The sequence below is a fragment of the Schistocerca piceifrons genome, chromosome 10 (genome assembly GCF_021461385.2).
Source record: "Schistocerca piceifrons isolate TAMUIC-IGC-003096 chromosome 10, iqSchPice1.1, whole genome shotgun sequence".
Classification (NCBI taxonomy): Eukaryota; Metazoa; Arthropoda; class Insecta; order Orthoptera; family Acrididae; genus Schistocerca; species Schistocerca piceifrons.
This window is the reverse complement of record NC_060147.1, coordinates 113,171,192-113,235,078: the sequence shown is the minus strand read 5'-3', so window position 1 is coordinate 113,235,078 and position 63,887 is coordinate 113,171,192. Positions and strand designations below refer to the sequence as shown.

Below are 63,887 nucleotides of genomic sequence, written 5' to 3'. Positions count from 1 at the left end.
GCCGGAGCCAAACGCCGAACACGGAGGTCTTTCCTCCCGGTAGTGCCACGTGTCCGTCCAGAGTCCAGTCTTCTTGCGACCGTACATTCTTGTGATCAGTGCTGCCAGCAGTCATTTACACTGGCTACATTTCTCCCAAGTCTTTCTGCAATATCGCAAAAGGAACATCCAGCTTCTCGTAGCCCTATTGCACGACCTCGTCAAACTCACTGAGGTGTTGATAATGGCGTCTTTGTCATCTTAAAGACATTGTTGACTAACATCAACTCACCACTTCCAGTCTCAGAGTTAACCACAGTGGTATATGGGCGAGCGTTATCCTGTTGGAAAATACCCCCTGGGTTGCTGATCGTGAACGGCAGCACAACATGTCGGATCACCAGATTGCGTGGAATAACCACAAGAGTGCTAGTGCTGTGATATGAAATCGCATCTCATGACCATTACAGTGTGTACTTAAAGCAAATGTGATTTGCATCCTCACAGTGGCGCTACGGGCACCACTCTTTTGCGACTGGCGCGAAATTTGAATAAACATGATCTTTCAGAAGCACAAACATGCCTACCAACTTTCGTGTATGTCGCACAACTCCTTGGCGTTGCAGTTTTCTTCCGTCGGTGTATATTTCTTTTGTATGTCTTGTTACTACTGCTTCTAATTTTTGAAGGTTGTAAGTTAACATTATGCAATTACCGGCTCTTAGGCATTATGCTTTGTCTACTGTGCTGCAGTACTTTATTTTTAGGTTTTTCGATAAGCATTTTTATGGTACGTTTGACTACTTATTTTGTAAGCTCTCTCCATCTCTTATACACTTCTCTCTTAAGATTTTTCTAAACCATTTCCTTCGATTGTTTCCTCAAAGCATTTGATTTTCCTTACCTTTTGCAATGGACCAACTATCAACACCACGTTCAAACTCACTTAAATCTTGAAAAATCTATCATTGTAGCAGCAGTAATCGATTTAACAACTGCGCCAGACCGTAGCGCCGTATTCTGCCTGTTTACACATCTCTGTACTTGAATATGCATGCCTATACCAGTTTCATTGGTGGTTCAATGTAGAATGGAGTGCCAATTTCCGTGCTTGAACGCAGGTCCCCATATGGCAACTTTCGTAACGCAGTAGTTTGACGACTGAAGTGGGAGACACTTGAGCGTCCGCCAGATATGAAGTATTCCGCGGTGTGAACACTCCTGTAACGCAGGAATATCCAAAACAAAACACATTTGTTCGAAACTTTCAGTTCTGAATGTCTGAGGCAGAAATCCGTAAGATATTATTATATGAGTACTACAACTACGTCGCTGTCTTTACGGACCGGTCCAAACAGGGGGACTCCGTTGAGTGCTTTGTCGTTTTCCCGGATCGTGTCTTCCAGGTCCGACTGCCTCAAGAATTTACTGTCTTTGACGCAGAATTATATCCTACCTTCCGGACACTGGAACAGATGAGACGTTCTTCCAATGTTAAATTACTTATCAGTCCAGATTCTCTGAGTGCCCGTCACTCCCTCCAACGTTTGTACCCTGCAGATAAAGTCATCCAGAACATCCACGATGCCCTCCTCCAACTACAACGATTGGGGTCGGAAGTGTTTTTCTGCTGGGTACCAGAGCACATTCATATTGCTGGCACCGAAAGGGCGAATCTAGCAGCCAAGGAGATGTATCGTGATCCTCTGGTATTCAGTGTCCCATCCCCCTGCATGCTATCTCCTTGCTGTTGCAGTACAAAGTCATGCGTCGAAAGGAAGCGGAATGGCTGGATGTAACAGACAATAAGCTGCGTCTAGTAAAGCCCACAGCTCGGCCATGGTGTACCTCGTTCCACCACCTCCATGGGAGGAGGTCTTCCTAACGCGCATTTGCCGAGGTCGTAGTCCTATGACACATGGCTTCTTGCTCCGGCAAGAGGACTCTCCGATGTGTGGCGCTTGTGGTGCACAGATCACTGTGCGCTACATTTTATTAGACGGTTTTTACACTACTGGTCATTAAAATTGGTACACCAAGAAGAAAGGCAGATGCTAAACGGGTATTCATTGGACAGATATATTATACTAGAACTGACATGTGATTACATTATCACGCAATTTGGGTGCATAGATCCTGAGACATCAGTACCCAGAACAACCACCTCTGACCGTGATAACGGCCTTGATACGCCTGGGCATTGGGTCAAACAGAGCTTGGATGGCGTGTACAGGTACAGCTGCCAATGGAGCTTCAACACGATACCACAGTTCATCAACAGTAGTGGCTGGCGTATTGTGACGAGCCAGTTGCTCGGCCACCATTGACCAGGCGTTTTCAATTAGAGAGAGATCTGGAGAATGTGCTGGCCAGGGCAGCAGTCGAAGATTTTCTGTATCCAAAAAGGCCCGTACAGGACATGCAACACGTGGTCGTGCATTATCCTGCTGAAATGTAGGGTTTCGCAGGGATCGAATGAAGGATAGAACTAAGGGTCGCAACACATCTGAAATGTAACGTCCACTGTTCAAAGTGCCGTCAATGCGAACAAGAGGTGACCGAGACGTGTAACCAATGGCACCCCATACCATCACGCCGGGTGATATGCCAGTATGGCGATGACGAATACACGCTTGCAATGTGCGTTCAACGCGATGTCGCCAAACACTGATGCGACCATCATGATGCTGTAAACAGAACCTGGATTCATCCGAAAAAATGACGTTTTGTCATTCGTACACCATCGCAGGCGCTCCTGTCTGCGATGCAGCTTCAAGGTAACGGCAGCCATGGTCTCCAAGCTGATAGTCCATGCTCCTAAAACGTCGTCGAACTGTTCGTGCAGATGGCTGTTGTCTTGCAAACGTCCCCATCTGTTGACTCAGGGATCGAGACGTGGCTGCACGATCCGTTACAGCTATGCGGATAAGATGCCTGTCATCTCGACTGCTAGTGATACGAGGCCGTTGGGATCCAGCACGGCGTTCCGTATTACCCTCCTGAACCCACCGATTCCATATTCTGCTAACAGTCATTGGATCTCGACCAACGCGAGCAGCAATGTCGCGATACGATAAACCGCAGTCGCGATAGGCTACAATCCGACCTTTATCAAAGTCGGAAACGTGATGGTACGCATTTCTCCTCCTTACACGAGGCATCACAACAACGTTTCACCAGGCAACGCCGGTGAACTGCTGTTTGTGTATGAGAAATCGGTTGGAAACTTTCCTCATGTCAGCACGTTTTAGGTGTCGCCACAGGCGCCAACCTTGTGTGAATGCTCTGAATAGCTAATCATTTGCATATCGCAGCATCTTCTTCCTGTTGGTTAAATTCCACGTCTGTAGCACGTCAACTTCGTGGTGTAGCGATTTTAATGGCCAGTAGTCTAAGTATCTCGCTCCTTTACAATTGGATGTCGTGTTACACTTAGCTGATCACGTTTTTCCGCTTTCCCTGTGTGCGGGTTACACGTGGTTCCTCTTGGAACACCAAACACTTCTGCAACTTTCGTTACGCAAGCACCCGTCGTGCGAGCTCCAACAACGTGATCACGGTGGAATTCACGTAGCTCCGACGTAATGCACTCACAACTACACGGAATACCCTTCTGAGAACGACTGATTATTGTGACGTATTGGGACATTGCCTAGATGCTGTTCGTGGTCCAATATAACAGCGCAAGACGCAGTATTGACTAGCATCTGCAGATGCTTGTGTTCATGCTAGTATTCGCCGCGGGTTTTCCACGTTTCTGTCCAACCACTGTACACTGAGTCCGTTAATTGTTTGTCTGTTACTTGCTCGCAGCTAATCTCCTCTGTCCCCGTTTAATATTGTTTATACTGGCAACAAAAGCACCTGTTCAATAGGGAGGAGTCCGTTACCTCCATGGTCACTAGACAGACTACCTGCAGGGAGGACTTCTTTTATCTGCATGAAGGATTGCGAATGGTAGAGTTTGCTGATGAGGAAAATCGACACGTTAGACACTTGTCCACATAAGACAAAGAACAGCTTTCCGAGTGCTGGCGCAGATCACAGCTCATATCTGTCAGTATTTTGATGGTGATGATGGATTGGATTGGGACGATGGCAGACGAGTTGTACGTGTCCAGTAGGGCTACAGCCCGAGTGTGCGGTCCCCAGCACGACGCTCTCGCTACGAGCTGGGCCTCAGTGGACGGTCCAAGTGGCTCGGCCATTGTCGGCGTTTCCGCAGTTACCATGGCTAGCGGCGCGGAAGCGGCAGAAGAGCGACCTCCCGGTATTCGCGCCAGGAGGGGAAGGAGCCCAGTGGAGGGGTCGTGCCGGTGGCTGCTGCGGCTCATCGCGGACTGCCTCCGAGACGAGGGGGCGGTGGAGGCGGCGGGGGCGGACGCTGCTGAGGGGTGGGGCTGTACGCCGCTGCGCATCCTGACCCGCCTCTGGAACCGTCACCATATGGTATGCTGCTGCATCATACAACCTGTCACCGTCATTACGGTAATTTCCAAGAATGATTGCCTATCGTAGTTGGAGGGCTCCAAGCGATACATATCGAACGTGCGGGTCTAGTGAAGCAGGGGATACAACCCGTCGGAAACCAATAACGTCAGAATTGCCCAGAGAGCGTTTATTACACAGATGAAAGAGCTGACAAGAATGTTCAGAAACAAAGGAATACGAGAGACGAAAACTATAGTTGACATATATAAAGGCTAGTAGTATTTTCACGTTAAGGATATCGCATTTTTGTATCGTATCATTTCTCTGGAAAAATGGATGGAAATGGGATGGATATGAGTTGTATCTCGAACCTCATTCGAACTGTATTGCTTAAGTTCAGTACGGGATACAAGTTTGCGTACACCGTTTTCACTATCATTAGTATCCTGTTGTTCAGCTAGACCCTAAATGAAGCACGGGATACAAATGTGTTGTTTCTTTCGCCTCTGCTACCACTAATAGTCTGTTCTTACGTAGATAGTAGTATTGCCGATGGCAGAAGGAGCTACGTACGTAATATTTGTACCCAAACTTCCGTTGACCTATATATATGTACACTGCTACCGAAAACGTGGAAATGGACGTACGTTACATTTGCAACCTGTACCTCAGTTTAAGTACACGAAGAGGCAATAAGACGACACATACACAATTTGTACCCCGTACTTCACTATGAGGTACAGTTTTTTTTCGCCTTTGATGCTAATAGTATCGACTGAAAGTTGTAGTTTTGATCACAGCAGTGACAACAGTATCCCATTCTTTAGTTGAGCTGTATAGCTACACACAAGATATGTATCCTGCTCTTCCAGTTGACATATGTAGGTAAATCTCATCAATGTTAAATATGTCGTTCTTTTCGAATAGGTAGTGTCAGTGTAAAGATCAACTGAAGGACGGGATACAAATTTTAGTTGTGTCGGGCGTTTCACCTTTAATATTGCTAGTACAGACCCGAAAAAATCGTACTGATACTAGCGCTGGGAAACGAAAAAAGAACGACAGCTGCGAAATTTCTGTTACCTACTGGAGTACACGAAAACGTACATAATGGCGTAATACAAAAATGAAATAAGTCAAAATAGTCAAATGCAGTAAAAGAAAAAAATTGAAAACTGAACTTACCACACGGGAACTTCTGAAAAGAACCGAAGCTCGGCTCGCCTAGAAAGACGTCAACAAAAATCACATACCCACATACACAACAAGCAAAACATTACGAAAACACTCACAGACACACACACACACACACACACACACACACACATTCATCCCCGTCCCCCTCCCCATCCTAATGTGTTATTAGCTAACATATTTCGGACGGTACATACACCCATCACGTTTAACAAAATATTTAAACGGGCAATATGTTTGGGTAATACTACACCTCCATGAATATTCGTCTAAGTGACTTTGAAGTGTGGAAATCCGGCGTTTCCCTTCCCTACAAGAGATTTCACAGCTGACCAATAACCCTCTATGCTATTTGTGCGAGCCCCTATTGGATAATGATCTGAACACAATATTGTGATTGAGGTGCTGATAACCCCTTTCCCCTAAATCCCTATAGGAAAAAAACCCGTCTGAAATTACAATGGAACCCTCTGCAACGTGATCTTCAATTAAGCAAAACTACCTTCCTTCGATTGGGTACTACTTTAAACACTACATCGTCACACTCTTGACCTGAAACTCCAGCCCCCCGAACCCATAACCCCACCTGAGTTTTCCCCCCTGTTGTACTTCCTTTTGCCAAAATGCGGCTCGTCATTTTCGACCATAACACCCCCCCCCCCCCCCCCAATGCCCCTTATATCTCCCGTATTCCCTGCAAAAAGAGTACCAGTCCACAACTGTACGCTTACTCACACGACATTCATGGACACACAGCCACACAGGATATCTCAGACACCATCAGTACGTGATTTTCATAATGTCTCTCAAGGCGAGCTTAGATTTTCCTAGCCACATCCTTCGTCTAATGGACCGCCACAACCTATCTTTGCTATAGCGCCATACGAATAAGTAGTGAGTAGGGCGACGAGATACACTTGTGAGGCGTATATGTTCGCCGCACTCGCGACGTCGAACATACTCGGCAACGAGACCACACATTTGTCAAAAACAAATCGTGGCCAACATGTCTACGCCCATAGCCCCTCTCAGATCATCTATGTTCATCGGAACAGATAAATCAATACCTGCAAACGAAAATGAGATACTAAAAATTGTCCTAAAATAAGAAACTAATATTCCAAATTACCTCAATATCACTAAGAATGAAATTAAGTACCGAATGAATTGCAAACAACCAACTATTTAAATAAATGCACAAGAAGAATATTTTGAGCAATATGTAGCGATCTTTTTTATCACACATTCAGTTATTTTAATGTACAGTGATAGCGCTTATCCGGAACACAGAACTGTTTTAATATCTATGGCGTAAAGTGAAGACATTATTATCTATGAGTAATGTATGACGTCATTGGTCAAAGCCGACGGGTTGTATCCCCTGCTTCACTAGACCCGAACGTGCGATAGTAAATCGTTTATGGAAGTCTCGTGGCGCGCGTAACGAGTATGTTTCAAGTTGTCACTACAGCGACGACAAAAGGAAAGCGTTAGAGAGGCACATGTAAATTCAAAGGAGACGGCTTACCTTACTCGTCGTCGGTGTTATCGTCTTGTGACAGTCCGCGTGATGTGTAAGCTGCAGGGGCAATTCCGTTTTTCCCGTACCCAGGGTAAACTCTGCCAATATCGCGCAGGGATGTCGGGAGTGTGTCGCATGTGTCGACTTTCCCCTGTAAAAGCAAGTTGTGAAACTATAGGTACTGGAACAAATACAGTTGAAACGTCCCCTTAGAAAAATTTTAAATGACTGTGCTTAAACTGACACACAATATTTCTAGCGCAACGTAATCTGACTTTCAACAATCCCTACAAAAGAATGGCCCTGACTAACAATAACCTATACCTTTCATGAATCACTTACCTCACAAAAATCTTCGTTATTAGAACTACTGCAATACAGCGAGCGCCAATACTGCCAGCTAAATAAGATTCAAACTACTGAAGGCACTAACTACTGATAGGCATACTTAGCAAATGAAAGATTTTGATAGAGAACAAACAATGTATTTACCTTAATAGTGTTCAAAAGTCATAATATAGATATCAGCTCGTGACATCCAGTCCTACAAATTTACTGTCTCTGATGGACGCACGTCCAGATCATCCGCTCTCAAAACTCCGCCATCTCTCCCCCCACATCCACCACTGCTGGCGGCTCACCTCCAACTGCGCAACGCTACGCACTGTTAACAGCCAACTGCCCAACACTACAATAACAAATTCCAACAATGCAAACCAGCCATAGACTGCACACAGCACAGTCAGTGATTTTCGTATAGAGCGCTACATGGCATTACCAACATAAAAACCTAAACAGCCTACTTACACAGTTCGTTCCTCTGTCCTGGACGCCCTTCTATTTTTATGGTAGACTTGACAGACTTCCACAGTCGTTCTATATTCTGGGTATGGACACTGGCGTCATCTGAAGATACAAACTCCACAGAGTGGTTCACGAATTCGTGCTCAAACCCTTCAGCTATGAGAGTCTGTGATGACTTTTGCTCCAGGCAGTATGAAATGTTTTATGAGACCCACTAAAGGCACCTTGTCTCGGGACAATACCCTCACAACAACACACTTGCGTGACTCCCTTTCTATCCCACCAAAAACCCAAAGGGTCAATTCTAGTGTCCGATACCACCCGTCGGCTTTGACCAATGACGTAATGTGTGATGTTATATTGTTTCTGCCGCAGACTGCTGTCGATGCATGGAGGTATAAGGAGGGGAGATGCCACTATGGCCGTTTGCTGTACGTCTGTTTGAAGCCGGTGGGCCGCCATGTTTGATTGGTCAAAACAGTGACAGAGCTCTTGTTAGAATTGCGTGTTCTTCATATTTAACGTTATGTCTGCGAAATAATTTCAGATGATGAGTGTTACAATGTTTACATGCATAACACAACGTCAGAATAGCTTTTTCAGGTGTTTTCGTTTTGCTTTTAATGCGTTTTTGCCCCAGCAATACAATTGATTTGGTCTCGTTAACTTAAGTGTTTCTTTTGGATACGAACTTCGAATGATGAAAAATAACAGTGTACAAAGCTCTTTTCAAACTCAAATCACCTTTTACTGTATTTGTGTCGATGTAAACTGAAAGCAGAACCCGAAAACTATGCTAGTTTACATACCGGATGATATTTCTTACTCGTTTACACACTTATACAAAATTTCATTTGTAAATACAAACATCGTTTGTGCTTTGTCAAGAAAAATAAGCATATGAACCCACAGAGCCCTACGAGCTTCATTGATCGGAAATCTAAAATAAAATAAGAAGAAAACAGTTTCACAAAACGTAAACAAGGCCGCACATCTCACGAATATAAAAGACAATATTTTACGAACGGGGCCACTTACGCGTGGAACGTGATTCCTTTTAACTTGGTAGCACTATTCCAACGGTTAGTACACCCGTAAACAACGCAAACCGGCATTTTAAAATGAAAAAACCTTCAGCAGCTCTACACAGTAGCACAATCGGAAACGAGTCTTCTGACCAACCTGCAATGGCGGAGCTCGGTTTCTGTCGGCTTCAAGTTTGTGACGTCATGGCATCTCCCCTCCTTATACCTCCATGTGTCGATGAACGTTAAATGATTTCTCTGGATTTCCTCGTTACGCGCGTATATTAAAAATTCGATGTAGATTGTTTTGTTTTCATCTCTTAATTTGTTTTCGGCATCTTTTGTTAAAGAAAGTATTCGTGATTTAAAAGTAGTCGCGATTTATGAGGTCTTGACTTCTCACGCTGTTCGTTATGGATGAGCCAGTTGATTTTACTGCGAAAATTCTGCTTCAGAAAATGAGTGGCCGTATATCAACTATAAAATTTTTGCAATCATTGGGCGTAATTGCTGAATTTTGCAAGTGCAGTGCCTGTGGAAATTATATGGTTTTTACCAAGGTTGCGTAATCACGAACTTCCGACGAATACATGCGGAGGTGCAGAAAAAATAACATATGGAGATCCATACGGAAGGGGACGTGGTTCGAAAGATCGAGGCTGAATTTAGAAGTAACTGTCATGCTAATCTACTTTTTTTGCTATGAATATTCTTGCCAGTCTGTCATGCATGAATCAGGGTTTTCGTGTGGCACTGTAGTCGACTGGTTCTCGTTTTGTAGAGAAGTCTGCGGGGAATTTATTAAGTATAGGGGGTCATTGGGGGGGGGGGGGGGGAGGGGTTATAGTTGAAGTAGATGAGTCACATTTTGGAAAGAGAAAATACGAAAGGGGGCACGAGGTTGTTGGGCTTTGGGTTTTTGGAGTAGTAGTTTCTGGAGGAGATTATGCTAATGTTGTATTTAGGGTTGTACCAAATCGGACAAAGGAAGTCTTGACATCTTTAATAGAAGAATATGTGGAAGAAGGTTCTTTAGTCATGTCGGATGGGTTTGCTTCGTACAAGGGCTTGGGTGAAAGGGGTTATCATTTGGTCCTGAATGACAATATTCAGTTTAAAGATTATAAGACGGGGGCATGTACTAATACTATCGAGGGGCATTGGGAGGCTGTAAAATCTGTTGTCGGGCGGGGAAAGAGGATTCCAGTGTATCAAGGCCATTTAGACGAATTACTGTTGGAGGAAGAGTATTCCTAAAGGTTGATGTTGATTTCTTGCATTTATGAAAGTAGTCAGAAAAAGTACAAGCCTCGTTTTGTTAGTTAGGTGTTGGTGGATGTGATACTTTTTTCTTGTTTTACGTTTCTTTTTTTATGTTACTGTATTGTGCGAGTGCTACTTTTTTGGTTTCTATGGAGGGAGGTGTTTCTGTCGTTTTAATATTTTCTGGTTACAATCGTGGGCCGAGGGGTATTGCTGTGTTTATGGGTGATTGACTCGTGGTTTCATTATTTCATTATTTTAAAATTTTGCGTCTGATTGAGGGTGGGTGGTACGGAAGAACTGATTTGGGTGGTACCTCATTCGTGCTGGCAGTTTGTGTTTCTTAATACTTTTTTCATTAGTTAGTCTGGATTTTGCTTCTTACGTTACAGTTTGATCTTCTAACATTATTATTTCTTGTTATGTCCTTATTTCGTTCTTGTCTGCATCGATCTTTTACTTCTTTGGAAGTTCATATGCGGTAAGTTTCTTTTTATGTAGCCACTTTTATGTTTTCCTTTTCGATGTTTCTGTTATACTTCTCTTATTTTTACTGTGACTCCTGGTGTATCGATTTTACTGACTGTTATTTGGAGCTACTGTAGCTGGTGTGACTTAAGTGTAGTATAGTTATCGGTTGCAAGGTTTGGTCATTTTTTCGTTTTATTTCTTTACGTGTGCAGTAATGTGTGTAAAGATTTTCATTTTTTGAGAGTCTAGTCGTATTCTGTAGTTCATTAACAACATCGTTTTTTAAGCACGTTTCTGATATGTGATAAGATTTGCGCAACAAACAGTAATATTGGAATCGGTAACTTGAAATGACCTCCTACATAGGTTGCTTCCAGTTACCGATTCCAACTATTCGACGGTTCATTATTTAGATCGTTTTTGCAGTACGTGTGAAAAATATAATATAATATATGCACTCGTAATTGCTCTCGTGTTCTTATTTATTTCAGTCATCTTCATCTCGTTTAAATGAAATTCGCGCGTAAAATAATAGTCGTAGTAAATGTATTATTTCATGGCATGCTACATTCGTTCGTTTACGAGTATGATCCGTTCCATTCATAGATTGTCCATTGCAGCATCTTTGCCTTACGTATGACGTCATTGGTCAAAGCCGACGGGTGGTCTCGGACACTAGAATTTATCCTCTACTTCTACTATTTTATTCGGTCCACCAATTGGCACACTATCATTTGTCACTATCAGGTAGTGCACTTCATGGCAAAACCTGAAGTAGTCACACAGGGTATTTGCCGATAACTCAGTTTCTGATGCTGTGGCTTGCAACGTGTTATCTCGAATCCAGCAGAACAAAAGAATTACGCTCGTCTGAATTGATAATTTGGAGGACTCGAACCACGTATTCTTCCTGACGCTGGCTCGCTTTCCGCGAAGTCCACAATGAAATTGCAGCGGAATCTCAGTGTCCACACTCCTCTTGCGGAGTTTCACAGACATCGTAGTACCACAGTTAACACAATCCCTCCTTTCCTCGTCCGGCAGAAGTCCATATTTCCGGCAAAAAGTCAAACATTTGTCTATGCTGGAAATGCATGGAATTAGAGTTTTCCATGTGAGGCAATCCGCAGGAGAAACTTGAGAAGCAGCACACATTACACTCGCTATCAAGAGAGACCGTGTCGATTTCACAATGGAATCACAAACAATTATGGAGGGAATGTAGTGTACACCAACTGAAGAAACAACGCAAAACTGATAAAAATGACGATCACACATAATTTATCATAACGCGCGCCACGAGACTTCCATAATCGATTTACTATCGCACGTTCGATATGTATCGTCCGGAGCCCTCCAACTTCGACAGGCAATCATTCTTGAAAATAACCTGGTATGCGGCTGTCTGCTACCGCGCTGCAGCATCATACAGCCTATCACCGTCATTATCATTATCATTATCATCATCATCATCACCATCACCATCATCGTTATTACATCATCATCATCATGGTTATCGTTTCTCCCCATCTAGGGCGGCACCAACCAAATATTTTCGCATTCGGAGGAGAAAGGTGGTAATTGTAATTCCGTGAGAAGATTCCTCCGCAACGAAAAACGCCTTTCTTTTACTGTTGTCCGTCCCAAATCCCCTGTTTCGCGATAATGCAAAACGTGCTGCCGTTCTTTGAACTTTTTCGTTGTACTCAGTCGATCCTGTCTGGTAAGGATCCCACACCGCAGCAATATTCTAGAAAAAGGACGGACAACCGTAGTGTAGGCAGTCTCCTTAGTAGACCTGTTACACTTTCTAACTGCCCTGCCAATAAAACGCAGTTTTTGATTAGCCTTCCCCACAGCTTTTCTATGTTTCCTTCCAATTTAAGTTCTTCGCAATTACAATTCCTAGGTTCAAAAGGTTCAAATGTGTGTGAAATCTTATGGGACTTAACTGCTAAGGTCATCAGTCCCTAAGCTTACACACTACTTTATATAAATTATTCTGAGGACAAACACACACACACACCCATGCCCGAGGGAGGACTCGAACCTCCGCCGGGACCAGCCGCACAGTCCATGACTGCAGCGCCCAAGACCGCTCGGCTAATCCCGCGCGGCAATTTCTAGGTATCTAGTTGAATTTACGGTCATTAGATTTGACTGATTTTTCGTGTAAGTGCACTTCTTACCCATATTTCATTAAAGTGTCCTACATATGATACTAATACATGCTAATATCTTTTAATTGGTTCTGTATGTATTCGTGTTACCCATGATGAACCCTCTGCCAGGTTGCTAGGATCAACATCGATTCATGATACCAGCCATTGGATTGGACAATTGACGTAATGGCAATTCTATTCATGTGCTAAATAATACAAGTTTGGCTTGAAAAAGGGGAATGTATCAAGTCTTCAATGACTACTGTAGCAGGTTCTTATTGAACGAACTCTCCCAAAGAAATTCTGGCCATATATAAGGACCGTCGGTTACACCATAGTTACTGCCCTGACATTCATGTTTGACACAGGGACATAAACTAAAGGCAGCAAATAAAAAAAATAAAAGAAAACTAACTGCTGATCTTCATGATCAAACGTTCTTTCACAAAGGAAGACGACACAGAAGTACTGCGCCAGTGTAATTATTGCAGCGCTTCAGAGATGAGTAATGTATATACTGGTACCAGTGCCGTTAGCTCCACGGTCCTATGGATTGTATCAGAATCTACGAAGCATAGGCGGTTGACTTACTAACTCTTTTATGCACAAAGAACTATAGATACGCTGAGAAAAATCTGTGAGCACACACTCATCAGTGAGTGATTCACAGTGCTATCCTCCAATGGCATTCATCTGTTATACACACATCAAAAAAAGTTTTGCATCACCCCAGTTCCCAGAACTCCTGAAGATAGACGTTGACTGTGGATATTGTATCACAGACACAGTCCCTTTGACTGTCCAGAGATGACGCTAAAGCCGCCCAAAGATGTAAACGACCATGCGTGAGAAGCGCCTATTAGACGGAGAGGGGCCGACAGTCGATCAGTTCCAGTCATTCCACCAGGAAGGAGGTACACGGCTCGTGTTGGCTGTAGTTCAACCATGCCTCGACGGTCAATACCGCGGTTCGGTCGCATCCGCATTGTTACCTTGTGCCAGGAAGGGCTCTCAACAAGGGAAGTGTCAAGGCGCCCAGAGTGAACCAAAGCGATGTTGTTTGGACAGGAAGAGATCGTCGGAGACGTGTGTGGAGGCAACCCTGTCAGGCTGAACGCCTTAGACACACTGTCCAGCGAGTGCAGCAAGGTGGAGGTCCCCTGCTGTTTTGCGGTGGTATTATGTGGGGCCGACGTACCCCGCTGGTGGCCATGGAAGGCGCCATAACGGCTGCACGATACGTGAATGCCATCCTCCGACTGAGAGTGCAACCATATCGGCAGTATATTGGCGAGGCATTCGTCTTCGTGGGCGACAATTCGCACCCCCATCGTGCACATCTTGTGAATGACTTCCTTCAGGATAACGACATCGCTCGACTAGAGTGGCCAGCATGTTCTCCAGACATGGACCCTATCGAACAATCCTGGGATAGACTGAAAAGGGCTGTTTATAGACGACGTGACCCATCAACCACTGTGAGGTTCAAATGGCTCTGAGCACTATGGGACTTAACATCTGAGGTCATAAGTCCACTAGAACTTAGAACTACTTAAACCTAACTAACCTAAGGATACCACACACATCCATGCCCAAGGCAGGATTCGAACCTACGACCGTAGCAGTCGCGCGGTTCCGGACTGAAGCGCCTAGAACCGCTTGGCCACCGCGGCCGGTCCACTGTGAGGGATCTACGCTGAATCGCCATTGAGGAGTGGAACAATCTGGACCAACAGTGCCTTGATGAGCTTGTGGATAGTATGCGTCAGTGCAAGAGGATATGCTACTGGGAATTAGAGGTACTGGTGTGTACAGCAATCTGGACCACCACATCTGAAGGTTTGCTGTATGATGGTACAACAAGCAATGTGTGGTTTTCATGAACAATGAAAAGGGCGGAAATGATGTTTATGTTGATGTCTATTCCAATTTTCTGTACAGGTTGGTTCAAATGGCTCTGAGCACCATGGGACTTAACTTCTGAGGTCATCAGTTCCCTAGAACTTAGAACTACTTAAACCTAACTAACCTAAGGACATCACACACACCCACGCCCGAGGCAGGATTCGAACCTGCGACCGTAGCGGTCGCGCGGTTCCAGACTGTAGCGCCTAGAACCGCTCGGCCACCCCGGCCGGATTCTGTACAGGTTCCGGAACTCTCAGAACAGAGGTGACGCAAAACTTTTTTTGATGTGTGTAGAATCTGGGGCCACAAGTAAACCCCCAAGTCCTTAAATAATTGAGCTCGTAAGAATAAAACGACTTTAGATGTATTATTACTTCACAAATGCTTTAAACAAAGTTAAATATTTGAAGTTAAGCATGAAGACGAGATAAAGTTTAGACAAGGTTTCAAATTATGCTTTACGCTTCTTGGAGGTTTCTAAGTGTTCTCATTATCAAACACTGGGTGAGTACAGTCTGGGCAATTTGCTGACGGTTTTAAGCAAAAGCAAGTTTTCACACACCTCATTGTTTATGACGTCATATCTCCTGTGGTATGTATCGTCCAATGATATTATTTTGCCTGTATATTCGGTGGTGTGTGGGGATAGTGTCTGCAAAATGTGTTGCGAATAGAGCCAGTAGGCTAGTAGGTAATGGAAGGTAAAGTTGCGCGTTCTGGCCACGGACAGGCCAATCGGACACGTCCTATCGCCATGTCATCCTCTGCAAATTACGTCCTCAGATGCAGTATGGAGGGATGTGTACTCAACATACCGCTCTCCCCGTCGTTGTTGGGTGTCTTGTCCTTGCAACCGCTACTTATCGATCGAGTAGCTCCTCACGAGGCCGAGTGCTCCCCATACCAGTTCTCTCAGCGAGGAAGAAAATGCGTGCCAATACCGGGAATGGAACCCAGGCCCTTCACATGGCAGTCAGCTGTGCTGACCACTGAGTTGCAGAGGGAGGGTGGACAGGGTTATTTGTAATGAAGTAATAAATTAGAATGTCGTGCCTGATGCGGCAATTTAATGCAAGAACAGCAAAAATGTAGCAACCAATAACGCTCTTCCATTTCACCATTTTGTTCAGGATGTCAGCGAGGAAAGTTTCGCTAACGTTTGAAATTATGTGTAACTTTGTTGCAAGTCATTAAGTGGCCTCATTGTCAAATACTGGAGGAATACAGGCTGAGTATGTGCACACAGTGAGTTATGCAGCCTCCAAATATAAACACAGTTATTAACTTTAATACTTGTTTTGCTATGTTAAACTTTTAATGAAGGAGTATATCTCGTAATAACTACATTATGACAGCGTTTTGAAATTTTTAAATTCTGTCAATAAGTATGCGAAATACTATCAAATTTTTGTTGCCCCTGAGTGCCATTCGATAGGCAACCTGTAACTCGGACCGTGTACTATCCACCACGAAACGTGTTGGTCTGTTACTGACGCAGATATTCGGAGTTCAAACGTAATGAGTTGTCTCTAACCGTATGACCTCCTCCACGCCTACCAACATGCATTTGGGAAACATCGCTCACGTGGGTTCCAACTATCACTTTTACCCACACGACATCCTTAAAGTCATGGATAAAGACAATCAGGTGGCTACAGTATTTATTGAATTCCAGAAAGCATTTGTTTTGGTAGCACACCAACAGTAATTAACAAAAGTAAATGACACGAACTTTGTGTTTGGATTGAGCATTCCTCGGTAGGGAGAACGCAGTAAGCTATCTTCGGTCGAACTATCGGCAGATGTAGAAATAAGTTCAAGCACATCCAAGGGACGTGTTTTGGTATTTTTGATATTCATGCTGTACATTAATGACCTGCCAGAAAAAAAAACATTAACACGGATTATGTCAAGCTCTCGTGTTTCCAGCCGGGTGGCAGAGTTAAAAAGTCTAGTGAGGTTTCAACAGACTTCCGGAGAAATATATGTAGGACTTCCGGAGAAATATATGTTTTTTTCAGAGCTCTTGATAGACATGCTATAGTTCTAGAGATCTCTGTATAAAATCTGAGTAGTTTTAGACAATTTGGCGAAGAAAACAAAGTAGTCGAAAAAATTGAGCTCTCCTAATAAGATTGATTTGCCAACTTGCGGAAGCAATTATGATCACAGTTCTGAATAGCTCCCCAAGAGTTTTGCAAAAAATCCTGGTTAGATTATTTTTGGTGCAGCGTTTACGACATGGCTGCAGTAATGAGGCACCCGCTTTCACAACATAAAAAAGCAATACAGTACAACAGTTCTGATCACAGTTCTGGATAGCACTCCAGGAGTCTACAGAAAACCCTAATTACATTTCTTTCTTTTTCACCTAGCAGTGGATAATGAGGTCATTGCAGTAATGAGGGACCCGTTTCACTACATTAAAAAAGAAATTTGTACAACAATTCTGATCACAATTCTGCATACCACCCCAAGAGTTTTGTCGGAAACGGTCAGTTAATTCCTTACTCGTACTCGCAAAAATTTACCCTGAGGTAGCAAGACGATTCGACCCCCAGTTAGCCATCTGCGCAAGATTATGTAGTGTTTCTTTATTTGATTTAAGTTAGGCATTTAAAGCAGATTGTGACAAAGATAGATTTTGCAGCGGTTTTAATGATCATGCTAATGTACCTTAAATTTACGACGTGACGCTTCTAGAAGCTGAAGTACTATGGAGGTGTTGTGGTAAGAATTCGCGGTGCTCTTTTAATTTACACTCCTGGAAATTGAAATAAGAACACCGTGAATTCATTGTCCCACGAAGGGGAAACTTTATTGACACATTCCTGGGGTCAGATACATCACATGATCACACTGACAGAACCACAGGCACATAGACACAGGCAACAGAGCATGCACAATGTCGGCACTAGTACAGTGTATATCCACCTTTCGCAGCAATGCAGGCTGCTATTCTCCCATGGAGACGATCGTAGAGATGCTGGATGTAGTCCTGTGGAACGGCTTGCCATGCCATTTCCACCTGGCACCTCAGTTGGACCAGCGTTCGTGCCGGACGTGCAGACCGCGTGAGACGACGCTTCATCCAGTCCCAAACATGCTCAATGGGGGACAGATCCAGAGATCTTGCTGGCCAGGGTAGTTGACTTACACCTTCTAGAGCACGTTGGGTGGCACGGGATACATGCGGACGTGCATTGTCCTTTTGGAACAGCAAGTTCCCTTGCCGGTCTAGGAATGGTAGAACGATGGGTTCGATGACGGTTTGGATGTACCGTGCACTATTCAGTGTCCCCTCGACGATCACCAGTGGTGTACGGCCAGTGTAGGAGATCGCTCCCCACACCATGATGCCGGGTGTTGGCCCTGTGTGCCTCGGTCGTATGCAGTCCTGATTGTGGCGCTTACCTGCACGGCGCCAAACACGCATACGACCATCATTGGCACCAAGGCAGAAGCGACTCTCATCGCTGAAGACGACACGTCTCCATTCGTCCCTCCATTCACGCCTGTCGCGACACCACTGGATGCGGGCTGCACGATGTTGGGGCGTGAGCGGAAGACGGCCTAACGGTGTGCGGGACCGTAGCCCAGCTTCATGGAGACGGTTGCGAATGGTCCTCGCCGATACCCCAGGAGCAACAGTGTCCCTAATTTGCTGGGAAGTGGCGGTGCTTTCCCCTACGGCACTGCGTAGGATCCTACGGTCTTGGCGTGCATCCGTGCGTCGCTGAGGTCCGGTCCCAGGTCGACGGGCACGTGCACCTTCCGCCGACCACTGGCGACAACATCGATGTACTGTGGAGACCTCACGCCCCACGTGTTGAGCAATTCGGCGGTACGTCCACCCGGCCTCCCGCATGCCCACTATACGCCCTCGCTCAAAGTCCGTCAACTGCACATACGGTTCACGTCCACGCTGTCGCGGCATGCTACCAGTGTTAAAGACTGCGATGGAGCTCCGTATGCCACGGCAAACTGGCTGACACTGACGGCGGCGGTGCACAAATGCTGCGCAGCTAGCGCCATTCGACGGCCGACACCGAGGTTCCTGGTGTGTCCGCTGTGCCGTGCGTGTGATCATTGCTTGTACAGCCCTCTCGCAGTGTCCGGAGCAAGTATGGTGGGTCTGACACACCGGTGTCAATGTGTTCTTTTTTCCATTTCCAGGAGTGTATTTACTGGAGGCGGAGGAAACATATTTTCACGTTTGGAAGACGATCGCACACCAGTTCCAGAATATTTGTTAAACAGAAGTATATCATGCAATTCTGTTAAAATAAAAAGCGAAGATTTAGATGACATGATATTAAAGCTTATTCGTAAGGAAGTTAGTATGAGTCAACAAAAAACACGTTAATTTTAAGGGTGTACGGGCTATACGTAAGAATACTGCTCACGCTCGTTTGAACTGTACGGTTATGGTCGTTCAGTCGATGCTCATGTGCAGTCGTCACGCCAGCGTGAGTGATGATTATGAATCGTAATACTCGTAAAAATGAAGAACCTACCAGAATAAACCATTATCTGCACAAAAAATATCATTGGGATTTTCTGTAGTAATCTTGAGGAGCAAGTCAGAGTTGGGAGCATAATTTTTTTCGCAAAATTCTGCACAACTAATCAGATTTTGTACGGTGAACTCTAGAACTATAGCACATCTATTAAGAACTCTGAAAAAATTGCATGTTTTTCGAAAGTCAGGCGCCGACATCACACGACTGCGTTAAAATACCGTGGCGTTTTGATGACTCTCATACTCACCATCTTCTGATGACATGTCGACATATTCCCAATAACATTCCAAAGTGATGCAGTTATTGTAAATCCGCTTTGTATGTTCTGACATGCAAAACTGTGTCACATTTGGAATCATTCAACGTATAGAAAATTCAGGTCCAAAAGTTTCCAGGGACTGCAGCACAGGACTTGAATGTAGACGGGTTTGGTGTGGGTGCTATGCAAGAACGGGCTCAATTTACGAACTAATTTATTAAACACAAAATCTTCTTGGCAACGCGACGATAACAACTAAAGAGAACTTAATGTGCAGCCCTGTACAGATCAACAAAGCAGGGCTCAAGCAATAGAATAACAATAAAAATGTCTTCAACTTATTGAAATACACACATCAAAAAACTTTTGTATCTCCTCGATTCCCAGTATTCCGGGAACCCGTACAGAAAATACGAATAGAGATCAACATAAACATCATTTCAGCCATTTTTTTTGCTCATAAATCACACATCTCATATTGTACCGCCATACATGGAAACCTTCAGAGGTGGTGGTCCAGACCGCTGTATACACCGGTTCCTCTAATACCCAGTAACACGTCCTCTTGCAATGACGCATGTCTGTATTCGTCGTGGCATACTGTCCGCAAGTTCATCAAGGTAATGTTGGTCCAGATTGTCCCATTCCTCAACGGCGATTCGGCGTAGATCCCTCAAAGTGGTTGGTGGGTCACGTCGTTCATAAACTGCCCTTTTCAATCTATCCCAGGCATATTCGATAGGGTTCATGTCTGGAGAACATGCTGCCCACTCTAGTCGAGCGATGCCGTTATCCTGAAGGAAGTCATTCACAAGATGTGCACGATGGGGGTGCGAATTTTCGTCCATGAAAACGAATGCCTCGCCAATATACTGCCGATATGGTTGCGCTGTCGGTCTGAGGATGGCATTCACGTATCGTACAGCCGTTACGGCGCCTCCCATGACCACCAGCGGCGTACGTCCGCCCCACATAATGCCACCCCAAAACATCAGGGTACCACCACCTTGCTTCATTCGCTGGACAGTGTGTGTAAGGCGTTCAACCTGACCGTGTTGCTTTCAAACACGTCTCCGACGATTGTCTGGTTGAAAGCATATGCGACACTCATCGGTGAAGAGAACGTGATGCCAATCCTGAGCGGTCGATTCGGCATGTTGTTGGGCCAGCTGTACCGCGCTGCATGGTGTCGATGTTGCGAAGATAGACCTCGCCATGGACGTCGGGAGTGAAGTTGCGCATCTTGCAGAATATTGCGCACAGTTTGAGTCGTAACACGACGTCCTGTGGCTGCACGAAAAGCATTATTTAACATGGTTGGCGTTGCTGTCAGGATCCCTCCGAGCCATAATCCGTGGGTAGCGGTCATCCACTGCAGTAGCAGCCCTTGGGCGGCCTGAGCGAGGCATGTCATCGACAGTTCCTGTCTCTCTCTGTATCTGCTCCATGTCCAAACAACATCGCTTTGGTTCACTCCGAGACGCCTGGACACTTCCCTTGTTGAGAGCCCTTCCTGGAACAAAGTAACAAAAAAAAAATGGTTCAAATGGCTCTGAGCACTATGGGACTCAACTGCTGAGGTCATTAGTCCCTTAGAACTAGTTAAACCTAACTAACCTAAGGACATCACAAACATCCATGCCCGAGGCAGGATTCGAACCTGCGACCGTAGCGGTCTTGCGGTTCCAGACTGCAGCGTCTTTAACCGCACGGCCACTTCGGCCGGCTGAACAAAGTAACAATGCAGACGCTATCGAACCGCGGTATTGACCGTCTAGGCATGGTTGAACTACAGACAACACAAACCGTGTACCTCCTTCCTGGTGGATTGACTGGAACTGATCGGCCGTCTCATCCCTCCGTCTAATAGGCGCTGCTCATGCGTGGTTGTTTACATCTTTGGGCGGGTTTAGTGATATCTCTGAATAGTCAAAGGGACTGCGTCTGTGATACAATGTCCACAGTCAACGTTCTTCAGGAGTTCTGGGTACCGAGGTGATGCAAAACTTTTTTTGATTTGTGTAGAATTAAAATAAACTTCGGGGCAGCAAACAAACTGCTGCAGTCACAATTGTAATAGACCAGGAAAGATAGAAATATATCTACGTTAATTAACCACGGGATACTAAGACAACTCCCAAACTTAATTAACGTCACCCAGATACCACATAGCTAACCACTGATCTACAGCAACTAGTCAGTATGACAAACTACTATGAACTATCTCCAGGACTTGTTGCACGCATACACTAAAAAAAAAAAAAAATCGCACCACGAAGGAATTATCTGAATGCAACGGAAATCAGTGGATGTGAGGCACGAGTACAGAGAAACAAATAATTACAGCTTGAGTAAAAGTGGATTATTTATTGACGAGAAAGATCTCTACAAACCGAGCAGGCCTACCTGTAGCCCTTATGCAAGCAGTTATTCGACTTAGCACTGGCTGACAGTTGTTGGATGTCCTCGTCAGGGATACCGTGCCAAATTCTATCCAGACATATGTTCGGCTTGGAATCTCATTGACTGTGATAAAATTGTCTTCAGTGATGAGTCCCACTTCGAACTGAGCTCCGATGACCAGAAAAGATGTGTGAAGACACCCCAGACAGTGGTGGAATCCCAGTCTGACTCTCGCCCGCCGTCCTGTCTGGGGTGACGTCATGTCATAGCAGGTACCCTTTGGTTGTCACCCGCGGCACCCTTAGAGCACAGGAGTACGTCGACGATATTCTAAGCCTCATTTTGTTGTTCTTCACCGTAAGCCATCCTGGGCTTACATTTCAACAAGATAATGCTCGGCCACACATGGCAATGGTTGTCTTCGAGCTTGCCCAATCCTGCCATCGCCAGTAAGACGACTGAATCTCTCCCGAGTTGAAGACGCTTGGAGTATTGTGGGCACGGCCCCAAACCAGTTCGGGATTTTGAGTTTCCAGGCACCAACTGAACAGAATTTGGCATGATATTCCTCGGAAGGACGTCCAACTACTGTACCAACCAATTCCAAGCCAAACAACTGTTTGCATAAGAGGTACAGCTGGATCAATGCGTTATTGACTTGCTCAATTTGTGAAGTTCCTTCTCTTGAACAAATCATCCGATTTCTATGAAATCGTAATCCTTTGCTTGTCTGTACACGTACATCACATCTACCGATTTCCGTTCCATTCGAGTAATTCTTTCTTGGTACGTCGTCGTCTTTTTTTTATAGAGGCACGTCAATTTGGAAATAAGGCTTGAAATTGTGTATAGAGATTACAGCTGCCTCAGCTCCCCTATAGACTGTATGTAGTGGGTCTGAGATAGACAAAGGTCAGCTGTTTGTAGGGAAGTGTGTGTCCCGTTACCAGGGTTCAAATGGCTCTAAGCACTATGGGACTTAACATCTGAGGACATCAGTCCCCTAGACTTAGAACTACTTAAACCTAAAGTTTTATAAGTCACTGCTGCAAAATACTAACGTGAATTCTTTCAGACGAATGGAAAAACTAGTAGAAGCCGACCTAGGGGAAGATCAGTTTGGATTCCGTAGAAATGTTGGAACACGTGAGGCAATACTGACCTTAAACCTTATCTTAGAAGAAAGATTAGGGAAAGGCAAAGCTACGTTTCTAGCATTGGTAGACTTAGAGAAAGCTTTTGACAATGTTGGCTGGAATACTCTCTTTCTAATTCTGAAGATGGCAGGGGTAAAATACAGGGAGAGAAAGGCTACTTACAATTTGTACAGAAACCAGATGGCAGTTATAAGAGGCGAGGGACATGAAAGGGTAGCAGTGGGTTGGAAGAGAGTGAGACAGGGTTGTAGTCTCTCTCCGATGTTATTCAATCTGTATATTGAGCAAGCAGTGAAGGAAACAAAAGAAAAATTCGGAGTAGGTATTAAAATCCATGGAGAAGAAATAAAAACTTTGAGGTTCGCCGATGACATTGTAATTCTGTCAGAAACAGCAAAGGACTTGGAAGAGCAGTTGAACGGAATGGAGAGTGTCCTGAAAGGAGGATATAAGACGAACATCAGCAACAGCAAAACGAGGATAATGAAATGTAGTCGAATTAAGTCGGGTGACGCTGAAGGAATTAGATTAGGAAATGAGACACTTAAAGTAGTAAAGGAGTTTTGCTATTTGGGGAGCAAAATAACTGATGATGGTCGAAGTAGAGAGGATATAAAATGTAGACTGGCAATGACAAGGAAAGCGTTTCTGAAGAAGAGAAATTTGTTAACATCGAGTATAGATTTAAGTGTCAGGAAGTCATTTCTGAAAGTGTTTGTATGGAGTGTAGCCATGTATGGAAGTGAAACATGGACGATAAATAGTTTGGACAAGAAGAGAATAGAAGCTTTCGAAATGTGGTGCTACAGAAGAATGCTGAAGATTAGGTGGGTAGACCACATAACTAATGAAGTAGTATTGAACAGGATTGGAGGGAAGACGAGTTTGTGGCACAACTTGACAAGATGAAGGGATCGGTTGGTAGGACATGTTCTGAGGCATCATGGGATCACCAATTTAGTATTGGAGGGCAGCGTGGAAGGTAAAAATCGTATAGGGAGACCAAGAGATGAATACATTAAGCAGATTCAGAAGGATGTAGATTACGGTAGGTACTGTGAGATGAAGAACCTTGCACAGGATAGAGTAGCATGGAGAGCTGCATCAAACCAGTCTCAGGACTGAAGACCACAACAACAACAAACCTAAGGACATCACACACATCCATGCCCGAGGCAGGATTCGAACCTGCGACCGTAGCAGCAGCACGGTTCCGGACTGACGCACCTAGAACCGCTCTTCCACAGCGGCCGTCTGCTGGCAGCGGTAATCACGAGAATGTACAGTCGCTGGAAGGCCGGGCTCCGTTCGGCCACCTGGCACTGCCGAGAGGGAAGACCATCGTGTTCGATACAGGTTCTGGAGCATCATACTGCATCTGCAGCAGGAGATTTCAGGAGCAGTTGACGCCACGGTCGCATATCGAACTGTTACAAATCGATTACTTCAAGGACAGCTTCTGGGCAGACATCCTGCAGTGTGCATTTCATTTACCCCAAACCAATGCTATTTGCGACTTCAGTGATGTGAAGCGAGAGCTCATTGGAGGGCAGGTTGAAGATGTGTTATGTTCTCCGATAAAAGCTGGTCCTGACTCGGTGATTGCCGTGTGTTGGGTAGAAGGTGGTCAGTTGAGGTCCTGCAACCAAGCTGTCTGTGTGCTACCCACACTGGACCTACACCTGGAGTTATGATCTGGGGTGCGATTTCGTAGGACAGCAGGGGGCACTCTAGCGGCTATCCCACGCACCCTGATTCCAAATGTGACGTCAATCTGGTGATTCGACCTGTTGTGCTACCATTCACGAACAGCATCCAGGAACTATTTTCCAACAGGATAACGTTCGTCCATTTACCGGTGTTGTAACCCAACATGCCCTACAAAGACATGTAGCCTTGGCCTGCTGGATCTGTCTCCAACCGACATATGGGACATCATCGGTCGACAATTCCAGCGCAGAACAGGGAGGGGAAGGATACACTGTGTTGCGAAATCTCCGAAGTGGAGCCTGGCTAGTGCAACCCAGTTCACTCTGCAGACGAATTCGCAAAGCAGATTCGTCTGTAAGGACAGTGGTAGTCGGGTGGAATCATGGGAACGCTGTGGGAATTGCCTGTACAGTGCGGGAGGCATCTCAGGGGACCGTAGATTTTTTACTGATGGCATACAGACTGAATACTGTGGCAACAGCCAGAGCTGCAACTGGGCCAAAGTGTCCTCACCTATGCTGACGCCCTTCTTAACAGAGCTGCCCCTTTGGATTAGACTTCTGTAGCCAAAGACGTTCCATAGCATATTTGAACAATTCTTTTGCCGTAATGATGTGAGACGACTCAATTTTCAGAATATCTATACATCATTAGTGTTAACACATCATATTATTCTTGCTGCTCGCCTTCGTGCAATCAATACTTTTTTCCAGGTAGTGATTTCCACAGAAAATTATTGTTTAAAGTACACTACTGGCCATTAAAATTGCTACACCAAGAAGAAATGCAGATGATAAACGGGTATTCATTGGACAAATATACTGTACTAGAACTGACATGTGACTACATTTTCACGCAATTTGGGTGCATAGATCCTAAGAAATCAGTACCCATCAACTACCTCTGGCCGTAATAACGGCCTTGATACGCCTGGGCATTGAGTCAAACAGAGCTCGGATGGCGTGTACAGGTACAGCTGTCTATGCAGCTTCAACACGATACCACAGTTCATCAAGTATTGTGACGAGCCAGTTGCTCGGTCACCATTGACCAGAAGTTTTCAGTTGGTGAGAGATCTGGAAAATGTGCTGGCTAGGGCAGCAGTCGAACATTTTCTGTATCCAGAAAGGCCCGTACAGGACCTGCAACATGCGGTCGTGCATTATCCTGCTGAAATTTAGGGTTTCGCAGGGATCGAATGAAGGGCAATGACGTGTAACCATTGGCACCCCATACCATCACGCCGGGTGACACGCCAGTATGGCGATTATGAATACACGCTTCCAATGAGCGTTCACCGCGATGTCGCCAAACACGGATGCGACCATCATGATGCTGTAAACAGAACCTGGATTCATCCGAAAAAATGACGTTTTGCCATTCGTGCACCGAGGTTCGTCGTTGAGTACACCATCGCAGGCGCTCCTGTATGTGATGCAGCGTCAAGGGTAACCGCAGCCATGGTCTCCGAGCTGATAGTCCATGCTGCTGCAAACGTCGTCGAACTGTTCGTGCAGATGGTTGCTGTCTAGCAAACGTCCTCATCGGTTGACTCAGGGATCGGGACGTGGCTGCACGATCCGTTACAGCCATGCGGGTAAGATGCCTGTCATCTCGACTGCTGGTGATACGAGGCCGTTGGGATCCAGCACGGCGTTCCGTACTACCCTCCTGAACCGACCGATTCCATATTCTGCTAACAGTCATTGGATCTCGACCAACGCGAGCAGCAATGTCGCGATACTATAAACCGCAATCGCGATAGGCTACAATCCGACCTTTATCAAAGTCGGACGCGATGGTACGCATTTCTCCTCCTTACACGAGGCATCACAACAACGTTTCACCATGCAACGCCGGTCAACTGCTGTTTGTGTACGAGAAATCGGTTGGAAACTATCCTCATGTCAACACGTTGTAGGTGTCACCACCGGCGCCAACCTTGTGTGAATGCTCTGCAAAGCTAATCATTTGCATATCACAATAACTTCTTCCTGTCGGTTAAATTTCGCGTCTGTAGCACGTGATCTTCGTGGTGTAGCAATTTTAGTGGCCAGTAGAGTATATCTGAGTGAAAGGCCAAAATATATCAGATGATTGACTCGTTTGATTGCAAGACTAGCAATTATACAAAGAAAAGAAGCTGAATGTAACTGTTTTCATCAATACGTACACCGTGAATTTTGGAGCATTCTGCTACATTTACCGACTCCTGTCTATGTTCTACATCAGCTGTTGGAAAGACTGTATTTGTTGTACCGAACTGACAATAGCGCAATTTCTGAAAATATAGGGATAGTCCATTTTCAGAGAACCACTTGATAATTCTTTGAGAAATATCTTTAACAATCCTTTCTGTTCTTTTCTCTTTAATGCGATTTATTATAACAGTCGTCTAGACTTCAAACACTACCAATTCTGCTTGTTGAATGTTAACAGATAGGTCATTCACATACATAAGTAATGGGAGTGGACCCAAAAGTGAACCCTGCGGGACTTCCCTTGTGATTTCTCCCCAGTCACTCAAATTTCCCAGCTTTCCAGCATTCCAGTTATGCATTACGACCTTTTACATTCTGCCGGCCGCTGTGGCCGAGAGGTTTTAGGCGCTTCAGTCCGGAACCGCACCGCTGCTATGGTCGCAGGTTCGAATCCTGGCTCAGGCCTGGTTGTGTGTGATGTGCTTAGGTTAGTTAGGTTTAAGTAATTCTAAGTCAAGAGGACTGATGACCTCAATGTTAAGTCCCATAGCGCTAGAGCCATTTGAACCATTTTTTCATTCTTCTTGTCAACTGTGATGAGTAACAAGCGAAGCAATGCAGAGGGGCCACTGACTGCAGCAACACGTCAGCACTCTAGTTTCAAGACTGTGGTCACAACTCTTCGACGACTGCTAGGTAGCTGCCGGTCGCCACTCCCTGTGCCAACTGTTTTGTTGAACTAAACGAGATTTTCTGGTATTTTCCTTTTTAATTTACGTGTAGAACTTTGGTGCAGCAGACTGGCAGTGTGCGGGCATGAGGCGGCAGTGCCGGTTGTTGTCCACAGGAGGTGGAGCCGCCGCGGCTGATGGCCGTGCTCGACACGGGCGTGCTGTCTGGGGTGCTGGAGCGGCGCGACGGCCGCTACAGGGTGGCAGCCATCGAGAGGCAGGAGTGGGAGCCGCAGCGGACGCAGGAGGAGGAGTGGCGCCGGGGGCAGCGGGGGCGGCGGGGGCAGCGGAGGCGGCGGGGGTGGCAGCGCGCGCCCTGCTGGTAATCCCCACCCCCACGCACCTGTCTCTTTCCACAAACAGCCTCTGGATGTGACGCTGCAGAGATGTGACATTACCATCACTCTCAACTATGGTCTGATTAAAATTACTTGATAGTTGCCATTTCACGCGTTGCAGCCGAGTTCCTCCAATTAGAGCACTCAACATCACACTCGAACCATTCGCTATTGCTAAACTGCCACAGCAATTGTGCAGTTCACCTTGCCCGACTTCCTTTCTCGATACGTTTGTATCCTGAATACTGCGTCTGGTACTTTTATTTCTTACTAGCCTAGCGCCCACCGCTTCGCTCGCAAAGACTGTATAACCTGCAGAGATTTTTTGTTTTTATTCAATGGAATTTTTATGTTGTTCACAAATTGGAGCACCTTCTAAGTCTTTCATGCTAATTAAGGCCATATAAGCATGGTCCTTCAAAAGGTACTTCCGTCACGGAAGCGGTTCTGGTAGCTGGAGTCCGAAGCTTTTGTTAATCATGCCTTTTGAGTTCTCGTGGAGATATTTCTGCAGCAACTTTCATCCCGCAACAAATATTTCTTTATACCTAACCGAGAAATGAAATACTAATTTTCATCGATTTGTCTTTAAAATTTTTTAATGTAACGAAATATTTTCTTAAAAAGTTTAATCCGCTATTGCACTCCCTTAGGTGCTGAATTTCCATATACATTGAAACACATAATTTTTTTAAAATTTCAGACCGAGAAGTCAAATACCAATTGTCATATATGTAGCCTCCAAAATCTTCTTTAGTAATTATTTATTTTCAAAAAAAGTTTCATCCACTATTTTACTCTCTTAGTAGCTGAATTTCCAAAAATTCTGAAACATGTATATTTTATTTTCAGACTGCGAAACCAAATACCAATTTTCGTAGTTGTACCTTCAATATTCCCTTAATAGCGACATACATTCAAAAACCTTTCATCCCTTATTTCACCGCCTTAGGAGTAGAATGTCCAACAATCCCTTCTTACGCGATGCCTACAATATAGGGTCAACTCTTCTCCAAATTTCAAGTTTCTTTCCCAAGGGGTTGGGGCCAGGCGCCTATGGGTCAGTGAATCAGTCTGATCCAAAAACAGTGAAACACGTAATTTTTCACCTCTAAACGAGGAGTCAAACAAAAGTTTTCAGTGCTTTTCTACTGAAATATTTTCATAAAACGTTTCACCACCTATTTCGACGCCAGAGGGGTTGAAACAGTGACATGTGTATGTTTTATTTCTAACAGAGAAGAGTAATACAAATTTTCACAGATTTAGCCCCAAAATTCCTGCACAATGAAATATTTCCATAACAACTTTCATCCCCAAAGGGGTTGAATTTCCATTTACAGTGAAACACACATTTTTTAATTTGTAACTGAGAAGCTAAATTTAATTTTTCATAGATTTAGTTTTAAAAATACTTTCATAATAAAATATTTTCACAAGAAATCTCATCCGCTATTTCACGCCCTTAGGATTCAGCTTCCAAAATCATCAAGCATGTATATTTTTATTTGCAACCGGGAAGTTGAATACCAGTGTTCATAGAAGTAGCTTTAAAAATATTTTAGTAGTTCTTTAATGACGATATAGTTTCAAAAACAACTTCTAGCTCCGATTTCATCCCCATAGGTTTAATTTCTTTATTGCTAACCAATTAACCAAATACCAATTTTCGGAGGTCTAGCTTCAAAACTCCCTTAATAGGGGCATTTTTCAAAAGAACCTCTCACCTCCTTTTTCACTCCCTAAGGGTTGAAATTTCGAAAAACCCCTTCTTAAATGGCGCCAGCACTGTAAGGTGCAAGCGTCAAAATCTCAAGTTTCTGTCCTTAGTAGATTGGCCTGGGCTATGATGAACTAGTCCGTCAGGACATAGCCTTTTTTGTATAGAGATTTCATCACTTTCTCTCTCTCTCTCTCTCTCTCTCTCTCTCTCTCTCTCTCTCTCTCTCACACACACACACACACACACACACACACACATGCGGATACACACAACGATTCCAACGAAATACACGAGTTTCATACACAGCACTACTCAAACACTGCTGGATACTTCTTCACAAGATGCGATTGAGCGTCACATGTACTATACGGTTATTATAATCTGAGAGATCGGCTTACGTTAGACATGCTTCACACAACATTACGTGAAGTTGTTGCTACTGGTGCATCAGAGACGTAAATATAACAAGTTTTCGCAGTTTTTAGTGGTGTAGTGCAGTGGTTAGTGCATAAACCTATCGCGTAGAAAGTCCTAGTTTCGAATTTCGCCAAATGCAGCGAATTTGTTTAAATTTCTAAATCTAAATAAGTCTTTTATTATTATATTTATTCAAGCAATTGGTTTACATTGACAATGGCTTAACATATAAACGAGACTGGTAGCGGGATAAATAAAGTTCTACACAATAACTGCAGGTGTCCGGATACTTTTGAAGAGGAAGTGTGAAGATGGAAAGAGGCAGTCGGTGGGCACACCACCACATAAAGAGAAATCATAATTCCATGAAACAAATTAGAGAGTGAAGAAGAGCGGCCATCAAACTATTATAGACATATATATCATTAGCCATTATTTTTGGAAACTTTATTTAGAATAATAGTTTCAACGCATCTCAGTTGCATCTTGAGGCCCCAACACATAGAACTTCTGGAGTATTCCACTCATATGCGTACATTGGTACACGTGTACACGTGGTTGCTGTTACACGTGCGAAGGGGAGATGACACGCGCCCAGCCGATCGCGTCCTTGAGTTCTTCAGTGTCAGTGAGATGACATCGGTCATTTGAAGCTCTTTTTTGGGGAATACAACCCCAATTAAATAGTACTTCTCTACGATTTCCTTCCGATTTTAGTTGCCCTCCTTCTTGAGTTTCGCTCCCACTGCTGCTGATTTAACATTCAGTTTCTTACCCTTCCCTAAACCACAGAATGGGCGCTTATGACAGTAACAGTTTTGCTCCCTAAAACGATAACAACAAACTGTTTAAAAGAGTTCTAGCGAGTCCATTGTCTCCTGTGTTTCCTGTATTATGTAGACATACGGCAGGAATACTCCGAGCGTTCGAAGTATTGGGGCCTGAAGAAGACGCAACTGAGGCGTTGAAATAACTACACCAAATAAAATTCCCAAAAATAATGGCTGATGGTATATATTTCTACAGTACCTAAAGAGAAGGCTGTGGCACGCCTGGTGTGACGTGACACTGAGTGGGTCTGGCTTGGCAAAATGCTGCACTGACAGAATCAAGGCGCACGCCCTGTAATCCTTCTAAACGGTTTTACGGTATCTATTTGGTAAAAAATTGGATTTCTACGTTACTTGTAACTTTATATGACACCTTCATGGTGAAGTGCCCACCATTTCGTTAATGGACATGGTTACAGTCATATTTCACATATAAGTAACAAATTCGTAAACATTGTTAATGAAAAATAGGGGTCACTATGAATCTACGTTTAGTGCATGTTAGACCACTTTTCTTAAAATTTGGTATGGGATCAATATCTGCCTCCAGTCTCGAGAAAATGGATTTTATGTACCAGGTTCACTGCCAACTGCATGCACGTGGGAATGAAATATACGTGACATACCTCATGTCTAGTAAATCAATCGAGATATAGAAATGGGATTTTGGCTAGTGATAGCAAGCAAAGAGAAGAGTATTTTACCAAGTGATTAACATACAGAACTTTATCTACGGCTACATAGCGGAAGTCCGTAGAAGTGTTGGAATACGTGAGGCAATACTGACCCTATGACTTATCTTAGAAGATAGATTAAGGAAAGGCAAACCTCCGTTTCTAGCATTTGTAGATTTAGAAAAGGCTTTTGACAATGTTGATTGGAATACTCTCTTTAAAATTCTGAAGGGAGCGAAAGGCTATTTACAATTTGTACCGAAACCAGATGGCAGTTATAAAAGTCGAGGGGCATGAAAATGATGCAGTGGTTGGGAAGGGAGTGAGACAGGGTTGTAGCATCTCCCAGATGTTATTCAATCTGTATATTGAGCAAGCAGCAAAGGAAACAAAAGAAAAATTCGGAGTAGGAATTAAAATCCATGGAGAAGAAATAAAAACTTTGAGGTTCGCCGATGACATTCTAATTCTGTCAAAGAGAGCAAATGACCTGGAAGAGCAGTTGAACGGAATCGACAGTGTCTTGAAAGGAGGATATAAGATAAAGATCAACAAAAGCAAAATGAAGATAATGGAATGTAGTCGAATTAAATCGGATGATGCTGAGGGAATTAGGTTAGCAAATGAGACGCCTAAAGTAGTAAATGAGTTTTGCTATTTGGGAAGCAAAATAACTGATGATGGTCACAGTAGAGAGGATATAATATGTAGACTGGCAATGGCAAGGAAAGCGTTTCTGAAGAAGAGAAATTTGTTAACATCGAGTATAGATTTAAGTGTCAGGAAGTCGTTTCTGAAAGTATTTATATGGAGTGTGGCCATGTATGGAAGTGAAACATGGACGATAAATAGTTTAGACAAGAAAAGAATAGAAGCTTTCGAAGTGTGGTGCTACAGAAGAATACTGAAGATTAGATGGGTAGATCACGTAAGTAATGAGGAGGTACTGAATAGAACTGCGGAGAAGAGGAATTTGTGGCACAACTTGACTAGAAGAGGGGATTTGTTGGTAGACATGTTCTGAGGAGGCATCAAGGGATCACCAATTTAGTATTGGAGGGTAGCGTGGAGGGTAAAAATCGTATACGGGCACCAAGAGATGAATACACTAAGCAGATTCAGAAGGTTGGAGGTTGCAATAGTTACTTGGAGGTGAGGAAGCTTGCACAGGATAGAGTAGCATGGAGAGCTGCATCAAACCAGTCTCTGAACTGAAGACCACAACAACAACAACAACAACAACATAGCAGAAGCTACAGATTTTATTTTATTTTATTATTTCAAACGAGTACTCCTTTGTTTCAAGAGTCATCGACAGCTAGTGAAAACAGAATTTGCTCGTATGAAAAACACGAAATTTCTTCTCTGTGTTACTGTAAACCCATACAATGAAACTTAGCAGAGGAGTTTCTTTCTACACATTAGTTATCTATAACCATTAACGAAATGATGAGTACTTCACGATGCACCTGCAGCGGAGTATGCGCTGATATGAAACTTCCTGGCAGATTAAAACTCATTCTGGAAATATCCCCAAGGCTGTGGCTAAGCCATGTCTCCGCAATATCCTTTCTTTCAGGAGTGTTAGTTCTGCAAGGTTCGCAGGAGAGCTTCTGTAAAGTTTAGAAGGTAGGAGACGAGGTACTGGCAGAAGTAAAGCTTTGAGGACGGGGCGTGAGTCGTGCTCGGGTAGCTCAGTTGGTAGAGCACTTGCCGGCGAAAGGCAAAGGTCCCGAGTTCGAGTCTCGGTCCGGCACACAGTTTTAATCTGCCAGGAAGTTTCGTATCAGCGCATACTCCGCTGCAGAGTGAAAATCTCACTCTGACCTACACCAGGAGTTATGGTCTGGGGTGCAATTTCGTATGATAGTGGGGCCACAGTCGTCGTTATCCCGTGTACCTGGACTGCAAGTTTGTGCATCAGTCTCGTGATTCGATCTGTTCATCAACAGCATTCGAGGGCGTGTTTTCCAACAGGATAACGCTCGTCCACATACAGCTGTTGTAACCTAATAATCTCTACAGTGTGTCGATATGTTGCTTTGGCCTGCTAGTTCACCAGATCTGTGTTCAGCCGAGCTCATATGGGACATTATTGGGTAACAAGTCTAGCGTCACCCACAAACAGTGTTAACTGCTCCAGTGTTGACCCAGCAAGTGCAACACGTGTGGAGGTCCATTCCGCAGAGTGACATCTGAGACATGTAGAACACAATGTATGCATCTAACAGCATTTCACATTTGCAGTGGCTTATCTCGCGCTTATGTTAACCTGTGACACTGCAATGTTAATCACTTAAATATGCTACGTAGAGAAATGTATTCCCAAAATTCCATTGTTGTTGTTGTTGTTGTGCGCTTCAGTCCAGAGACTGGTTTGATGCAGCTCTCCATGCTACTCTATCCTGTGCAAGCTTCTTCATCTCCAAGTAACTATTGCAACCTACATCCTTCTGAATCTGTTTAGTGTATTCATCTATTGGTCTCCCTATACGATTTTTACCCTCCACGCTGCCTTGATGCCTCAGAATATGTCCTACCAACCGATCCCTTCTTCTAGTCAATTTGTGCCACAAACTCCTCTTTTTCCCAATCCTATTCAATACCTCCTCATTAGTTACGTGATCTACCCATCTAATCTTCAGCATTCTTCTGTAGCACCAAATTTCGAAAGCTTCTATTCTCTTCTTGTCTAAACTATTTTTCGTCCATGTTTCACTTCCATACATGGCTACATTCCATACAAATACTTTCAGAAACGACTTCCTGACACTTAAATCTATACTCGATGTTAACAAATTCCTCTTATTCAGAAACGCATTCCTTGCCATTGCCAGTCTACATTTTATATCCTCTCTACTTCAACCATCATCAGTTATTTTTCTCCCCAAATAGCAAAACTCATTTACTACTTTAAGCGTCTCATTTCCTAATCTAATTCCGTCAGCATCACCCGACTTAATTCGACTACATTCCATTATCCTCGTTTTGCTTTTCTTGATGTTCATCTTATATCCTCCTTTCAAGACACTGTCCATACCGTTCAGCTGCTCTTCCAAGTCCTTTGCTGTCTCTGACAGAATTACAATGTCATCGGCGAACCTCAAAGTTTTTATTTCTTCTCCATGGATTTTAATTCCTACTCCGAATTTTTCTGTACAAATTGTAAATAGCCTTTCGCTACCTGTATTTTACCCCTACCACCTTCAGAATTTGAAAGAGAGTATTCCAGTCAATATTGTCAAATGCTTTCTCTAAGTCTACAAATGCTAGATACGTAAGTTTGCCTTTCCTTAATCTATTTTCTAAGATAAGTCATAGGGTCAGTATTGCCTCACGTGTTCCAACATTTCTACGGAATCCAAACTCATCTAATACGATCTTCATTTATACAGATGGCTCTAAGACCAATGACAGTGTCGGGTGTTCTTTTATTGTCGGGGCACACAGTTTCAAATACCGGCTCGATGGCCATTGTTCTGTCTTCACAGCTGAGCTATTTGCCCTCTACCAGGCTGTTGATTACATCCGCCGCCACCGACATTCTGCTTATGTCATCTGCTCCGATTCCCTGAGCGCCATCCCGAGCCTCAGTGATCCGTATCCGGTTCACCCTTTCGTGTACCGGATTCAACGTTCTCTTCAGCAGCTGGCGGACGACGGTTCTCCGGTTAGCTTTATGTGGGTTCCTGGCCATGTCGGTATCCATGGGAACGAAGCTGCAGATGCCGCGGCCAAGGCTGCGGTCCTCCAGCCTCGGACAGCTTCTTGTTGTGTGCCTTCATCTGATTTTAGCAGGGTCATTTGTCAGCGCATTTTGTCGCTGTGGCATGCCGATTGGGCTACACTTACTGAAAACAAGCTTCGGGCCTCGAAACCTCTTCCCACGGCTCGGACAACCTCTTCACGCCCTTCTCGGTGGGAGGAGGTCGTTTTGGCCCGGTTACGGATTGGACACCGCCGGTTCAGCCATCGACATCTGCTGACGACTGCGCCGGCGCCGTTCTGCCCATGTGGGCAATTGCTGACGATACGCTACATTTTAACGTCCGGTCCGAATTTTAATACACTGCGCATTGATCTTGGCCTGCCATGTACTCTGGACGCCATTTTAGCGGATGACCCAGGAGCAGCTGCTCGCGTTCTTCGTTTTATCCACTTGACAAACCTGTCTAAGGACATTTGATTATGCTGTTTTCTTTTAATCCCTTGCCTGTTAATGTGCCTTTTATAGTGTTGTCCTTTTTAGTTGCTGTTTAACTTTGTGCCTCGCAGTGCATTCATAACTTAGTCTGGGCGCTAATGACCACTGTGGTTGTGCGCCCTAAAACCAAAGAAAAAAAAAAAACCTTCCCCGAGGAAGGGCTTCTACCAGTTTTTCCATTCGTCTGTAAAGAATTCGTGTTAGTATTTTGCAGCCGTGGCTTATTAAACTGATAGTTCAGTAATGTTCACATCTGTCAACACCTGCTTTCTTTGGGATTGGGATCATTATATTCTTCTTGAAAAATTCCATTAGGCCTCATTAATTATTTCTTGTTGCGATTTTTTCCGTCGGTGTAGTCAGTGGCTCCGCCCCAGCCTGCACTCAGAAGTCCTACAGTGTCACGTGCCATGACGTACGCGCCGTGTCCTATCTTTCTCGTGGGCTTTGGACGCTCTCTGCGTGACGTCACACTGAGAAGGCTGTGGCCTCCTCTGCGTGACGTCACACCGAGAACGCCGCGACCTTCTCTTTAGGTGGTGGTGGTGAGGACTGTCCACTTGTCAGCGGGGACCGCCTGCTGCTGACAACACGGTTTGTCGTAGGCGGTGCGGCCGGAGACACAGGGCCGGAGAATGCGCGGGGGTGGAGCCGGGGGCGGCGTCGGCGGCTGGACAGCGTCCCGAGAGCCCCTGCGCCATCTGCCTGGAGGCGGCGGGGGCGGCTGGGGGCGGCCGCCGTGCAGTGCTGAGGTGCGGCCACGCCTTCCACCACAAGTGCGTGGCCCGCTGGTTCCGCGTGCAGCCCACCTGTCCTCTGTGCAGGCGCTACGCCGCTCTCTGGTAGAGAGTGCGGCCGGAACACAGCCTTAATCCGGCGACTGGTCGGACTAAATTCAAAAATACATACTGCAGTATAGAAAACTAGCCGGTCGAGTTAGCTGTCTGTTGCCTAGCCATAAGATACGACCGAACACTTCCAGTATGCAACAACAAGTTAGCATAATGAGGGCTATGCGTGAAGCGTTCAGTGAATTCGAAACTAAAATTCAATGTGCCGACTTAACAGAAAATCCTAGGAAGTTCTGGTCTTACGTTAAATCGGTAAGTGGATCGAAACAGCATATCCAGACACTCTGAGATGATAATGCCATTGAAACAGAGGATTACACGCGTAAAGCTGAAATACTAAACACCTTTTTCCAAAGCTGATTCACATCTACATCTACATCCATACTCCGCAAGCCACCTGACGGTGTGTGGCCGAGGGTACCTTGAGTACTTCTATCGGTTCTCCCTTCTATTCCAGTCTCGTATTGTTCGTGGAAGGGAGGATTGTCGGTATGCGTCTGTGTGGGCTCTAATCTCTCTGATTTTATCCTCATGGTCTCTTCGCGAGTTATACGCAGGAGGAAGCAATATAGTGCTTGACTCCTCGGTGAAGGTATATTCTCGAAACTTCAACAAAAGCCCGTACCAAGCTACTGAGCGTCTCTCTTGCAGAGTCTTCCACTGGAGTTTATCTATCATCTCCGTAACGCTTTCGCGATTACTAAATGATCCTGTAACGAAGCGCGCTGCTCTCCGTTGGATCTTCTCTATCTCTTCTATCAACCATATCTGGTACGGATCCCACACAGGTGAGCAGTATTCAAGCAGTGGACGAACAAGCGTACTGTATCCTACTTCCTTTGTTTTTGTATTGCATTTCCTTACGATTCTTCTAATGAATCTCAGTCTGGCATCTGCTTTACCGAAGATCAACTTTATATTATCATTCCATTTTAAACCACTCCTAATGCGTACTCCCAGATAATTTATGGAATTAACTGCTTCCAGTTGCTGACCCGCTAAATTGTAGCTAAATGATAAGGGATCAGAGCAAGACCGCACTGCAGTTCCTTCTCTAAATCCTCGCACGAACGAAGAAAATGGCTGACATCAAAATAAGTGTCCAAGGACTAGAAAAGCAACTGAAATCACTCAACAGAGGAAAGTCCACTAGACCTGACGGAATACCAATTCGTTTCTATCCAGAGTACGCGAAAGAACTTGGCCCCCTTCTAACAGCCGTGTACCGCAAGTCTCTAGAGGAACGGAAGGTTCCAAATGATTGGAAAAGAGCACAGGTAGTCCCAGTCTTCAAGGAGGGTCGTCGAGCAGATACGCAAAACTATAGGCCTATATCTCTGACATCGATCTGTTGTAGAATTTTAGCACATGTTCTTTGCTCGCGTATCGTGTCATTTCTGGAAACCCAGAATCTACTCTGTAGGAATCAACATGTATTCCGGAAACAGCGATCGTGTGAGACCCAACTCACTTTATTTGTTCATGAGACCCAGAAAATATTAGATACAGGCTCCCAGGTAGATGCTATTTTTCTTGACTTCCGGAAGGCGTTCGATACAGTTCCGCACTGTCGCCTGATAAACAAAGTAAGAGCCCACGGAATATCAGACCAGCTGTGTGGCTGGATTGAAGAGTTTTTAGCAAAGAGAACACGGCATGTTGTTCTCGATGGAGAGACGTCTACAGACGTTAAAGTAACCTCTGGCGTGCCACAGGGGAGTGTTATGGGACCATTGTTTTTCACAATATATATAAATGACCTAGTAGATACTGTCGGAAGTTCCATACGGCTTTTCGCGGATGATGCTGCAGCATACAGAGAAGTTGCAGCATTAGAAAATTGTAGCGAAATGCAGGAAGATCTGCAGCGGATAGGCACTTGGTGCAGGGAGTGGCAACTGACCATTAACATAGACAAATGTAATGTATTGCGAATACGTAGAAAGAAGGATCCTTTATTGTATGATTATATGATAGCGGAACAAACACTGGTAGCAGTTACTTCTGTAAAATATCTGGGAGTGTGAGTACGGAACGATTTGAAGTGGAATGATCATATAAAATTAATTGTTGGTAAGATGGGTGCCAGGTTGAGATTCATTGGGAGAGTCCTTCAACAAAGGAGGTGGCTTACAAAACACTCGTTCGACCTATACTTGAGTATTGCTCATCAGTGTGGGATCCGTACCAGGTCGGGTTGACAGAGGAGATAGAGATGATCCAAAGAAGAGCGGCGCACGGAGGCTTTCCGGCTGTCGGTCTTCCCGCGAACCGTACGCGACTGGAACAGGAAAGGGAGGTAATGACAGTGGCACGTAAAGTGCCCTCCGCCACACACCGTTGGGTGGCTTGCGGAGTATAAATGTAGATGTAGAACCTAATTACCAACTTACCTCCCTAACAACACAGCAGTTTAAGTACAGAGCTTGGACAAAAACATGGAAATCTCTCGGAGATACATACTTGAACATAAATACAGTTGCTAAGGCTTCGATCTCCGCTAACGGTACTTGCGCAGTGTCCTCAGTTAGTTGCAAATGGCAGTCGTGGTTAGTTGTGAGGGCATTATATCGGACCTAAGTTACTTAGAATGGGAGCAAATTGGTGGTTCTCGTATGTTGAATGCTACGGGAACTAACGTGGGTGAAGTGTTTGGTGTTTCAAGAGGCACCTTATCGAAGTCTCGTACCATATACAGGGAAAGCAGAAAAACATCACCCGCTAAAACACAACGGCGACAAAACTGTAAGGCTGAATTCACAGAGGCACCGAGAATTGTCGCAAAGCGCTGTCTCCAGAGGTCGACCGGCAATATTCGACGACAGCTTGGTCACGGTGTGTCCGGTCTCATTCGTCAGTTTTCGGCGGGGCCGAACAAGTTAGGTTAGGTTAGAATCTACTCTATTTATGAATTAGGTTAAATTTTAACCTCTCAAGTGTCGGGTGTGAACAACGATGTGTCTGTGCTTGGAGACGAGGGCTGCAGTGTTGCGTTTGCTATTAAACAGACGCCGAATGGGCTACATCTGTATCGAAGAGAACGTTTCGAGTACTGTCTTCTGTTATTGGAATTATCAGGCATGTGTTACGAATAACCCATGTACGAGTGTCGGAACTTAAATAGTGGCAACTATTTATTCACAACCGATACAAAAGAGTTACATGTTTGCACCTGTTACTGTCCTTCAAAATAATTACCAGCGTTGTGTAGAACACGTTGCCAGCGATGTGTAAGGCGTAGTATACCGTTAGCAGAGCCTGTTCTGTTGATGGTGCGAATGGAGCGGTCTACTGCCTGTCGAATCTCTGGAACAGTTGTGAAGCGAATGCCACGAAGTCGTTCTTTCACCTTTGGAATCAAATTGAAGTCACGAGGACTTGAGTCCGGGGAGTATGGTGGATGGTACAGTGCTTCCTAGTCCCATAGACCGAACAGAGCAGCCACAGCTTGAGCTGTATGCGCCCGCGCATTGTCGTGCAAAATGATGGGTGGTTTGCGCAGAAAGTGTCGCCGCTTCTTTCGCAAAGATGGTCGCAGGTGATGCTCCAAAAACGAACAGTAATACTGAGCACTGACGGTCTGCCGTGGAGGAACGTAATGCGTTAGGATAACAGCATCACAGTCGTACACGAGAATCATCGTAACTTTCACCACACTGGGGCTCTGACGCACTTTCGAATTTCGCGGCGATCCATAATGACGCCATTCGCGGAACTGGCGTTTCAGTTTTGGCTCGTACGATGTGGCCCACATCTCATCCAGTGTCTGAGCAGCGTCGTAACGCATCCATTTCTGCATTGCCGTCAAGTCATGCGGAACACATAGTGATGCTTGATTTGGTTCCGAAGATGAAGGAACCACTTCCACCGTGGCATTCGCTTCAGAACTGTTCCAGACATTCGACAGGTAGTAGACCACACTATTCGCACCATCAACTGTATAGGCTCTGCTAACGGTATACTATGACTTCCACATTGCTGGCAACAGGTTCTACACAACGCTGGTGGCTGCTTTTTGAAGGGGAACCGCGCGACTGCTGCGGTCGCAGGTTCGAATCTTGCCTCGGGCATGGATGTGTGTGATGTCCTTAGGTTAGTTAGGTTTAAGTAGTTCTAAGTTCTAGGGGACTGATGACCACAGCTGTTGAGTCCCATAGTGCTCAGAGTCATTTGAACCATTTTTTTGAAGGAAAGTAACAGGTGCAAACATGTAACTCTTTAATATCGGTTGTGAATAAATAGTTGCCACTATTGAAGTTCCAGCTCTCGTATTACGAAAGTGTGTAGTTTCAGTGATACACTGCACTAAGGGCCCCTCCAAAACAAATTGTCCAGATTATGTTTTATTATGCTACAGTGGCAACTTCGGTGTACAAAGGTTTTGCCAATGAGCTTATGAACACAAATGGTTAATTGAGGTAGTGAAAGTACAAGTGACATTTATTGAACTGTATGAAATAAATCGTCATAACTTCTGAATGGTTTGCGTTAGGACGTTCAAACTGCACGGTTGGCCGCGGTGCATGGCGGGAATTAGTGTGCGCATGCATGGTTTAGTTTACCGACAAAGCCCACTTTCATTTGGATGGGTTCGTCAGCAAGCAAAATTGGAGCGTTTGGGGAACTGAGAAATCGCATTTCGCGATCGAGAAGTCTCCTAACCCTGAACGCGTGACTGTGTGGTCCGTAGTGTCCAGTCACAGAATAATCGGTGCTATATCCCGCCGGCCGCTGTGGCCGAGCGGTTCTAGGCACTTCAGTCCGGAACCGCGCTGCTGCTACGGTCGCAGGTTCGAATCCTGCCTCGGGCATGGATGTGTGTGATGTCCTTAGGTTAGTTAGGTTTAAGTAGTTCCAAGTCTACGGGACTGATGACCTAAGATGTTAAGTCCCATAGTGCTCAGAGCCATTTTGTTGCTATATCCCTCCATGGCACGGTGACTACCGAAAGGTAGATGAACGTTTCGGAAGATGATTTAATTCCCATTATCCAAACTGACCGAGATTTCAACAAGATACGTTTCATGCAAGACAGAGCTCGACCACATCGAAGCAGGAGAGTGTCTGATGTCCTGGAGGTGCACTTTGGGGACCGTATTCTGGCTCTGGAGTACCCAGAGGCCACTGGCGTGGGCCTCGATTGGCCGCCATATTCTCCGGATCTGATAACATGCGACTCTTTTTTCGTGGGGCTATATTAAATACAAGGTGTACAGCAATAACCCCAAAACCATTGCTGAGCTGAAAACGGACATTCAGGAGGTCATCGACAGCATCAGTGATCCGACACTTCAGCCGGTCGTGCAGAATTTCGCTATTCGTCCGCGTCGCATAATCGCCAATGAGGGCAGGCTTATCTAACGTGTCATGACCTAGATTCGAATATCTGTAGTGACTTTAGATATTGAATAACGTGTGTGCACGCCGTAGTTTGTAATTAACTTACGTTTTTTTCATATGGTTCAATAATTGTCACCGTGTACATGTTTCTGTTACATGATGAATCGATAAAATTTGTATGTGAGTAAGAAAGTATTATTTGATTAATGAAAGGTAGATTTGCTGTTTCACAGCAGCTCACTGTGTAGCGAAAACGATGTATGGTAATTGAGTACTAGCGTGGGATATATTCAGATAATCAGATTCTGGTACTGGAAACTTTACACCTCTTTCAGCACTTGTCCAGTGGATTTGAGAAATGACGTAACAATATTTCTGGTGGCAGTACGATTTCAAATTGAGAGTAGCTTTTGATACAGAAAATCAGCTGTATTATAGTGTCTTTGAGGGAATTTGCATGAATCTCAGCTCCAAATTCGATATAGAATAAATTAAAAATTTCGTAGTATTTGTGGTGCAACAATGAAAATATCAGCTTTTAAATTAGTATTTACGGCATGGTAAATAACATCCAACGTATCACACAAAAACTTTGAAGCTGTACATTTCCTAATCACAAGAAAGGCGTAATCGACAGATGCCAGATATCAGAGTGTCACTTTTACTTGAGCCAGCATTGCATATTAAACGTGAATACCGGTTTTTTTAATAGAGCTCAAATCACACCTCTAGGCAAGCAGTGGAAATGTGTTTCGCTGAATTTGTTTGAAGTTGTGCAGACGTACGTCGGTTAACCTTCAATGACTGTCATACAGCATACTTGTATAAGACAAACACGAAATCTGGAGTAAGATACTCTGAACACCTAAAGCTCTGTAAAGTGAAAATACGTACGTACACCACATTTGCAAACCACTTCATTTAATAGAATAACCAACCTACTGGGATAAAAACGGCAGTAAGCATGAACAGTACACAGCTACTGCCCACATACCACAACCCAAAAAAGATCAACTACAGTAACTTTAACCATAAGATACACCATCCTTGTCACTTGAACAAATTATTTTTCGAGGTTATAGTGTACACCCCAAATTTCCAATAAATATTTTACCTACTTGTGGTTTACAGTAAAGCGGAGATTTCAGTCAGTAGATCCATATCTGTATCCCGATTATAATATTTTTCACCCTCAGGATGTCACGAACTACTCGACTACACTTATCACTTTCCCACCGTCCACATTTCGTGTCGTATCTACATTTATACTCCGCAAGCCACCCAACGGTGTGTGGCGGAGGGCACTTTACGTGCCACTGCCATTACCTCCGTTTCCTGTTCCAGTCGCGTATGGTTCGCGGGAAGAACGACTGCCGGAAAGCCTCCGTGCGCGGTCGAATCTCCCTAATTTTACATTCGTGATCTCCTCGGAAGGTATAAGTAGGGGTAAGCAATATATTCGATACCTCATCCAGAAACGCACCCTCTCGAAACCTGGACAGCAAGCTACACCGCGATGCAGAGCGCCTCTCTTGCAGACTCTGCCACTTGAGTTTGCTAAACATCTCCGTAACGCTATCACGCTTACCAAATAACCCTGTGACTAAACGCGCCGCTCTTCTTTGGATCGTCTCTATCTCCTCTGTCAACCCGACCTGTTACGTATCCCACACTGATGAGCAATACTCAAGTATCGGCCACTATGACCGAAAAAAAACTGGTCTGAATTTCACCGATTGCAGTCCGAAATCTGTACGTTCGGGCGATGACATCGGCTGCATTGAGACCGTGCACGTAGTGGCGTACTGATTTGAAAAGATCGGCCGTCTTCGGACGATGTCGGTCCTCGGTGGAATCCACCGATATCAGTGCCATTGTGACCACAGCCTCAGTTGAGTGATTATGACGCACGGTCATTGAAGATGATTGTGACGAAAAATGAGAAGATGACATCTGTAAAAGTCAGTGCAGACTTAAACGTCGCCCTCGCGAACTCCAAAACAACACGAGGGCAGCTCCATCAACAGGGCCGGCCGCTGTGGCCGAGCGGTTCTAGGGGGCTTCAGTCCGGAACCGCGCTGCCGCTACGGTCGCAGGCTCGAATCTTGCCTCGGGCATGGATGTGTGTGATCTCCTTAGGTCAGTTAGTTTTAAGTAGTTCTAACTCTAGGGGACTGATGACGTCAAATGTTAAGTCCCATACTGGTTAGAACCATTTGAACCATCCATCAACAGGGAATTTCAGGGCGAAATGGAATTCCAAAACCAATCATCTGTGATGCAAATGACCGTAACAGGAAAATGTGGCGCCGAAGTCGCATCTGCCATTGTAACTTTTCATTTATTTTCTTTATTTTGGAGCTATATTAATAAGCTACGCTAACAGGCACTTGGAGACGCGTTAACTTCGTCTGCTCTGGTCCTTCTTGCGATTACTGGTAAGATTTGACAGAAGCCTCTAGAGGAGAACACGGCTACTGCAGTTACACAAATGTCCAAATATTTTGAGGAACGCTTTAACGGATATTTTGTGGGATATCGGAACTTGAAAATGTTGAAAAAATCAGCCAATCTGTTGCAAGCTAAACGTTTATTTAGCCTTTGACCTACTGTATTCGAACATTATGAAGTACCTCGAGAAAAACGATTTATTGACATATAGTCAGCACGGATTCAGAAAATATCGTTCGTGTGAAACACAACTAGCTCTTTATACTCATGGAGTAATAAGTGCTATCGACAGGGGATGTCAAATTGATTCCATATTTTCGGATTTCCAGAAGGCTTTCGACACCATTCCTCACAAGCGTCTTCTAATGAAACTGCGTGCCTACGGAGTATCGCCTCAGTTGTGCGACTGGATTCGTGATTTCCTGTCAGAAAGGTCACAGTTCGTAGCAACAGACGGAAAGTCATCGAGTAAAACAGCAGTAATATCCGGCGTCCCCCAAAGAAGTGTTATATGCCCTCTATTGTTCCTGATCTACACTTCTGGAAATGGAAAAAAGAACACATTGACACCGGTGTGTCAGACCCACCATACTAGCTCCGGACACTGCGAGAGGGCTGTACAAGCAATGATCACACGCACGGCACAGCGGACACACCAGGAATCGCGGTGTTGGCCGTCGAATGGCGCTAGCTGCGCAGCATTTGTACACCGCCGCCGTCAGTGTCAGCCAGTTTGCCGTGGCATACGGAGCTCCATCGCAGTCTTTAACACTGGTAGCATGCCGCGACAGCGTGGACGTGAACCGTATGTGCAGTTGACGGACTTTGAGCGAGGGCGTATAGTGGGCATGCGGGAGGCCGGGTGGACGTACCGCCGAATTGCTCAACACGTGGGGCGTGAGGTCTCCACAGTACATCGATGTTGTCGCCAGTGGTCGGCGGAAGGTGCACGTGCCCGTCGACCTGGGACCGGACCGCAGCGACGCACGGATGCACGCCAAGACCGTAGGATCCTACGCAGTGCCGTAGGGGACCGCACCGCCACTTCCCAGCAAATTAGGGACACTGTTGCTCCTGGGGTATCGGCGAGGACCATTCGCAACCGTCTCCATGAAGCTGGGCTACGGTCCCGCACACCGTTAGGCCGTCTTCCGCTCACGCCCCAACATCGTGCAGCCCGCCTCCAGTGGTGTCGCGACAGGCGTGAATGGAGGGACGAATGGAGACGTGTCGTCTTCAGCGATGAGAGTCGCTTCTGCCTTGGTGCCAATGATGGTCGTATGCGTGTTTGGCACCGTGCATGTGAGCGCCACAATCAGGACTGCATACGACCGAGGCACACAGGGCCAACACCCGGCATCATGGTGTGGGGAGCGATCTCCTACACTGGCCGTACACCACTGGTGATCGTCGAGGGGACACTGAATAGTGCACGGTACATCCAAACCGTCATCGAACCCATCGTTCTACCATTCCTAGACCGGCAAGGGAACTTGCTGTTCCAACAGGACAATGCACGTCCGCATGTATCCCGTGCCACTCAACGTGCTCTAGAAGGTGTAAGTCAACTACCCTGGCCAGCAAGATCTCCGGATCTGTCCCCCATTGAGCATGTTTGGGACTGGATGAAGCGTCGTCTCACGCGGTCTGCACGTCCAGCACGAACGCTGGTCCAACTGAGGTGCCAGGTGGAAATGGCATGGCAAGCCGTTCCACAGGACTACATCCAGCATCTCTACGATCGTCTCCATGGGAGAATAGCAGCCTGCATTGCTGCGAAAGGTGGATATACACTGTACTAGTGCCGACATTGTGCATGCTCTGTTGCCTGTGTCTGTGTGCCTGTGGTTCTGTCAGTGTGATCATGTGATGTATCTGACCCCAGGAATGTGTCAATAAAGTTTCCCCTTCCTGGGACAATGAATTCACGGTGTTCTTATTTCAATTTCCAGGAGTGTATATGAACGACATAGGAGACAATCTGAGTAGCCGTCTTGGATTGGTTGCAGATGATGCTGTCATTTACCGTCTTGTAAAGTCATTAGATGATCAAAACGACTTGCAAAATGATTTAGATAAGATATCTATATGGTGCGAAAAGTGGCAATTGACCCTGAATAAAGAAAGGTACGAAGTTATTCACATGAGTACAAAAATAAATCAGCTAAATTTCGATTACACGATAACTCACACAAATCTGAGGGCTGTAAATTCAACTAAATACTTAGGGATTACAATTACAAATAACCTAAATTGGAACGATCACATAGATAATGTTGTGGGTAGTGCAAATCAAAGACTGAGATTCATTGGCAGAACACTTAGAAGGTGCAACAGGTCTACCAAAGAGACTGCTTACGCTACGCTTGTCCGCCCTATTCTGGAGTACTGCTGTACGGTGTGGGATCCGCATCAGGTGGGACTGACGGATGACATCGAAGAAGTACAAAGAAGGGCAACTCGTTTTGTATTATCGCGAAATAGGGGAGATAGTGTCACAGACATGATACGTGAATTGGAGTGGCAATCATTAAAACAAAGGCGGTTTTCTTTGCGACGGGATCTTCTCATGAAATTTCAATCACCAGTTTTCCCCTCCGATTGCGGAAACATTCTGCTGGCACCGACCTACATAGGGAGAAATGATCATCACAATAAAATAAGAGAAATCAGGGCTCGCACGGAAAAATTTAATTACTCGTTTTTCCCGTGTGCCATTCTAGAGTGGAACGGTAGAGAGACAGCATGAAGGTGGTTCATTGAACCCTCTGCCAGGCTCTTTATTGTGAATAGCAGAGTAATCACATAGATGTAGTTGTAGGTTTCGATATTTGCAAAACCATCTTATTCAGAAGGAGTGGCCCTCACAATTTATTTTTTATTATTAACACACAGAAGCGCCAAAGAAACTGGTATAGACATGCATATTCAAATACAGAGATATCTAAACAGGCAGAATATGGCGCTGTGGTCGGCAATGCATATACAAGACAACAAGTGTCTGGCGCAGTTGTTAGATCGATTACTGCTACTACAATGGCAGGTTTTCAACATTTAACTGACTTTGAACGTGGCGTTACAGTCGGCGCACGAGTGATGGGACACAGCATCACCGAGGTAGCGATGAAGTGGGCATTTTACCGTACGATAATCTCAGCCGAGTGTATCGCGAATGTCAGGAATGAGGTAAAACATGAAATGTCCAACATCGCTGCGACCGGAGAAAGAGCCTTCAAGAACGGGACCAACTACGATTGAAGAGAATCGTTCAACGTGACAGAAGTGCAACCCTTCCGCAAATTGCTGCTGATCTCAAGGCTGGGCCATCAACAAGTGTCAATGTGCGAACCATTCAACAGAATGTCATCGATATGCGCTTTCGGAGCCAAAGGTCTTCTCGTGTTCAGTTGATGACTGCACGACACAAAGCTTTACGCCTCGCCTGGGTATGTCAACACCGACATTTGATTATTGATGACTGAAAACATGTTCCCTGGTCGGACGAGTCTCGTTTCGGATTGTATCGAGCGAAAGGAGGTGTACGGGGTAAGTTGACAACCTCATGAATCCATGGACCCTGCATGTCAGCTAGGGACTGTTCAAGCTGGTGGAGGCTCTGTAATGGTGTGGTTCGTGTACAGTTGAGGTGATATGGGACCCCTAATTCGTCTGCATACGACTCTGACAGGTGACACGAATGTAAGCGTATCCTATCTGATCACCTGCCTCCATCCATGACCATTGTGCATTTCGAAGGACCTGGGTAATTCCAGCACAATGCGACACCCCACACGTGCAGAATTGCTACAGAGTGGCTCCAGAAACACTCTTGTGAGAATAAACGCTTCCACTGACCACCAAACTCTCAAGACATGATCATTCTAGAGCATATCTGGGATGCCCTACAACGCGCTGTTCAGAGGAGATCTCCACCCTGTTCGTAGTGTTACGGATTCATGGGCGGCCCTGCAGGATTCATGGTGTCAGTTCCCTCCAGCACTACTTCCAACTTTAGTCGAGTCCATGCCACGTCAAGGGCTAAATAAAGCTTTGGTTTGCAACTGGTTGGCTGATTTTTTTTTAACCTCTTCAAATTTGTGAAGTTGCTGAATCGCAGCCTTGTTTAAGATTTAGGGATATCGGAACCTCATCCAAAATAATGGAAGTGCAATGCTGCACCAATCACCAGCATTACTTTTACTTTGAAACATTACAGATGCTGAACCTGTCACAGGCACAGACCCACAGCTCGGTAGCTGGGCAGCGTTATTCCTATCACGGCTGGATGGCAGAGGCATCGGTTTCACAGCGGTAGGAGACTTCACCTCACTGCAACTCAGCCAGTTAGCACTAAATATATGCAAATTTTATACAAAAACTTCCCCTGCAAATCATTTTATCTATTACAGAAATCCAAATCAAACTCTCTACCGTAGTTCCTGAAATTTTTTACAGATTACGACTACAAAGTATCTACGTAATAGCCAAAAGATATTTTTCTGTGATGTATTTAGATTTTAAGAATTTTCGGATTTTTCCCTTTATCTTTATTGTGAATACGTCTTCTTGCTAAATTCATGATTCTAGGTCAACGAGAAGTACTCTATGTGTTAACATGGGGGGAGTTTCCGGGTATCAAAATAGTTGACATAAACGACCGTATATTTTGGCTGCATTGACTTAGGGCAGCGGTTTCTCATCTTTGTTAGACCATTACCCCTGAGCGCAAGCAGACGTTAGTTAGCTAGTACCGCCTCCCTCCCCGCTCCCCGCGCTCTTCCCCCCACCCCTTTCCCTTCGCCATCCGTTGCCTCCCCCACATTATCACCAACCTTAGCACCTAACTAAATTGCATAATGAAAGACTTATCTTGGAACAATTTTATTTTTAAAACAATAAAAGATGAATGGTATTTTGTGTGTGTACGTGTTAGAATGAATGTTGAAGAAACTCATCGTGCATCACAAGTGCAGTTTTTAGATAAGAAACTTAACTGTGCACAGTGAGGGCAGATACTTGTTACAAGACATACTTCCCCTTGCATTACTCCTCTCCATTCCGGCACTTGCTTGACCTGCACACTGCAATCCCATTTAAAATGAACCAAGTTAAAATGTGTGCACTGTACTTACTATTCGTAAATCACTTGATTGATGCACTCCTTGCTTCTGAACTGGCAGAATTTGGAAGATTTCAAACTGTTAATGCTTTGTGTTTAAACACTCTAATAAATAACGATAATAATAATAGCAATAACACTGTTCAAATGGCTCTGAGCACTATGGGACTTATCTTCTGAGGTCATCAGTCCCCTAGAACTTCTTAAACCTAACTAACCTAAGGACATCACACACATCCATGCCCGAGGCAGGATTCGAACCTGCGACCGTAGCGGAGGCGCGGTTCCAGACTGTACGCCTAGAACCGCTCGGCCATCCCGGCCGGCCAATAACACTGTGTACAGCAATATTGTGACCCTTATGTAGTTACTGCTGTGTCGTGCTGTCGATTAATTCATTTATCTGTCTCGAAGCGAGTAATGAAGCAATTTCTGGACTACTGCAGGTAGTATCTACAACTTGCAGAAGATTTTTTTAAAAGATATTCAGCATTTGTTACGTATATGTCTCACTTTTATCATAGGCGACGTACGAAACAAGGTACAACACATATGTGTATTGGGTGGACTATGGCTCGAACTTGACAGCTCCGCCGCATTAACGTAGCTAATTGAGAAAAAGTAATTACAAATAACTTATATAGTCAGTATCAGAGTCTTTAAAAACTTTTATAATAGTAGTGATCTTTTGTAAATCATTTTTATAATGGAATTTAGAATCGAATCTTTTTTTGTTATGGTTTTTAGGGCGCAAAACTACTACGGTCATTAGCGCCCGGTCTGTGACTTAGGAAAAGATAAAAAAAACGAAACTGGAAACCAGCAGCAATGGGAGCAAAACTCAAAAAAATGGGGAAACCAAAAACAGAAGGAAAGCTTAAAAACCACTATAGAAGGGGGGTTTTTTGTCCCCAAAAAGAGCTTCAAATTACTGACGCCATCTCACTGGCACTAATGAACTCGAGAACGCGATTGGCTGAGCGCGTGTCATCTGCTAAAATGGAAGATATATCAGGCGATAGCTGTAGACGGGCGCGTAACGGAGTAAAATAGGGGCACTCAAGTAAAAGGCGTCTTACCGTCCACAGCTGAGAGCAGTGGGGACAGAGTGGGGGAGGATCGCCACTTAAAAGATGTCGATGGCTAAAAAAAAAGTGCCCTATCCGGAGACTAGTTAAAATCACCTCCTCCCGACGACGCGTTCGGGAGGAAGAGGTCCAAGCACGGGGAAGAGCTTTCACGTCCCGCAATTTATTATTGGGAAGTGTCGACCAATGTGCGTGCCATAAAAGCGCAACACGACGACATAAAACACCCCGTAGATCGGCGAAGGGAATCGTGCGAATAGCTGGCTGAAGAAGAGAGACTGCAGCCTTGGCCGCTATATCGGCCGCCTCATTTCCACAGATACCAACGTGTCCTGGGATCCAGAGGAACGCGACAGAGACGCCCCCCAGGTGGAGCAAGCGCAGACAGTCCTGAATCCGGTGGACCAGAGGGTGGACAGGGTAGAGAGCTTGGAGACTGAGGAGAGAACTGAGAGAGTCTGAGCAGATAACATACTGTATCCGCTGATGGCGACTGATGTATTGGACAGACTGGAGAACAGCGTAAAGCCCCGCAGTATAAACCGAACACTGGTCGGGAAGCCGAAATCGATTTGGGGTGTCGCCACAATATAGGCACTCCCAACACCAAACGATTTTTTTGAACCATCAGTGTAAATAAATGTGGCATCCTTCATTTGTGCGCAGAGAGCAGCAAATGCCCGACGATAAGCAAGAGAAGGGGTACCATCCGTGGGAAACTGACAAAGGTCACGGAGCAGGCAGGTCCGGGGCCAGAGCCAAGGCGGTGCTGCACCCCAAGTTGTCAAGAAAGTTTTAGGAAAGTGGAAGGAAAGAGAATGGAGCAGTTGACGGAAGCGGACTCCCGGTGGTAGAGGGGAGGAAGGGCGGCCAGCATACCCTAAATCCAAGGAGGCGTCGAAAAAAATATCATGGGCCGGATTAGCAGGCATGGAAGACAGATGGCTAGCATAACGACTCAGAAGGACAGCTTGCCAATTGGACAGCGGAGGTTCAGCAGTCTCAGCATAAAGACTTTCCACAGGGCTGGTCATAGCGACGTGATGTTCTGCTCAGCGGCTACGCATGTCGTTTGTCTGCCATGCCTAGCCACCCATCCTGTGCCTCCTCCTTCGATGACTGCTTTGATGGCCAGCATGGGGTGCGTCCATCTTCTGTTACCTTCTGAAGTTCGCTTTCTGCTCCTTCTCCGGCAGCTTAACTTCACGCTACCTGCAACTTTCCCAGTGGCTGTAAACCTTTCATCACCCTGGCTTCGTGCGGCGGTCGGTGTTCATCTCTGACTTCATACGGTTCCTAACGACAGTACTCCAGATTCTATTATAACGCCGTAAGTTTCTCGACCTTCTCTCGCGTCCGTCGGCCGTCGTAATTTAATCTATTATTTACTACATAAATTGATTGGTAATGGTGATTGTTGCCGACTTACATGGTGGGCCTTAATCAAAATGATATTTCATTCAATTTTGATTTACAATTAAATGCTTTTTCTAAATTCTCTTTTTTAACAATATTAATCTTCAGTGGAAATTGTTACGTTAATGAACGTTAGACTCGCTGAATCCTAAAACATGAGCAAATAAGTTGAACAATGGAATAAACTTTTCATATTAATTTCCTCGGCTAGTCAGTTCACTTTAAAGCAAAAAATCTTTAGTTACTAATTACAATTGCGGCCCACACACGCGCGAGAGTATTTTTTCTTACCTCCGTTAACCATTGCATTGTAGTCGGAGTCCTGGCTCTGGCTCTCGGCTGCTGTACTGAAAATAAGAATCTTAAAGCTACGTCGGGCGGCTGTGGAGAAAAATGTGTATTACGTTAATAGCGGGCGAGTTTTTCGCTTCCGCTAATTTTTATAAGTTAATATCGCCACGTAATGTCGTCGTTAGCTGCATCGGCCGCTGCGATTGTTGCACTGTAAATTACTCGAATGCAGGTTAATTCAGGGAAGGCGGACATGAACAAATTAAAACTGAACAATAATATTAAATCAATATATTATCTGCTTAATTAGTACAAATATGCTTACATTTGCCAGCACTCGCAAGATGTCCGTCTACACGCAACCAAGACAAGAGAAGAAGTGAAGACGATTAAATTAACAAAAAAGCGAATCTTTTCGTCTATTTAGATCATTTTGTTATATTTCTTTGCCCTCGAAACTTACACAGAAAAATTATTATAATACAGATACATGAGAAAAATGTATATTATTCAATTTTTAAATATCTCTTCTTTATAAATACTGTTTTTTAAGTCTTTTGTTATTATTTCACTGGCGACGCTATACTTAGCACAAAACGTAGGCCGGTATTAGACTGTCGTATTTCTTTGTCAAAGCTGATACGTCAAATATTTATGTCAAACAAATTTGATGTTGTAATAGGGAACTTTGTCAAATCACGCCCGTCGTCAAATAAATATGATCAAATGTAGGGGCTCGCCATAGATTTGATCATAAAACTCGTTCGTGTTCTGTTCACTGCAATGTGGCCGGCCGAAGTGGCCGTGCGGTTAAAGGCGCTGCAGTCTGGAACCGCAAGACCGCTACGGTCGCAGGTTCGAATCCTGCCTCGGGCATGGATGTTTGTGATGTCCTTAGGTTAGTTAGGTTTAACTAGTTCTAAGTTCTAGGGGACTAATGACCTCAGCAGTTGAGTCCCATAGTGCTCAGAGCCATTTGAACCATCACTGCAATGTGAAATGTAACTGCTTGGAGCGCTGGCGTCGCTACAGCTATTTCACGTCTCTGTAGTGTGTTTGTAAACATGGCTTCAAAGTTGGTGTGTTCCTTCGACTCAAACTTGCTTCGACTAGGGCGGAGGGGTGAGCAAGGGGTACAGTGCATGCTATTAATTGTCTGTTGATGGGCGGGTGGAATACGCTGCAGCTACAGCTATCCACCTCTACATCTGGAAACATCCAGGCAGCTTTTCAGCAAGCCGGAATAGAGGATGTGGTTACACTCTAAAATAAAAAATTCTTTGTTACAGTACCTTCCATTCTACTTTGTCAATTTTTGAATCCTGTAAGTCACAAGTTAAGAAGCGATTCATCTGTATCGTACTTTTTATTAATTTTGTAGTTAAGGAACACTAATCCCACACAAAATAAAAATCATTTTATTTGAATCAGCTGTGGGTTCTTGGCGAAACACTGTAAATTAACTAAGCCTTGTTTCACAATTTATTATTAATGTTATTGCACAACCTAGGTTTCGGGTTACAAGTCCATTTTGAAGTACATTTACTGATTCTCAAAGATGATAGTACATAGATAAACATGATGACAAGGCAAAGATAATCTCAACTTCTTAGGTATCGAGCCATAGCCATAGCTTAACGTACACTTACATCAATGACCACTTTTTAACAAATTACATCCATTATTACACATTCACCAATTATACTACAATGTCTGGACTAAAGTTATGCATCAGCTAAGATGTTTTCAACTACGATGGACTGGGATCCAAAGTTTTGCTTCTATCTTGTGATCTTGTGATCTGATCTAAAAGAGGTGAATAATTAAATTGTGTTTGCTCTTTTAATAATAGGTGTGGGGATATAAACACCTGTTTTTAAATTTCTAAAATTTCTCATTGGTCGAGTTTGGGCCCCTTTTTCTCTGTGTGACGAACTCGTACATCTATTGTGTATTTGTCATTATTTTTCGTGCAATGTTCTGCAAAGGCTGAATCAGGCTTCCTCAATCTCCAGCTTCTGTGGTGTTCCTTCAGCCTGGTACAGATTGACCTCCCTGTCTGTCAAATGTAGCATGACTGACACTCCCGGCATGTGATTTTATAGATCCCACATTTTGTGATAGCTGGTTGTTTGTCTTTTGCATTGAACAGGAAACCACCCATTGTCTGAGGAACATAGAAAAACACATAGAAACCCTTTGCCTTCAAGATGTTACTTATGCTATTTGATGTTTTCCCTATAAAAGGTAATCTGCGCCATTTCTTTTTCTGTTTGTGTTTTTCATTGGAGTCAGTTGTGACCTGGCTTGCTTCTTCATCTTCTTACCTAAAATTTTATCACTGGTGTTGGGGTCAAATTCATTATTTATGGCTATTGTTTTTGTTGTGTTAAGTTCCTGGTCAAAGTCTTCTTGGGACATAGGGATAGATAGGAGACGATGGATCATGTGATATAGTGCTGCAAGTTTGTAGATTGTAGGATGTTCAGAGGAAGCCGGGATGAAAGTGTCAGTGAAGGAATCTTTTCGGTAAATTTTAAATTTATGGTTACTGCCTTCTGTCTTTAAGCTAATGTCCAGGAAATTTATGTTGCCCCTTACTCTCCCCCCCCCCCCCCCTCCCAACACCATGTTTACCTTTATGTGTGACACTGGTTCCTATTTTCCACAAATTTATGGAGTTCTTTGTTGGAAAAGTTTTCAACAAACAACTCCATAACATCTATAAACAGTTCACAACTTTATCTCTAATACCTCTTATATTTTGATGAAATATGTTGATTCCTTCTCTGCTTGGAAACATGACGTCCTCCGAAGGAGATCTCTTAGTTAGACGGACTTCCTTTAAGCAGGTATACCTATCAGCTGACTTCAATCTAAAAAAAGGTGCAGCTCTAACACCAACTACAACAGGAATTTTTTCCATGAGTGATCCCACCACCACCCACTACACTGTCACCTACAAGCTTTGTCAGCCTCCCCTTCCCATACTTATTGAGGGGCAGGCCATACCTAGTGAAGCTGAAGCCTGATCTACTGATAGACCCAACTGGCACCACTGAGATGTGACCCATGCCCTCCGCCACCAGCGCCTTCTCCAACCTCATGTTAACGCGCCTAGCAGCCGCATTAGGATGAAGCCGATCATGACGCTGAAACAGTTGCACTAAATGCACATTAGTGCCACCAGCTTGAGTAGCTATCTCTACCAGGTCACCACCTACATCATATTCCCCGTCCCTATCAAGACTGTTCTCTGCTCCACCCACTATCACTACCTGATCCTCCTCCGTAAAATTCCTACGTAACTCCCCTATGCTGTCAGTCACCTGAGCCAACCCTGCACTAGGCTTCACAATGCTGTCGACCTGGTACTCACTCTCCAACGCTTCCTGCAACTGCTGGCCCACACCTCTACCATACGAACTACCTAGCAGCAGAACCTTCTTCTTTCTGTTAGACTTTGCAACTGACTTAGGCCTCCTAAATGCTCAAGACTTCTGCATGTCCCCTACATCTACAGCTACAAGGGGCTCCTCTCCACTCAACTCTGGCAGTTGGTCAAACCTATCGCGTTTACGCAAAGAAAACTGTCTGAATACCTCCTCCTCCCAGCTGTCTTCTTGCCAACTACCAGTTCCCATTTGCCAGCACCTTTCACCCTCCTCAACCTATCTATTTCCTTCTTTACATATTGTAATTGCACCTGAAGGGCACAGATCTTACCCTCCTGCTCCTCTATCAACTTATTTCTACTACATGTTCTGCATTGCCAGGAGAGGATCTCGCTAGAATGCCCACTGGCTCCCCATTGCATTCCCCCCAATGAAAATACTTTGAACAAATTCCACACCGTAACACACTACTCACAAACCTACTAAAGAGCCCAGACTTCTCACTCATGGTAAAATTTTATAGTTACTGAAAAAACTAAACGTCTACATTACCCAAGTTCAGTTACACCAGTCGAACTATTTATGGAACTAACAATAGCGGTCTCGAAATTCTCTCTCTACTAAGAAAGCAACTACTTTTATTAATACTACGAAACCATAACTATATTAGGAAAGGAGGCGTTCTTTTCGTGAATCGCTACTGAGGAAATTTAGAGAACCAGCATTTGAGGCTGACTGCAGTACAATTTTACTGCCGCTAACCTACATTTCGCGGAAAGACCCCAAAGATAAGATAAGAGAGATTATGGCTCGTACAGAGGCATGTAGGCAGTCATTTTTCCCTTGTTTTGTTTGGGAGTGGAACAGGGAGAGAAGATGCTAGTTGTGGTACGAGGTACCCTCCGCCACGCAACCTATGGTGGATTGCGGAGTATCTATGTAGATGTAGATTTAACATAGCTGCAGGCTTTTCGTTTTTTTAGGTATATTTCCAGTTGTTCTAGTAGATTTAGGATTTTAGCATTGGCTTCACTGTGTAGTATTAGCAAATTGTTTTCTATCATGCTGATAACACGCTTGGTTTTTAGCATATGCTGTGCAATAGCTGATTTTTCAAAGTAGTTGAGTCTGAAAGCACCTGTGTGCTCTTGGAACAGAGTTTTGAAATATGTGGGATATGATGCTTTATACACTTCACTGTTGTTGAATTTTAGGCTATCTGCTTTTATGTTGTGGGCAAGTAAGTGTCCTAAGTTGTTATTAGTGGAGAATGCAATTCTTACGTTGGTTTTCTTTAACAGGTTAGCAATTTTTTGTGATATGCGGCCTTGGTATGGGAGGATGGCAAATATTTTCTCTTCTTTCTTACTGTGGCAATTTGTCGTCTAATTTTTGTTATTTGTGCGTGCAAATTATCAGTTGTTTTGAGTGTATGACAATATTTTTTATCGTGTTCAGTTCGGTCCAGTTTTGTAAGCCATGTGATGTGGTCTGAGTAGCATGGACATAATGGCAGCGTGTTTGTGTGTAGTAGGATGGCATGATGAGTTGTCAATTGTTATACCTGTGTAGGTGTTTTTTCTGTGTACGCTGAACTTATGTTTTATTGGAAGTATTTGTGATTCTAAGATTCAGGAAATTCATATTTTTGTCGTCAATTATTGAATTATGTGTGAATTTCTAAGGGACGAAACTGCTGAGGTCATCGGTCCCTAGACTTAGACACTAGTTAAACTAAGTTATGCTCTTAACAACACAGACACCCATGCCCGAGGGAGGACTCGTACCTCTGGCAGGAGGGGCCGCGCAATTCGACATGTTGCCTCTAACAGCGCGGCTTTTGTTGTCCTCACACTCTACTACGATTTTTATATTTTTGTGGAAATAACTGAATACTTCAAGTAGTTCCTCAATCTCTTCTTTTGTGCCATCATATAGTTGCAATTTGTCATGAACATCATTTTAAAGAAAATAGTAGGGTCAAAAGTACTTGAGGCATATTGGACCCTCAGGGTTCGAAATGCGTCATGTAATAAAATAACACAAGAAAAAATTCTGACTAAAGGTATTTTATTGAAAATTTCAAAATGGAGGATTCAGCGCACACTCTCTTAGGATATTCTGACACATCTGCTTGGTTACAGACTAACTCTGTGGACTCCGTACGACTGAAACGCGTATAGCTTCGATATTCTATTTCTAGAGCAGATTCAGTCTCTTAAAAAAATTTATCCAAGTTTTTATCACTTATTTGAGAGAGCCCGACCATGACGCCCTAAGTTGCAGAAAACGCAAAACTCTATCCGCACGCTTTCAAAAATGGCAAAGGTACGCGTTGACCGTTCCATTGATCCATGATTACTGAATGGTCAGATTGTTTACAGCTCAGTTCCCTGTTTCACAATGTATATGGCTGCCACTCGACATTTCAAGCGGTTTTCTGTGTCACCATTTTATGGCAGTTACAGTTTGAAGTGATATATCGCCAGTACAGTAATCTGACGGTGGTTTATGGCCTCACCTGCTCGGGTATAGCCCGTTACGGCTACTTACGTTAAGAGCGAACTGCCGGTCCTTGCAGCAATCTTCGAACCTCTGAAGGTCTTCCTGACGTACCCTCGTACTGAGGAGCGGTCGAAGATGCTTTGACAGAATAACTGTTCATTAACAAAACAGAATTCAATTATGATGTTCTTGGATGATATCCGCAAAACTAACAGAAATATTTCTCCTGTGAGATTGTCTATGATGGACCTACACGAAACATCCCAGAGTTTTGTTTTAGGGCGCAAAAAAAAACAACTGGGGTCATATTCGCCCAAGTCAAAACTGTAGAACACGAACGCTTAAATATTAGTGTCATGCAATATTTTGTGTAATGTAATATCTTGTACAGACATCTTTTATTAACCTGACACGTTCCACATCATTACGAAGTGTCGTATTCATGATCTATGGAACAAGCACTAATCTACTCTAATCTAGGGAAACGACTATAAGTCAGTCCCAATGGACAGAATAGGAGACAGCTAAAAACAGGCACGTGGAAAAAGGGCAAAAAAAAAAAAAGACCATACAAAAATGGAGGTTGTAATATTATTGGGCTTTCCGTCGTATGAAAGCTGTGAGGATCCTTGTAGAGGCATTCACCTAGCTGTGTATTAAATGATCAACTTATGAGATGAGACCTATTCTTTGAAAGACATTTGTTTTATATAATTTACGTAACTGTAAAGATGTGAATCTAGCGCGGACGCTAATACATCGATTGCGCAGTCAAAGAAACATTTTAACAGAAGCTGAACTGAACGTTCCGCTTCGATCTAAATAAAAGATGACAGTAAAAACCTTTGTAGATCTTCAGATTTTATCGTACTTCTTCTCGTAATGTGGAAGCGTAAAGGAGGTCGTCTTTAAGCCATAAAAGTGAGCGATCTTGCCAGCGTGCAGACATCAGTTATTAATTAATAAAATTCATGTAATTTATGTTCGATACTGAAAACCGGCAAGTTATTGTTATGAAGGTGTTGAACGGTGCAAGAATTGTCTCGAAGGAAGGAGAAAAGTAATGACTGTAATTTGTGACAAAAACGTGAACCAAGAAGCTAACACAGGACAAGCTGAAATCTGATCGTACCATACAGTTAGAAAATTACTTATGTAAGTTATACTGTTTATAAATAAGCCCTAATTGCTTGTGGATATTATTTAGTGTATTTAGCGTTTACCAGATTTCTTATTCTACTCTTTTTCCTTTTATTATTTTTTTTACCGCCATGCCATATTATTTTCATAAATGTCAAACAGCCTTTACTACTGCAGAGAATACTGCGGTATCCTGGTCGTAGACAGAAGGCCGCTCCTTGTCTTCTATACAACTCATAGCTGCCCCATTTATTAATGATTTCATTTCCAGATGCAATTTTTTTATTGTTCATTGTTAAAGGTCCCTTAGGTAATTATAAAATTCATACTGATTACGTAAAGGTATCCAGGTTGTTCTTTTCCAAATAATAGAAGCCTTTGCGTAATCAAAAAACTATCCTCCTCCGGACTACGATAAGGAGCCGACCAGAAGACGGACGTCTTCGACCGCTTTCGTGTTTCCTGTGGCAAAGCTGTGCCAAACTGGGAACACGACATTCTAATATATATTTATATATATATATATATATATATTGAGAGGCACCCACATGCCTTGCTCATACTGTGGCATCAAGCAGTCAGGCCTGCAAGATGAGTGGTCTGCAAAGCGAGTGGATTCATTCTTAATTTATCGAGTAACATGAACTCTCGTACTCACAATTTAGTTACAAATTATCCTCCTGTATGAATAATACGCAACGGAAACACGCATCTGACTATCAGTAATTTACAGAACTCTGACTGTACACTACGCACTGGCAATACCATATTTTCTTTTTGTCTTTTATTTAACGGCTTTTGTCAACACGTAGCCACCGCACTGAATATGAATGGCGCACACATTATAAATTCGGGACATTATGACAACATACAATTCGAAGGAAAAGTCCACCAATCTTTTTCTTTTCACTATCTTATTTATTCCGATAAATTCTCTAACCTAAACACACAAATTCTATAACCTACAACAATAACACATGAGAAATTCCGCCCAGTGGGCATGGCTTTACAATGGTGAATCTCTATATTATGGTCTCGTAATTATTTTAACGCTACAGTGCACTTTCTGGATAGGATGGTGGATCTTTTATTATACCTCACACTTCGACTCTCACAATCATCATCACTAAACTTTCCTCCAGACCGAGCGGTACCGAAGGAACAAGCATAACCCACTAATCTTTTGAAACTACCTCGCTACTCTCCCATGCAAACCACACATACCCAAATTACATGACATACACCACACTACGACATGGAATACAAAACACTAAATAGTCACAACATTATCACTTTCAGCTTTCCCACTTCAATTAGTATTTATCCCAGTTTCACACGACACTGCCCCACTTTGTAATTCTACTTTCCTACTATGAACTCTGGAGATATTTGCACGTCTTCCTGTGCAATGCAAGCCAAGTGGCGTTCCTGGATAGACGGCTGACTTACCTTGCTTCTCTCTCAGAGTTTGAATCTAGCGTCACACGGAATTATATCACGCAAGGTAATATTAAGAACGTATTCATCACACACGCGAGTCCTCAACTGATACCATGGACGAGTACTTCTCTTCATCTTTTGTCTCATACACAGTTTGAGACTCACACAGTACTCACCACGTGGAAGTACTCGTCTCTAATTTCAAGTCCTGCACACGCCATTTCTTAAATACTTCAACTTATGGTACACACGCTATTTCTTAAATATTTCAACTTATTGTACACACACTAGTAATTCAGCTTAACTTAAGCACACGGAAGTATTTCAGCTTATTGCTACACGTGGTTTCATTGTGACTGTTGGTCACTTCCGAAGATTACTACAATCCCATTAGTATTACCTGCCTGACATTTAATTCTCCCCACTAAAGTTCCTGAAATAGAGATATTATTATTTCAAACTACTCTTAAATATTCCACATGCATACCATGTCTCCACTCTTTCGTCATTACAGAGCACAACTAAAACAGGTCTTAACAGCACAAGATCCAGCGGCAGAGTGCTGAAACATGGCCGTTCTCTAGGTCCTCTCCCATCTCTGTCGAGGTGGGGGAAGCACCTTGCTACCGTATTGGTCAGCCACATTTCAGGCGCTCAAAGCTCAGGCAAATTTCATCTCTTTGGTCCCACCAAAGGTGGCCAAAGGATCGACTCAAAGATGATCATATATTCACATTCACTATCTGCGGTTAGCAGACGACCATACATTCATTCATTTCACAGATCTCACCAAACTGGATGTAGGGATTTACTTTGTGGGAGTGCACACGTGATCAATTAAATAAATAAATTGTCATTCTTTCCCACACTGGTATCCGGCTTCGCTGTATTAATTGAAATTCAGTTATTTAAAAAAAAAGTGTTGTTCTGACAAAAATCATGAAGTAAGTTGTACCTATTTTCAATGTCGGGCGGAACTGTACCCTTTCAATATATATATATATATATATATATATATATATATATATATGATTAAAATTGATAAAATTTAAATATAGTTAACTTATTTTTTCTTTTATCATACTAGAAGGTCCAAACCTAAAAATTAAGTGGCCTTCGCCATATTGATTCTGCGGATAAAAAGTAAAACGCGGTCGACAGCCCGCGCGTCATTCGCTGAAAACGTCTGATAAATCAGACGGCAAACCCAAGCTGGAACGTAAATTGTTAAAAAAAAGGGCATTCCAGCAGAAAGTGGAGGACAATTAAAATTTGGTGGCAATGTTTACAAAATGGCGGGGTAGCGCCACTGAACAAATGACGATGGCTAAAAAGGCAGTGCCCAATACGTGGCAGCGTGAAGACCTGGGACGTTACTGGGCAGGTACTAGTAGGCATACGACGGCTGATGTTCTGATGGTGAAGACCACGATGAACTGGGTCAGATGTACCGGCGTAGAGAGTTGAGACGAAACCGCTGCTACTGCCAGCTTGTAGTATTGGGACTCAACTCCTGGTGCAGCTGGAAGGAACTGCTGGTACTGCCAACTCGAGGTGTGGCGCCTAACTGACTTAGCGCTGTCTGGCGATGGCCATAGCAAAATAGTGCGCTGCCGACATGGCGACCTGCTGCGACAGGCGCGCTGACTGTCGGAGAGGTTTGGCGCCCCCAGGCGCTGTGGAGATGACATGTAACTTCGTGGTAAACATCTGAGGCCATACTTGAAAACACCTCTGTTTTGACGAGAGCCGTCTACCCACGTCATCCTTGCGGGGCGGCTGCCCGCACAGCCTGCCTGATGCGCGGGGAAATAGACTACCAGGCTGTCACAACACTTTCCCACCCGATCAGATGTCTGCAACCTCTCAGTCAATCACGGGCGTTCACAACTGAAGGCAGTCTTGTTGAAGACACTGTGAAGTCCTTGTAAGAGAGCACAGCAGGTCCAGAAGCGTAATATCTAGCAATGCAGGCACAAAGCTCACTGCAGTGCCCGTGGAAAGTCAGCAGAGAGGGTTTCTAATGTACATCTTTATTGTTGCCAGGACACATGCACTATCCATGCAGCGTATGTAGCGATGGATAATCAGAACAGCTTCGAGTGGCCGATGCCAAATATAATCGGTACAGGGTGGTCGTGAGGAAATAGAAACATCAGGCAGGTTGTCAACCATTCACAACCAAACTGTAAAGTCGAGCCATTATCGGTTGCACTGTGGCCGTGACAACACCAGCAGAGCAGCAATCACAGACAGTGGGAGGGATCTTTACGGCAGCTCCTGTCAGCTTCATACAGGGCATCCAGCGAAAATATATCCTAGCACAAAATTTCATCGCATTCGGGAGGACGACGGTTCAATCCCGTCTCCGGCCATCCTGATTTAGGTTTTCCGTGATTTCCCTAAATCGCTTCAGGCAAATGCCGGGATGGTTCCTTTGAAAGGACACGGCCGATTTCCTTCCCCATCCTTCCCTAACACGAGCTTGCGCTCCGTCTCTAATGACCTCGTTGTCGACGGGACGTTAAACACTAATATCCTCCTCCTCCTCCAAAATTTCACTACATTAAACCTCCTACAAAAAAGGTCTTTTTCATGTTTTCTGTAGGAGTAATAGTTTTTACACACTGACTGAGAGGATATGAAAATCTCGCGCATGGGTTTTGAAGGCTAGGCATGACATTGCGAGTTGCATATATATTTTTAATTAATATTGTGTTTATACTGGTTGCTGGTGAGGAGGAAAGTTAGTCATTAGTATTTTATTAACGCTCTCATTTATGAGCAGCCATATCACAGTCATCACAGTCGCTCAAGAAAGTTATAATTAAGCTTTACTTGTTTAATCAGAAACGGACAATGACTCTCCTTGTCCGCAGTCTCGATGATTCGAAGCGATCTGCAATCCTGTGTAAATAAAAT

The 63,887-nt window shown here is 44.3% G+C and overlaps 1 protein-coding gene across 1 annotated transcript; it reads left to right on the top strand.

The window, feature by feature from the left end:
- The first annotated feature begins 4,209 nt into the window (after positions 1–4,209).
- Positions 4,210–36,775, top strand: LOC124718734. Its single transcript, XM_047244350.1, has 3 exons — positions 4,210–4,428; positions 27,860–28,065; positions 36,535–36,775. The coding sequence occupies exons 1-3, from the start codon at positions 4,210–4,212 to the stop codon at positions 36,773–36,775; spliced, it is 666 nt and encodes a 221-aa protein (XP_047100306.1).
- The last annotated feature ends 27,112 nt before the right edge of the window (positions 36,776–63,887 follow it).

Coding starts and splice junctions, on each gene's coding strand:
- LOC124718734 (XM_047244350.1), top strand. CDS start 4,210: ATGGCTAGCGGCGCGGAAGCGGCAGAAGAGCGACCTCCCGGTATTCGC. Junction 4,429..27,859: donor TCTGGAACCGTCACCATATG/GTATGCTGCTGC, acceptor TGTTGTCCACAG/GAGGTGGAGCCGCCGCGGCT. Junction 28,066..36,534: donor TGGCAGCGCGCGCCCTGCTG/GTAATCCCCACC, acceptor GGTTTGTCGTAG/GCGGTGCGGCCGGAGACACA.